Source organism: Vicia villosa, unplaced genomic scaffold (genome assembly GCF_029867415.1).
Source record: "Vicia villosa cultivar HV-30 ecotype Madison, WI unplaced genomic scaffold, Vvil1.0 ctg.000009F_1_1_3, whole genome shotgun sequence".
NCBI classification, from domain to species: domain Eukaryota; kingdom Viridiplantae; phylum Streptophyta; class Magnoliopsida; order Fabales; family Fabaceae; genus Vicia; species Vicia villosa.
The window spans coordinates 370,068-442,156 of NW_026704939.1; the positions used below are offsets into that span (position 1 = coordinate 370,068).

At 34.2% G+C, this 72,089-nt stretch overlaps 3 protein-coding genes across 3 annotated transcripts; 1 reads left to right on the forward strand and 2 right to left on the reverse strand.

Moving 5' to 3' along the window:
* Nucleotides 1-9,959: 9,959 nt before the first annotated feature.
* Nucleotides 9,960-10,697, reverse strand: LOC131621517 (uncharacterized). The gene has a single exon (XM_058892563.1). It carries the CDS (start codon nucleotides 10,674-10,676, stop codon nucleotides 10,101-10,103), a length of 576 nt encoding a protein of 191 aa, XP_058748546.1. The 5' UTR covers nucleotides 10,677-10,697; the 3' UTR covers nucleotides 9,960-10,100.
* An 8,455-nt stretch (nucleotides 10,698-19,152) lies between these two features.
* Nucleotides 19,153-20,438, forward strand: LOC131621518 (uncharacterized). The gene is made up of 2 exons (XM_058892564.1): nucleotides 19,153-19,759; nucleotides 20,241-20,438. Exons 1-2 carry the CDS (start codon nucleotides 19,210-19,212, stop codon nucleotides 20,387-20,389), a joined length of 699 nt encoding a protein of 232 aa, XP_058748547.1. The 5' UTR covers nucleotides 19,153-19,209; the 3' UTR covers nucleotides 20,390-20,438.
* A 46,320-nt stretch (nucleotides 20,439-66,758) lies between these two features.
* Nucleotides 66,759-70,438, reverse strand: LOC131621519 (myb family transcription factor PHL5-like). The gene is made up of 6 exons (XM_058892565.1): nucleotides 69,766-70,438; nucleotides 69,362-69,578; nucleotides 69,165-69,278; nucleotides 68,244-68,298; nucleotides 68,054-68,123; nucleotides 66,759-67,830 (listed from the first exon to the last, which is right to left on the reverse strand). The coding sequence occupies exons 1-6, from the start codon at nucleotides 70,240-70,242 to the stop codon at nucleotides 67,618-67,620; spliced, it is 1,146 nt and encodes a 381-aa protein (XP_058748548.1). The 5' UTR covers nucleotides 70,243-70,438; the 3' UTR covers nucleotides 66,759-67,617.
* Between the last annotated feature and the right edge of the window lie 1,651 nt (nucleotides 70,439-72,089).

Below are 72,089 nucleotides of genomic sequence, written 5' to 3' on the forward strand. Positions count from 1 at the left end.
TAGGTTGGTTGAAAGTTTTATGTGTGCATCAGGGGTTGGTTCAGAAGCCAAGCATAGATCTTTAAGAAAATGGCTCACTAAAGTGATTATTTTCCTAGGGATGATCATCATGATATCCATGCCTCTTTTGAAGAACTTATGTCTTTTTATCTATAATATAAGAAAATTAATGGTTGTGGAAAAGTCTAAAATACTCTTATTTAATTTTTTGTCACCACATTTATAAATTGTCTATATTTGGTCTTTGCACAATAAAGTCCTTAATTTTATTATTAAAATAATACAATCCTCATATTTTATCAAACTTACCAAATCTCTCTCCATTCTCTATTTTTTTCTCTTTCATTAGTTTCTCACTTCTTTCTTCCACAAAAAAAAACTATTATTGATCTATATATTTTTATATACGAAAAATGTTATTTATGATCCGGATATTTTTTATTCAAAAATGGTATGTGGGAAACATTTATTAAAAAAATCTATTATTGATCTAAATATTTTTATATATGAAAATTTAATATTGATTCAAATCTTTTTGTAAATGATACCTAAAGAAAAATAATATTTGTATATGGAAAAAAATTATTATTTACGAAAAATGGTATTTATGATCCAAATATTTTTTTATTCAAATATGGTATACAGGTAAAAATATACTATTGATCTAAACATTTTTATATACGAAATTTACTATTGATCCAAATATTTTTTTAAATGATACCTAAGCAAAAATGAAGTCTGTATATGGAAAAAAATCTATTATTGATCTAAATAATTTTACATACGAGAAATAGTATTTAGGAAAAAATATTTTTGATCCAAAAATGGTATACGAGAAAATAATCTATTATCAATCTAAATATTTTTATATACGAAAATTTAATATTGATCCAAATATTTTTTATTCAAAAATGGTATTTTGCACAAGTTGATCTCGAACTGAAAAATATTTTATATTAGGATGAGATCAAGAAACTTTTATGGATTTTCCGTAAAAGTATAAGTCTATAAGCGCGCACACACACACACACAACACACACACACACACTAAAACCTTTTTCAAAATACTCTACCAAAAGAAAACACTTTGAAAAAACATATGGAAGTTGTATCAAATGAATCAGGAGCACTCAAAATAGCAATGGGAGAAATTTTAACTTTTTTAATCGATTAGAAGAAATAGCCAATTGATTAAAATGCACAAACTTGAGGCCCTATCTAGTTTGAACGCACCTTAATTCTATACAATGACTATATATCTTAAACTTTCATTATGATAACTTATAATCGATTGTTTTTTAACATCTAATCAATTAGGAATTTGCTCTAATCGATTTGCTAACAAAAAAAATGCATTGATTGCAAATTCCTTTTTTGGAAAACCTCAAGCCTATAAATGGAGGCTCCTTTTCTCATTTCAAACCATCCAGAATAATGTTTTGACACTTCCATCTCTCTCACTCTCTCTCTCTCTAAAGTTTTATTTTACTCTCGTTCACTAGATGTTATAGCCAAACGCTTTTGTGAAAAGTTCATTTATGAGTGAGGATACTTTTGTAATTCTATAAAGGGTAGAATTGTAAAAATTCATCAAGGAAATCTTTTGTATACACCTTGGTTTAATACTATGCAATTAGGATTATTTATGGTTTGACGCTAAACACAATGAAAGCTTAGGTTTGGGGGGGTGTGTGATTGGTCCTAGGTTTGTGTTGAAGACTAACCATTGTTAAAATCTTCATTGGTTCTTATTTAGTCTGGTTAAAACCAAGATAGGCTGAAGATTAGCCTGAAATTAAAATCTTCATAGGTTAGAGATTAGCCCGGTCAAAATCTCGTAGTGTGTTTGGTTTGTCCTGGTAAAACCAAAGGTATTGAGCTTAGATATTTTGGAACTTGAAGACTAACTGCTCCAAGGTCCATGTTTGTGGAAATGAGACTATCCGCTTTAACCCACCAATGGGAAGGAAGATTGGCCACTTCGCTCCTAGCAATATATTGAGGAAAAGGCGCACACGACCATATATATCGTATTGTAATATTTGGGTGAAGGCCAACCATCATTTCCTTGTATATGGGGATTCGTGAGTCTTTCCTACTAAAATCTCTCAACAATTATTATAAACTTAAGAATAATTCTTGGGGAAATGACTAAGTCATTTTTTACTAAACCTGTATAATTCTTGGCATTCGTCTTATTTCCTTAACTGTTTAATTTCTATAATCTAATTTATGCTGCTTAGTTTTTGAAAATATTTTTAAATTTATGATTTAATTTGCAAAAAAAATTTCAAAACCATGTTTTTTCAAACCATACAATTCACCCCCTCCCCCTTCTTATGTGTGAAGTTTCAATTCCAACAAGTGGTATGAGAGCCTAACTCTTGTTTAAGGACTAATTGTCTCAGGAGGAAGATGAATTCCGACACAAGATGTTTTTTAAATGCTCCTCCAATTTTTGGAAATAGAAACTTTTATATTTGGCAAGCTAGGTTTAATTTTTTTCTTGAAAGCTTATATCGTAAAGTATGAGAAACAATTGTAAAAGGTCCGGTTTACCCCTATCATCAAATAAATGATGAAATACTGGATGAACTCTATTCTCTTTGGACCGAAGAAGAAAAGAGAAAAATAGATATAGATCTCAAAACCAAGAATTTTACAATAATGTCTTTAGATGATTATAAATAATTTACTGTTCCCCATACTTCAAAGCAAGGATGTGTGTTCTGAATTATTCGACTTGAAGAGAGTAATCTTGGAGGAACTCATAAAAGCGATTTCATAATTCATCCCGGTTGGACGAAGATGTATCATGATCTAAAAATAGATTTTTGGTGGCCCAGAATAAAACAAGAGTTAGTAGAATTTGTGGTTATATGTGTGTATGTCACTAGTGAAAATTGAACATCAAATGTGTGGTGGTATGTTGCAACCACTAGATATACCAGAGTGGAAGTGGAAAACTATTTCCATAGATATTGTAGGGGGAGTTCCTCATACACCTAGCAGTTATGACTTAATCTAGGAGATAATTGATCAGTTAACCAAGTTAACTCATTTGTTATCGGTTAAGACTACTTACAAAGTCCTCATGTTATCCCGACTATTTACTCTAGAGATAGTGAGACTATATGGTATACCAATGAGCATTGTGTCTGATCGTGACCCAAAGTTCACTTCTGGTTTTTGAAAGGTTTTTCACCATGCAATATGGATAAGGTTGAACATTATCAAGGCAAACTATCGGCAGATAGATGACCAAACAGAAAGGACGATTAATACATTGACAGATATGTTGCGAGCTTATATCTTAGAAGATGTAATAAAATGGAACCAACACTTACCATTGATAGAATTTGTGTGTAACAATAGTTTCCATGCTAGTATGGAGATGACATTGTATGAAGTCTTATATGGGGGAAAGTGGTGTATGCCTTTGTTCTAGGGAAAAATGGGGTACAAAGGGGTTTTAGAACATTGGATAATCCAAGAGACCACAAAGAAGATAAGGATGATTCAAGAGAAAATGAATAAGGCTCATGATTGCCAAAATGAAGAGTTTCTTCTCATTCCTTCTTGCATATCTAGAATTCTAGAGAAAAGTTGGAGCTCTTAACTTACATAAAGGGGAAAGCTCACGAGAGAGAGAGAGAGAGAGAGAGAGAGAGAGAGAGAGAGTGTGTGTGTGTGTGTGTGTGTGTGTGTGTGTGTGTGTGTGTGTGAGATAGAGAGTGGGGGTTGGACAAGAATATGGATATGAGAAGGTTTAGAAGGTGGTTGAATAGATTGTTTCTCTAAAAAACCCAAATTCAAAAATAATTACTTTCTATTAAAATCAGAGTTAAAGTGCGGGAGAAAAATGTAATGAGTGGAAGAAAAACATGATGAATGGGTTCAATATCATATATTTCCTTATTACCATAGAAGCAATAATTCAAACAATATCATTAACTCAAGTAAACTTGAAATTGCTTTAACAAGCAATTTAAACCAATTGACTTAGAGTAAATACAAACTTAATTCAAAAGATGAATATTCATCAAATTTAATGCATCACAGACCTACACTTATATGATGAAACACTATAAACAAGACCTAATTCTTGATGATGACATTTTAATGATGAATTATTCCTAACATGCATGTTACAATGCATAAAATTAAAGAGACAATGAGGGAAAAATGTACACTGAATATATAGAATATATAGTGGTTCGACAGTTTGTCCTCATTATGCTTATTTCACTCTTCGATGATTTTCACCATCGAAAATGGTAACATCTTCCACTAATAGCCCAATGCTTTAGCAAATGCGGATCTAACATTATTTATCCTCGTGTTGATGTAGATTACTCAACTGCTAACATTCAAGATCTTCAATGATCTTGATCCACCAAACTTGATATGCCTAATTACCTGCTTCAAACTTCAATTCTGCAGTCTCCTTTACTTCGGATCTGACAAATACTTGTATGAGAAATGTTGTATCATCGAATGAGGATAACTCCCAAATTTATTCTGCGACAACCTTTACTCGAATCCACCAAAGTCTTCCTTAGAGTATGAAGAGCACTATTTTCTTGCTTGATAAACACCAACAAACAATGTAAACAAGAAACAATCCTTTATCCTGATACAAACAACAAAGTTTCACAAAAAATATTAGATTCTTTAATGTTCCTCCATCCACCTCTCTCACTCCATCTCTAGAGTTGAGACTCAAATAGTGATTTCTTAAATTAGAGTCGTGTTATAGTTTCTCATAAAGACACAAGTTAGAAAACCTTAAAATATTAAAAGTAAAAAGTTTTGTTTTAAAAAAAAATTATGTTTTGGGTTCGATTTCAGTCGTAAACACGCAGCAGTGTTAATTTTTTTTAAGAAAAAAATGTTATCGTTTATTGAAGTTCTCTTCAATTCAAGAAATTAGTCTCTATATTTTCACACAAAGATAACCGATTTCTACCGAAATAAAAAAAAAAAACTTAAATTTTTAAGAGATTTATTGGATGATTTATTTAGTAAAATTTTCCCATAGAATTTGTTAACTTGTCTACATAGACAATGTTATCATTTTCTTTATAATTATAATTGTACCTTACTCAACCAAGTTAGGCCCCAAACACAAATACCAAAATTTGATATCTACAAATTTTCAAATGTCTAAACTCCTGATAAAGAAAATGATGGATCATGTGATGAGATGTCCCACCAAAGCAGGACCAAAAATATACACTTACAACAAAGCCGGCAGAGTAGTGCCTAAAGCTGTTTCTTCTGTGTTCTTCAAATTTCTGAGCTCATATTTCTGTGCCAATATTTTGTGGGGACACTATTATGATCTTTGCTTCACTATTTTTCAAATATAAAAAATAACTAAAAAAACAGAAAAACAAACTTAAACAAAATAATAACCTTCACAAAATTTAGACCCAACTTTGAAGTACTAATTGGGCTGTTTTGTGGTCCAAGAAATGGAAGGCACTGATAGTAGAAGCAGTTTCAACCATGTCATCAATTTTATCCTATCATAGTTCTAAGGAATAAATTCCCAACCCATTCACTTTTATGTTTAATTAAAGGTGGTTTCTATCTAGTAACAAGGAGACCAAAGGTACCAAATTTGGTATATTAAAGGTTCTATTTCTCTCTATAATAAAGTAGCTAAAGGTGAGTTTTAGAATAAAGGAAAACTCAAGAATTTATTCCCTTAGCTATCTTCTTTTTAGTATCCTAAGAACCTTGTACTGTATGAGCAATGGATTCTTGACTGGTCTTAGTTCCTCTACTTGTATTCAATACATTTTAAATAATGTTACCATTTACCTAATTTTTGTAGCATTTAAGTGTTTGTGTATCAATACAAAAATAATCAAGGATTAAAATTTCAATGTTAGTGATGATGATGACACTAAATTTTTTATTGCTTGTGATAAAACTGGTCTGACTCCCCAAACATGTCGGTTTTGTCATATTTGTTTGTAGGCCGAATCTAATTTTAGGTCAGCATTTTTTATTAAACTTTACTTATAATATTTATTTGTCGCATATGTTAGCTTTAGAGTTTATTTTGTTACTTATTTTAAAGTACTACGTTATAGTTATTTAAATCTTCAAAATGTATGTTAATCTTTTTCGTCCGATCAACAACAAATTTAGCAAATAATTCTTAATTTTTTTATTATTAATTAAATAAAAAAACCAACATAATACAATTCGAAAAGCTAAGAGACTATAGTGATATTTTTTAAATTAAGAAACAAAATGAAGGTTAACTAAAAAAAAGTATTAAGCCTACTATTTAAAACAGAAAAAACAAGGTTTCATATGATGTGAGAGGTGTGTTATTTATGTACTTTTTCATGCAAATAGTTGAGATTCCTTTACATAAATTTGGATTCATATTCATTCATTATTGGGATGGTCCTAAGACAGTGGAAACATAACATGGCTGAACAGACAAATATTTGTATATACTTATTAGTTAATTTTCTTAATCATTTTTTAATCATCAATTGCTTCCAAAATTTTCAAGATCCAACACATAAATAAGACAGGGAGTCCTGTTTAATTTTGTCCAAAAATCATCCTAGTCTCCTAGTCCATTATCCTATGATCAATTATTATCATGAAGTTGACTAGAATTGAAATTAAGTTTATTTTTCTGGATTTTAAAAACCCATTTGAGAATAAATAAATGTTCACCTTTTACATTTCACATTTTGGATTATTAATCAATTGGATTATTCATACTATTGAGCATGGAATGCAGCTGGCTTATAAGTGTGATTGATGAACAATGAATGTATCAACGAAAGCATCTATATACTGCAATAATATGTCACCAATTTGACATGGGAAAGTAACCAAAACTAATTAATATCCTAATTAGTATAAAGAATGCAATTTTGATTTGTATAAGATTATTAAGTGATTCATCACATGATATCAATGACTTGTGCTTTTGTCATTGACATGTGCTATTCCCTTATATGATTTCTATTTTCTCCTTTTTTTTTTTCTTCCCTACAATCATGAGTACTTAAATTTTAAATTTTAAGTGGCTCAAAAAGACTAGTCCAACGACGAAGGTCAATCCAAAATACTCTCGCGAGGAACAACACACAGGTAGAACTTTTCTAAAGGACCGCGAATTAGATTTGAAAAGCTTGTCTATTATCAACCATTACATCTAAAGACTATTTCCCGCATTTCACGTTGGGTCAAACTAAAACGACTTTAATTGTCTATTGTATACATGCTCTTTTACGCGTCATAACATAACATAATCTAAAAGAGTTCAATGTTTACGCATCATCATCTTCTATATCGTACCTGAATGGTAAATATAGAGATGGTAGATGTTCTTGACAAGCTTATTGAATTATATTTAAACATTATTAATCCTAAGTTTGAAAATTACTAGATGTTGGATCTATCACAATATAATTATCTTCACCTTTTTCAAAATAATGTCTAGCTGTCTTGTAGTGTGAGAGTCCGTGCATCTTGATCCATGTACTATACCTACTTAATGGGGACCATTGTTTTCATATTTGTTTTTGTATTATAAGAATTGAGAGTTCATGTTAAGATTCTTAGTATTTTAGTGTACACCTTCCACCTAATGTGGTAGCATATTCAGTATCTTTCTATACAATTTCTCAATTATTTCCTTGTGAAATGTCATCAAATATTTGCATAATATCAACTCAAAAAGAAGAAAAAATATAGTAAGAAATTGTAGCAGGTGAGTTGGGTATAGACTAAGTCCACTTTTTTCTATAGATAGAAACAAAAATGGTTAACAAATTGAACTAAAATTTCTGCGAAATCATGCTCTATACAATTGACATGTGCTCTATAACTGAAAATATATATTATATGCAATCAACAAGAGATACGGTAGGCAGTTAGAAGCTTCAAAAGGTTAAATATACGTACTCTCCAAGAAAATAAATTACATACTCAATAAACCCGACTGTGTACTCAATAGCACTTGAATTAGATAGTAAATTTTTAAATTTTGTTTTTCAATTTAATCAAAGATTTTTTATTTGAACTCAGTCTTGAACGTATATCATTTTATGTAGCATCGATATCTCTGAAAAAGGTGTGTTTGTGTCCGTGTCGGTATCTGACACTTGCACCGACATTTATGATTACGTTTAATTAATTTATTTTTTCAATTATTATTGGTGTCGCCGTATCAGTGTCGGAGTTAAATTCAAAGTGTCCGTGCTTCATAGACAACAATGATAAATTCTCTTAAAGAGAATTTTGCTGCTCGTGCAGTTGCGCGTAGTGGATACTTAGGAGTAAAAATAAGAAAGGAATGTGTGGGGTGAATGAAGAAAATTTGGTGCATGGTATGGTGATAAACAAAAGGGTTATTAAGAACATAAGAATTAGAAACATGATATTTCATTTTCATTTAATTTGGAATTAAGCAACGCATGAAGTAACAAACAAGAGAGTAGAACCAAAAATTGTTTAAGAATGGATAAGATGTTCTTGTCCACTTATATATGGCTATATTTTAATTGTCCGGAAGACATGGCGCCGTATATTTTTGTATGGCTTTCAATGTGAACAGTTTATTAATTAGATATTTAACCACCAAATCTTGGCATAGCCTTACATAGAGAGACACATCGGTTTAAAAGGCAATAGAGTTAATTTTGACTCTAATATTAATCAAAGTTATTTGGGGATATCAATTGATTTGGTAAATACGTGTATTTATTGAATATACATGACACATACATTAGTCTTAGCAAAGCTTTCTCATAGTCTTTTTTAGAGATTAGTTACATTTTAATCAAATAGAGGTATTATTTAACTACGATTTAACCGTGATAATATTTTCGAAGATATTACTTAACTAATGTTTTACAGCAACAAATTTTAAATCAGACCAACTTGCCCATTTTCAAAAATGACTTTGAATCTTATATTTAAGTATTAAACTTGATTTTAAAAATACAATCTCAATTTTATGATTATAGAGTGAATACAGAAAAATGAAGTCAATCTATTCAACTATGGTTGCAAAAACTTCGAATTTTAAGTTCAAAATTAGATCACAATTTTTTTAAAATATCTATTTGAGTATAAGTGAGCTACAAAATCAATGTACTTTATACAATGTGCGTGACCATCCTTATGAATAACAATTGTTGGAGTATTGAGTGATAGCTCAAATGAAGTGAGAAGTTGTTGTATAAGTTTTTTTTTTTTACATTCTCCTCTTCAGTATTATGGGTGGGTGTATTTGTAACTCATAGAGATCTTAAATTGATCAGTGAGCCAAGTCTTCATAAAATATAACAACTTTCACATGAATGAGTGGTTGATCTCTATGAATCTAGCGTATTAAGAATGGAGAAATATTGACTATTGATCTAGTATATGTTCCATCCATGATAGCGCATTAAGAATGGAGAAACAAGAAGTTCATGAAGTACATCTAGACAAGTGGGGATCAAACCAAACGAATGACACTCAAACTATTAAATGGACGATTCGAAAAAGACAATAATAATAAAATAATATTTCTTAGTTTATATTATTAAAAAAATATTTTTCAAAAATATTAAATGATTAATAAATCTTATTATCATATATATCAATCAAATATCTTAATTACTCAATAAATTTTAAAATTATTTTTTTATAATAAAAAAAAGAATATATTACAATTTCTTACTCCAATTTCAAAATCTGATATGGATTTTAGATAATGAAAATGGTGAATTAAAGAGAGTGAGATCTACATAATTTAAAACTGCACTTTTCATCAAAATAACTCTGCAAATTATGAAGAATTGCACAATTCCCCATACCACCAAGTACTCAATCATCAGAGACCCCATTTCATTTTTTGAAAAGTGCAATATAAATAAGAAAGAAAAAGAAAAATACTATATATAACCACCATAAATAAAATCCATCAATATTCCAATCCACCCAAATTAAATTTGAATGTATAAGAAAAAGCACAAGTTACAGCAACAAGTGATCAACTAGTGATAATATTACAAAAGAAAAACACCTTATAAAAAAAAAAGTTGCATCTAGCTAGCTATCTCAATTCTTCACATGCTTCTAGCAAGCATTTCTTGATACCTCCTATCAGACTCTTGTTTTTCCAACTTAAACTTCTCATGACAATTAGCAATAAACATTTCAGCCAACATATCAATATTCTCTTTCTCTTTCTCATTCACAATCTCTTTCTCTTTTACACCCTCTTGAATTTTCTTCTCTTCAAGCCACTCTAAATACCCCGCAAGATTCGCGTCCGGATTCTCGTAAAGAGGGTCCGGAACTGGCAAAACATGAGACGATTTTGATGAGCACCAGTTGTAATGAAGTCTGAAAGAGCCCAGGATGATCTTTTTTCTTATGTTGTTACGTTTTTTGTGAGAGGAATAGTAAGTGAAGTTGATGGTTGAGTTGTTGTTGGTGTCTTTGAGAATTTCGATAATGAAGTGTTTGAGTTTTGAGAGTGCGCGAAATATTCGACAAAAGTGTGAAACTAAGAGGGTGTGGATGATTCTTTTGAGTTTCATGGAAGATAAATTTGAGGAATGTGTTGATGTTGATGATGATGATTTTGGGGAGAAAATTTGAAGAGGGTGTAAGGATTTGAGATGAGATGGAGTGAACATTTTTTTGTTTGTGGTGATGATGGATAGAAAAGAAATAGAATCAGTGTGTGTAGTTTATAGGGTGGATAATTATGTGGAATTACTGATTTGTCCTTTGTTTTTTGGTTTATTTAAAGGTGTACCATAAACTTTTTTGATTTGAAAATAGTGATTGTTTGGTCTTTTTCTTCTTTTGTGGATAATATGTTGGTGATAAGACCCGCTTGATTGTTTTGAAATTCTGCAATTTTATTATCACTTTTAAAATGTTTTTAAAAGTAAAAATGTTAATTTTTATTATTTAATTTTTTTTATAAGTAAAAATGTTTTTAAAGAGAGTACTAAGGATAATCCAACTCTTACAAACAAAAGGGACGAAAGAACTAAAAAGAAGAAACAACGTCAAGAACTAACACTGCCAACGAAATCAAAAATAGAAATCTACTCCAAAACATAACCTCTTGCCGAGAATCACATGAAAAAGGCTTGAAAGAAAGTAAAACAGCCGCCGCCTATTAAAGACAAAAACCACAACCTGTACAAGTCTGCTACAAACAAGCATGGAAGACAAATCAAACAAGACAATATATATTAGCTAAAAATTACAAGTAGAATTTCTGCATCAAACAATCAAGCAGGCAACAGAAAACCTGCACCTACAAAACAACAAACAACCTGCAGAAATCAATTAAGCAGACAACCTACAAGGTCATGAATCCAATCGGCCTAGTTAAGGTTTGATTCCCTCTAAACTTTTCGATAAACCAGTCCCAAGCTAAGTTCTTGATCATCATCTCCATTTCATAAACACCTTTCCAACAATCTAAAAATAGCTTTTCGTTTCTGCATAACCAAACCACCTAAAAACTCTAAGCTAAATCAGTAATTGGTTTTTTTTTCTTGACCCTCCCTTTGATCCTATTTATAAAAACGTTAAGGTTGTCATACACTGAGCTATTCATTGCAGCATACTCCACACTCAGCCAAAGATAAATTATGTTCTAGACCTGAGCAACAATTGGACATGACAAAAAGAGATGCATTTGTGTTTCTTTAGCTTCAAAACAAAGAGGACATACCACGTTATGGTTCCCCTCAATGATTCCTCTTTTTTCTAATTCAACTATTAAAGGTAACTTATTCAACAAAAATCTCCAACCAAACAAATGGATTTCTCTTGGAATGTTAGCTTTCTATAACTTCCTTAGATCTTCAAGAATATTTTCACACAAGTGTCTTCAACTTCATTCCTGAGTTGAACCGGTTTCAGCATGACCAAAAGAAGCACAAAATCATTATTTCTATCATCTGATTAGACCGTGTCCCCAAAATCCAACCCCGAATTCCAACAAGATACCTTCTCAAACAGCCCAAAAAAAGGACATTTAAAGAAATTGAACCAATTCACCTATCTTTTCAAAAATTGATGCTTCTTCCATTGCCTAATTTTTTAGTAATACTACTTTCAAACCAATTTATTTATGTTCCAATAGGACCATATAAAGCAACCTTAAGTTCATCCACCAAAGAGAATAATTTTTTTCTATTGGTACCTCCAAGTGCGTTCGAGATTTTATCTTTTAATGCACCATACCTAAAAATCAACAACCTAGACCAAACAACATTACCATCAATAAGAATTCTCCAGTACTATTTACTCAAAAGAGGTAAGTTGAATATTTCACAGTTTTTTACTCATAATCCTCATACCTTTTTATGCCTACAAACCTTACTCCAACTGACCCAATTAACCTTTCTTTTCTCTTCAGTTCCACCCCTAGGACTGACAATGAACCAAACTAACTAAAAAATAGTTCGAAACTTGATTCAAAAATTAAATCGTTGAACTAGGTTCATGAACCAAATGAGCTGAGTATGAGCTAAAAACTAAGTTTGTTAGCTAAATGAGCTGAACTTAAACTATACATAGTTTGACTCGTTAGGTTCATGAGTCAATTCGATTATATATGAGATAGATTATATTGTCTTTAAGAGCAGGTTTAAAGATTTGCTCTACATCTTAGTATCATATTTTATTTTAATATAACGGTTTTAATTGATAATTTATATTCTCAAGTGAGCAAAATATTTCTACAAATAATTATACAAATAAAATTAACATCGTATAAATTCCAATCTTATAACTTTTATTTTATTTTTATATTTTTTATTTAAGAAATATTAATTTAAAATGTCAAATATATATATATATATATATATATATATATATATATATATACACTCTAAAAAATAACTTTTAAGTCCGTGAAATAAGTGAGTTGAACCGAGATCTTTGTGAATTTCTAACAAGTCGAGTTTAAGCTGAAAAAAAAGTTCGTGATAAACTCGAACACGAACTAAAACTCGGCCCATTCTTAACGAGTCGAGTTTGAGCTGAAAAAGAAGTTCGTCATAAACTCAAACTCGACCTCGGTCAATTCTTAATGAGTCGAACTGAGCTGAGGCGAGTTCGAATCGACTCATTTCCAGCCCTATCCACCCCACAAAAAAGCTCTTTGAATTGGTAAACTATTGAGAACAAAGTTGATCATTACAACCTTCCTCTAAGAGATAAATTTTTACCCTTCCATAAAGCAAGTCTATTGTGAAGTTTATTCAAAATAGTCTGCCACGTTGCTTTTCTTCTAGGATTAGCCCCAATCGATATTTCAAGGAAGGAGAAAGTAATAGAACTAACATCACAAGATAGGAAATAAGAGGACTCGTGGATGAAACTATAATTTTCTCCTCTCCTACCATCATCCTCCTTCCACACTTGGAATGAAGAGTAAATAATAGAATGGTCTTGCATACAAGCTACTCATGTTTGCATGTAATATCAATCCATCACCATGATCATCATTTGAAGGAGCAATCAATGATCTTTGGTGGAGAAGGAAGATCATAAGAGCAAAGCATAATTGATCAAGAAGGAAGGTCATTGGCTTTAAATTGCTCACAAATTTGGGAAGGTCAACATGAAGCTTAAAGAGATCCTACACGTGGATAAAAGAAGAAGGTAAGATCACCATCATCATCATCATCATTAATTTTCAAGGTGTGTTTCCCCTCCTTTAATCTTAAATTTAAAGTAGAAGAGTGGTCTTTCACGTGATAGAGTAAAGTTTGATTTTTATTACAATTGAATTCATGATAGAGTTAGAGTTTTATGGATTGATGAGTTGAGGAATTGGTATGTTTCTAGGTGTATTTTTCTATCCTTATTTTGTTAAGATCGTGACTAGATGATAAGAATGATATGATAACTCCATGCTAGGATTTAGGAACCTTTGATGTGTTATGTTGTAGAATATTTGTGACTTTATGTGTTAATTATTGATATGAATATGTCTAGGTGATAGGGATTAATTAGTAAGGTTGTTGTATGTTAAGGGTTGATTTTTTTTACGGTGAGTGCCAAAATTTTAAAAATATCTTACCTTGATTCGAATCAAGGAATTTATAATTTGAATGAAGACGAAAATAATGCAATTTTGCCTGTTTGATTCGAATCAAGAATCCTTGTTGGACAAGTGACTCCAAGTACAAGAGGGTGAGGGGGTTGTGGTATTCAAAATTCACAATTAATTTAGATTTTTTTTACTTTAGAAGAAAGTTGTGTTAGTATTTTTAAGATCAGAATAAAATGAAATGAAAAGTAAAAGCAATAAAGTAAATATAAGAAATAAAAGATAAAGATTTGAAAGATGACACTAGAGAATTATCCATGTTCGACCGAAAGTTGGCCTACTCCTATCCCCAAGAGATCTTGTTGAGATTTGACTACTATATTATTGAGCTTTTACATATTTTGTCCACAAACATTTGATGCAAGTAGATCTAGAAATTTTACACTGGCTTATCCCCAACTAAAAGAAAGTTTTCCTACGAGATAAGCCAACGAACCAATTCGAGAATTTATAGGCTGATCTCAATAACCAAACCGAACTTTTTCAAGCTAAATTCTATAACCAAATAGAGATTTTTAGATTGGTTAATCTCAAGAACAAAATTCAATTCTTAAACAGTGTCACACTCTTGAAAAGATCAACGATGGAACGATACCAATACAACTTTTTTCTCACGAGTATTTTTCACTTACAACACAAGACACTAAGGCAACTTTGATAAAAAAGAAAATATTTAGAGAGAGATAAATTGCAAGAAATGAGAGAAATCCTGAATACTCGTGTGTGATGAAGTGAGGAGAGGCCTCCTTTATATAGGAGAAAATTTTGCTAAAAAAAAGAAACAATCCATGGGCTAATTAACTCACCTAATTAGTTAGGTCTTGAGTCTAATCGCTTAGGCACTTCAAACAATCGATTATTCTGGGCTATAATAGAAGGCATTGATATATAGCTATTATCACTCATTAAAAGACAGTCACAAACGATTATAGACTCAATTAGGTATCACCTAATCGATTAGGCTCAGGATATCATTGATTAGATAGTTAATAAATTGTCCTAATAAAGCATATAGTCCCTTAATCAGCTGAATATTCCTTGAAAATAATTTTAGGTAACTTTATTAGGTAAAGAGAAACCTTAAAGGTATTTTGGGGGTGTGTGTGTGTGAGTTGCCTTAGTTTCTTAGGAGTTACTTTCCTACTTTCACAAGACTATGGCCACTTACACAAAGAAGACCATGTGAATTTTTACACTTCCTTTCTTTCACAACTCTAAAACTTCCAAGTTCCTTTTCCATATATATATATATATATATATATATATATATATATATATATATATATATATATATATATATATATATATATATATATATATATATACTGTTGTGAATTCAATGCCAAGAACAAAGTATAATGCAAAGAAAGAATAAAGAACAAGGAAGAATTGGTTATAACAGCTATTCTTTTACTTTCTCTTAGAAAACAAGATTACAAGTTTACAAGAATAACAAATAACCTCCCTCACCCTAGATTAGGATTTGCAGCTTAGCAATAATGAGATACTAGTATGTTATTTATAATAAAACCTAACATACTAATTAATGAGCTTTTTCCACAAGGCCCATTACACAAGCCAACTTAATAAACAAGCTAACTCAATAAATTCGGGTTTAAACACTAAAACCTAATTTAAAATGCTAACAACTCTAGCATCTTCGACACAAGTATGTGAACAACCTTCAACTTCATGCTTAATCCCGTCGAACCAAGAAGCTACCCTTCGGCCATACTAGAGTTCGATCCAATATCTTACAAATCTCCACCTTCGATCTAACTCTACAATATCAAGGGAACAACTAGCTTTCTTTATCAACTGCATACAGTGGAAAAACTTGCAACTCGGAAATGTTTTCTCTCTTTCCGTTAACGCAACATCCATAGCCGCTGCTCCCTTCAACGCTTCCAAACAACGCTGCTGAACCAGTAGGGCTTTCATCTTCAAACGCCATAGACCGAAATCATTCACTCCGGTGAACTTTTCAATCTCATACTTTGTTGAAGGCATCTTCTCCACGCTCACCGCATCAATTTGATGTGAAAAACGATGTCAAGAACAAAATATAATAGGAATTAGGGAAGATAAGAAGAACACAAGAGAATTGGTTATAACATCTATTCTTTTACTTTCTCTTAGAAAACAAGATTACAAGTTTACAAGAATAACAAATAACCTCCCTCACCCTAAATTAGGATTTGCAGCTTAGCAATGATGAGAGACTAGTATGCTATTTATAATAAAACCTAACATACTAATTAATGAGCTTTTTCCACAAGGCCCATTACACAAGCCAACTTAATAAACAAGCTAACTTAACAAATTAGGGTTTAAATACTAAAACCTAATTTAACATGCTAACAACCCTAGCATCTTCGACACAAGCATGTGAACAACCTTCGACTTCATGCATAATTCTGTCGAACCAAGAAGCTACCCTTCGGCCATACTAGAGTTTAATTCAATATCTCACACACACACATATATATATATATATATATATATATATATATATATATATATATATATATATATATATATATATATATATATATATATATAGGTGTTTACGGTGATTTCCGGTAAACAACCGCTAGTCTTCCAAACTATAATAAATATGATTTGGTTACTTGCAGGATCGACTAGATTGATCCTAGGACACATAGTCAAGAAGATTGTTATCAATGTTTATTTGAATCATATTCGTAATTTGTCCTCTTCGATGAGTATTGTTCGATTCAAGAATCTTGGTAATTGCTTCGTTATATGTAATTATAACTTTAACAAGAAAGATAAATATGAAACTTAAAGATTGTTAAAACATAAAGAATCTTAAACTGCAGAAATGTTAAAGGCTTTAAAAGTAAATGATCATGAAAGTAAATTCGAAATTAAAATAAAGATACAGGAATGTAAATGACAAGAAATAAATGGAATGCAGTAACTCAGAAATGTATTCGAAAATGAAATACAATACACATGTATTAAAATGGTGGTGTCATACGTACATTTTCTCAGCGAACTCTTTCTCGTAACACTTGATACTTGAGTAAATATGTGAGTGATTTGTACAAAATGAACACACGGAATCCTAACATTAAAACTCCTATTTATACTAGTTTCGACCTTAACGGTCCTACACTAATCTGCTGCCACGTTTCTCATCAGAACTTCCAGCGAAGCCATCTGTATTTGAACGGTTACAAAACCGTCTTCGAATTTCAAATCTTCCCGCCTGAGTCCATCTTCGACGCGTGGCAGTGTAAAAACACTATGAAAACACGCTAAGTAGTAACACTTAAATATATACTTTATAAATTTTGTCTAAGTCCCGAAGACATACGCTTTCATTAGTCTTTCAGTGTTCACTATCTTCAACGAACTTAGAAGTTTGTATCTTCGAGGCATGACCATCAGTAGCCATTCTTTCACTTTTTAAGGGATGGCCATCAGTAACCATCTTTCCTTCGATTCTCAACTCCTTCGAAGGACAAACAATATAAAACGAAATCTTCAGCTAACAAATTGCCCCCAATAAATGCCTGTTTCGAGAATCAACAGAAATAGGCGTTTCTTGTCATTATAAGATTTCGTTTTTATGATCTTTGAAAGTTCCAAGACTGCTGACTAACGTCATAATCACTGATAACACTGTTTCCGAAACGTCTTGTCATTTTCAAAGATGTCTTCTCATAACTTACATTCCCACGTTTTAACCTTACTTCCTGATCATTACTCCTACATACTAGGAGTGAAGCTAACTCATTCGACCGCCGTTGGATTAAATCACCAGCCGCCACGTGTCTCTCGGGTTTTACCCAAAAGATTAAAAGGGTTTCCGTTAAACCTTTAAATATTTGACCTTGTGCCTTTATACCGCCTTTCATTCATCTTCTTCACCGAAAAATTGAAACATCTTCACTCTCTTTAGAATCTTGTCCTTTTAATCAAAAAATTTCTCCATGGCTTCATCTTCAAATGTTCTTCAACCCGCTTTGAAGCTCCAATCAACAACACGCTCTAGGGAACGAGAATTCGTTCCAAACCCTAACACTGAAGAAATACGCGCAATCTACGCTTCCCAGGTAATCATACCTTTTGATCTTTCTGGAAAAACTCTTGCTTTTATGGGTCCGTTACCGAGTGAAAGTATCCAATCTGTGAATAAATTCTTCCCTGCTTATTACGAGACTAGACCATTAGTTAGCAAAGTTAGGATAGATGAAGACGGTTGTTCTCCTTTATGCAAATCTGCTAATGTAGAGAAAACTTCAACTGCAACCCCTTTAGCTTTAGCCAAAATTAGGTTAAACTATATGACCAATTCTGTAAAAGTGTTTAGGTCATTTCCTTTAGCCAAAGATCCTGATTTGTATTATGCTTGGCTAGGAAAGGTAGAGAAACAAAAAGGATCCTTTTGGAAATCGTTAGGGATATACGATTTGATCCAACTGTCAAAAACAGGTTTAGAATACAACCAACCCATGTTAGTAGCAGCGGTTCATTTCTGGGATGCTTCTCACAATACCTTCCATCTCCAATGTGGAATGGTTACCCCCACGCTTTTCGACGTGGCTGCTATTACGGGACTTCGACCAACTGGCGAAACCTTTGATCCCAATGACATGGATAATGACACTATAGGTTTCAACGATTCGCAAGTTACTTACACGGCATTCATCCAGAAACACCATATTATCACCGAAGCGACAGTATCTGACGAAGAGCATATTGCTTTTCTAGCATTATGGCTCTCACGGTGCGCCTTCTGCTCAAGATCTATCCAGGTTGCAAAGAGGTACCTTTGCATGGCTAATCAGTTGCATGCTGGTAAAAAACTCAACCTCAGCCAACTACTTCTAGGGTCTCTTTACGAAAACCTTAGTGAAGCTGCGAATCTTACCAAGAATTTCAAATCTGGCAATTTACTTTATGCTGGTCCTTTTTGGTTATTGCAACTGTGGCTTAATGCCACATTCGAAACTTATCTTCCCTTTCGAGGAGATGTCAACGAGGAAGATAGCACAATCAAAAATCGAACTATAGAAGGGACCAGGTTAGCTTACCTAACTCCAAAAGAGGAAATGGGAAAGCTTCATGAACATTTCTTGGCGTATTCAATGATGTTTGCTCGGCGTGATCAGTTCGATCCTTCCATGGCCCCATTTGTACACAGAATAATAGGTCCTGAATGGTTTACTCGAAAATTTCCACCAACATCTCAAGATCAGCAAACTGAATCCATGGAAATTTGGGAAGCCTTTCTGACTCCAAGATTATTTTCCCACCGTCTTCGACCATCAAAGGGTCAATGTATCCTCATGTGTTATCAACCAAATTTGGTCTCGAGGCAGTTTGGGCTAACTCAAATAACACCCAAGTGCTTATATGAGAAAAGGAATCATATGTGTTTCCACACTTTGTATCTGACTGAAGAAGAATGTGAACGAAAAATCAACAAATATACTGGCGTCGCCAACCTTTCTCCTATTCCTTTCGAACCTTCTTTTTACTCTACACCAGATTTTCATCAATGGTGGACAGAGTATTATAGCTCTCAAATTTTTGATGCTGATAGCCTTGCTCAAGAACTAACCGCAGCTTTCACTGATGTGCAGGAGAACTTCAAAAAAGGTACTTCAACTCATATTAAAGAAATCCAAGCTTTTCAAAAATTCTTTGAAACTATCTATAGGCCTGATGATCTTAGTCGGACCGTTCGTGAGGCTGCAGTCACTTTGCGCGAAAAGTTTTCCACCAAACTAAATAAATTGAAATTGCCCTCGTATGTTCGACCAGAACTACGTTATGAAGTGGCTTTCAAACTTCATCCTCCAAAATTCCCTCCACTACCAAGTGCTGATTTTGGTGTGGCTCTAAGTCCTCCTTTCCCAGACTGGTTCGTGTGTGGGAATGCGCTCAAAATTCTTCAAGAGAGTGCCAAAAAACGCGCTGAACGAGTGGTTCCGACTAAGCATACCTTGGATACTTTCAAAGGACATCTTCATATAGATCTTAAACACGTTCGTGTCCTGACTCCAATACCTGAAGGTTTGGATTAAGGCAATCTTTTTCGACTGACTTTTCTTTTCTTTTACTGATATACTGATTTCAGTCTCAACTACAGCTGTTGCACGAAGGAGGAAGATTAAAGAAGCTTCTGCCCCAAAAGAGTCTGAGACATCTAAAAGCGACAAACCAAACGAAAGTGATTCGATCGTCACGGATAAGAAGCCCACGGTAAATACTTATCTCATACTCTAAATCTTGTACAATTCTGTGATTGGTACTCATCTTTCTCATCTTTCACTTGCCAGAGCTCGAAACCCCCAACGGGTTCGAAGCGTAAGGCTTCTTCGACCAATGCCTCAGATGGTGAAGACAAATCTCCTCCTCAAACTAGACAAGGACAGAAAAAGAAACACAAAGCTGTTACCCCTTCAAGAAAAGGGAAAAAAGCAAGTCCTTCCAAAGCTGCTTCACCTGGCAATAAAGCGTCTTCTGAAGAGTCTCCTTTGAAGACTGCCAGCAATGCTCTTGTTTTGGAAAGTCATAACTCAAGCCCAGACAATAATCCACCCAAGGTATCTTGCGTTTGTCTTACATATTATCTTGTAATTTTAACTAACTAATTACACTGGCATTTTACCTTGTTATTGCAGGATGATGCTGGCACTGCTACTTCTGGTTTCAAAGACCCTGGCCTCACCATTGATGTTGATAAACTTTATGGTAACTGTTAAATTTCAACTTTCGTCAATTAAAACTTTCGAAGGCTTAACCTCATGATTATCTTGGCTTCGTTCGAAACAGATACTTCTCAAGCTAGAACCCATGTTCTCTCACCAGTCTTCGAAGACGTTAGGCCAATTGCCACTATATTGCCTAATGAGCCAATCGAAGAAAGCCAATCTACTGACGAATCCCCACCTACTCATCAAGGCAAAAATTTGGAAGAGGATCATCCATTCTCCGGCAGCGACAATGTGAACCAGCAATCTCATGGCAACGAAGATTCTGCAATGGAAAAAGATGCCATGGAGGAGATTTCTCAACCAAAAAAACCAATTTCTCAGGGAACTTCGACTCCCGATGTAAAAACTATTCCTGAGACAACTTCGACGCCTGCTCCTACGAAGCCTACTTCTTCGGAGCTTGAACAACTTAAACAAACTGATCCTCTTGGATTCCTAAGGGCTATCATGAATGTGAATACTTCTTCACTTTCGGAGCCTGATGTTTCTCCAGCTGTAACTGCAGATTCTAGTGACAAGGAGGATACTCCTAATCTTCTTCGACAGATAAAAGAGAGATTCTTTGGGGTCAATCTTGTAGATGTTCTCAACCGGGACCCTGTTAAAAGCTACAACTTAAATCAACTTTTAAAGAGAGTAGATTTGCTTCAAGTTTCCCCAGAAGTCTCAGAGATGATTGTTCTGCTAGGCTCTCTCCTTGAACAACTCCAAGCTGACATTCTTCGAAAGCAAAACGTCGAGAAAGAATTATCTGAGATAGTGGCCTCTCATGACTCGTCATGGAATTCTGCTGTGGAAGCCACAAAACAAGGTGAAGCCCTCAAGCTTAAACATTCGGCGAATCAGAAAGCCATTGATGAATATGAGAAGAAAATCAGCTCCTGGAAACAAGAAATCAAAATGCTCGAGGGCAAGATAAAGGAAGCTGAAAGTAGCCAAGCAGCGCTCCAAGAATCCAACCAACAAGATTTGCTCGAAGTGGTGCAGTCAGGAATCAAACATTTCGAGACTGCACAGAAGTTAGTGCCAGAGATCGAAAAGTTGAAGAAACAAAGGGCACTAATTGAACTTCGAATGTCCTCATGGGAAACTCAATATCTGAAGATCAAAAGGAATCTCCCTGAGGACTTTAGCTAGATGTCTTCCATCTTGTTTCATTTGTTGGATTTTTATTTTGTAATCGAGACATATAATATTTGTACGCCTGACTCCCATTTCTATCTATAATATTTGCTTGCACTAATTTTAACAAATCTTTCAACTTTCTGCCAAATATATCTTTAGATTTCCTACAGTGCTTTTTATTAAATACAACATGTAGAACCTGAACATCCTTCGCAGCATTCTTGCCTCTAGACTTGACGTTTCCACTTCTTCTAGCCATAATCATTATTAAAAGTGACGTCACTTTCTCCAAAACGTCGGTTTTCAGACGTGCGTGCATCAGTTTAATGATTACTTTTCAACTTCCAAGGGCGGGAAACGGCGGAGGCCATAACTTCTTACTTTGAAAAACGAACCGCAGTCTAATCACTTATTAAAAATGTAAAACCAACCTTCAGTATTCTCCTTCTATATAAAGGGTTCCATATCACTTTTATTTCTTCATTCAAGTATTTCTTCCCCAAACCAAAACCACAGAAAAAAGAGAAAACACAACTCTTTCCTCTCAAACACCATTTTTCCCTGAAATGGCTGGAATTCTTTCCTTTAACGATCTCAAAGCTCTCATCAAGGGTGAGTTCAGACTTGATGAGGATGAACTCCTTCGTCATTTCATTAACATTGAAAATCTCTTTGCTAATCAGGAACTGAACTTCTACTTTGAGGAAGTCCTTGAGGGTGCCATCTACCCTAATATGGTGGCAGAGTTTTGGATGAATGCGTCTTTACGCATGGACCCTGAAGGTAGAGCCACCATTGATTCATCCGTTCGACATGCTCACCTTAGCATTACCCCCACCACTATTGCCAATCTCATAAGATGCAATAACACCGGAGCAACTTTTGATGATAATGTTCTCAGCATGACTACTCATATCATGTTGAGAACACTCATGGACAGTGATCGCTACAGCGCACAAACCATCAGGATTTGGCACCAAATGCTCGTAGGCAACTTTCAACCTCGGGTGATTGATGAGAATAACATCATGGTTGAAGATCTGGAGTTTATTCTCTGTGGTATTCGGGGAAGAAAGATTAACATACCTTTGATGATCTTCAAAGGTCTTGTCAAAGCTGTTGCTATCGGCGTGGACCGTCGAGAAAGTGTAACTTGTCTTCCATACGGGAGACTCCTTAGTTACATTTTTCTCAAGAAAGGCGTAGTGAGAAGAATGCGTGATTCTGGGGCTAGGGACATGTTCGAAGCTGAACCTGTTCCTGTGCTATCTCTGGACAGTCTAGACGCCAGAATTAACTAGCGAGTCTAGGTTTAATCTTTTTGTATGTCTATGCCTTCCTCTCTTTTTGTAATCTCAGATCCTATTTCTGGATCTTTTTGTAATGAAATGTATTTCCATGCTTGCAATGAAAAGAATATTTTGGTGCTTTGATTTTTCTTTCCATAATTTTTCTGATTCTAAAGCCATTTTGATCAATGTGAAGTATACTTTGACACATGCCTGATCATTTTGGCTTTTCGTAGTACTTTGAGTGTCTACGTCTTTGCAATCTTTACTTCATGCATGCTAGGTTTATATCTCTTCAAGTATTTCCCGTTTACTCTTAAGATCCTGCGATCTTCTGCTAACTCTTCTATTTCGTAGGCATTGTTCGAGAATACTTTTAAGATTCGAAAGGGTCCTTCCCAATGTGGGGACCATTTACCAAGTGCCTGGTTCTTTCGATCTATAGGTAGAATAACTTTCCAAACTAGATCATTATTAACAAAAGTTTTACCTTTCACCTTTTTGTTATATGCTCTGGACACTCTTTCCTTTTGCCTCTTTATCATTTCCAATGCTCGAAGCCTGTCTTCGTCCAAATCTACTAACTCGTTCATCATTAATTCCCAGTATACGTTGGGAGGAATGTCTGCTTGCCTTTGTATTCTTACTGATTGCAAACATATCTCAATTGGAAGTACTGCGTCATGTCCAAACGTTAACTGAAAAGGAGTTGTATTTGTGGCTTCTTTTGGAGACGTTCGACAAGCCCAAAGTGCCTGATCTAAAGTCTTATGCCAATTCTTGGGTTTCCTTCCTACATGTTTCTTTATAAGGCCGATTATCACTTTATTTGCTGCTTCAACTTGGCCATTTGCTTGAGCATAATAGGGTGTAGAAGTAAATAACTTGAAACCTATTTCTCTGGCAAAGTCTTGCATTTTTCGTCCAGTAAAAACTGATCCCTGATCCGTTGTTATGCTTTCTGGGATTCCAAACCTATGTATAATATGTTTTTGAATAAACTCAATCACAGCCTCTTGATCCACATTTGCCAGCGGTATTGCTTCGACCCATTTTGTGAAATAGTCTATTCCCACCAAAATGTATCTTTGGCCTTTAGAGGACTTGGGGTGAATTTCTCCAATCAAATCTAGTGCCCATCCCCTAAAAGGCCATGGTTTTACTATCGTACTTAGTTCGTTTGCTGGGGCGTGTTGGATACCTGCGTGTTCTTGGCATTCTTGGCACCCTTTTGCAAATTCTATGCAATCTTTTAACATCGAAGGCCAATACATCCCATATCGAAACAAAAGCCATTTCATTTTGTGCCCTGCTTGATGTGCACCACATGCCCCACTATGTACGTTCGACAGAGCCAAGTATGCTTCTGCTTCTCCCAAGCATTTTAACAATACCCCTTCAGGAGTTTTCTTGAACAATTCATTTCCCATCAAATAATAAGACAGGGCTCTATACTTGATTTTTCTGTCTGTATCCGTCGAAGGATTTTTCAGATAGTTAATAATTGGACTCCTCCAATCTGTGTCTGTTAATGAATCTATATTCAGTACCTCGAATTGTTCTTTGTTGGCATAACCCAATCGTGAGTTCTCCAGATCACTTGGCGAAAGTTTAGTAAACATTTCTCTTCCTCTCACTTCAATCAATTCTTCCAACTTTTCTTTTGATACTTTATATCCTGAGGCTAATTGTGCCAAGTCGTTTGCTTCCTAGTTATTCACTCTTGATACGTGTTTTAATTCCACATATTCAAATTTCTTGAGTAGCCTATTTGCAATAACAAAATACATGATCAAATTCTCTTTGATGCACTTGTACTCTTTTGTCAATTGCTTGATGACCAATTCGGAGTCCCCTTTAATTTCGACTCTGGTTGCCCCCAATTCTAACAAAGCCTCAAGTCCAGCAATCAATGCTTCATATTCAGCTTCATTATTGGAGCATAATGGACCTTCAATTTTATACTTGAGCTTTGTTGGAATTCCATCAGGAGAAATTATCAATATTCCAACACCAGTACCCTCTCTATGTGTTGAACCATCGAAATATAACTTCCAAGGTTTCAAATCCACATAATGTTGATGATTCTCAACCACCGCATGGTCAACAATGAAATCTGACACAATTTGACCTTTCATTGCCTTGAGAGGCTGAAATATTAATGAATATTCAGTAAGGGCTAAAGCCCACTTGCCAATCCGACTGTGTAGTATTGGCTTAGATAACATGTGTTTAATAACGTCACAATGAGATGAAACGTAGACGTCAACTGGCTTTATATAATACTTAAGTTTGATACAAGAGAAATACAAACAAAGGCAGAGTTTTTCTATATCAGTATATCTAGTCTCTGCATCATTGAGTACTCTACTTAAGTAATAAATGGCTCTTTCGATGCCGTTCTCATCTTCTTGGGCTAACATGCTGCCTATTGTTTTATCTGATGCTGAGATATACATGCGCATGTGCTTCTTCCCATTCGGGGGAATGAGAATTGGTGGACACGTCAAGTATTGCTTTATTTGATCGAAAGCTTCTTGATGTTCTGCACTCCATTCGAACTTTCCTTGCTTAAGCCGTAATAGGGGCGAGAAAGCTTGGGTGCGTCCACTTAAGTTAGAGATAAATCTTCTCAAGAAATTTATCTTACCCAATAAAGACTGCAATTCTTTCTTCGTGGATGGAGACTTGGTTTCCATAATGGCTTTTGTCTTGTTTTGGTTGATTTCTATCCCTTTTTTGTGGACTACGAAACCCAAGAAATCACCTGCCTGCACAAAGAAAGCACATTTAAGGGGATTCATCTTCAAGCCATATTTCCTCATTCTTTCGAATGATTGGCTTAGATGATCGAGATGACTCATACCCGAGGTAGATTTTACCACGATGTCATCTATATACACTTGCATGAACGTTTCTATAAAGTCATGAAATATAGAATTCATTGCTCTTTGATAAGTTGCCCCAGCGTTTTTCAGACCAAAAGGCATCACAATCCATTCGTAAGTGCCTATTGCTCCTGGGCAACGAAATGCTGTCTTGGATACATCATCTTCTGCTATAAAAATTTGATTGTATCCTGAATATCCATCTAACATGCTCAAATACTCAAAACCTGCGGCTGAGTCTACTAGCATTTCTGCTACAGGCATAGGATACTCATCTTTAGGAGTAGCTGCATTAAGGTCACGAAAGTCTATGCATACTCTTAATGAGCTATTCTTTTTAATTACAGGTACTATATTAGTAATCCACTCGACATACCTTGTAGTTCGGATAAATTTGCAACGCAAGAGTCTTTCGACTTCTGTCTTAATCTTCGAGTGAATCTCTGGCGCGAATCTTCTGGGAGTTTGCTTTATTGGCTTCTTCCCTTCTTTTATTGGTAATTTCAATTCGACTAAGTCTCTTTCGAGACCAGGCATCTCATCATAATCCCAAGCAAAACAATCTCTGTTGTCTTTCAACATTTTGATGATCGTTGCTTTCAATTCAGGCTCTAATTTCGCGCTGATGTATGTTATTCTCTTTTGATCATTGTCTCCAAGATTTACTTCTTCAAGAGGATCTTGGGCCAACATCTTTATGCTCGATGCTATTGGGTCTTTCTCGAATCCCAAAGGTTCTTCGTCGTATATTGCATCTAACCTCTGACTTGGTTCTTCTCTTATGATTTCTTCAACTGGAGCCGTGTCTTCAGGGAATTCGAAACTCGTACGTATCTCCAACTCTATTGTTCCTTCCTTGATAGGAACTGTATCTATCTTTGTACTCGATAGTTCGGCTTCGAGAGCCGCCTTTCTTTTGTTCTCGGCCACATAGGCCGAAATCTTTTCGAAGAACACAGACTCAGACATTATTACCGTCATCATCCCAGCCTGTTGGCCGTACTGTCTGATAATTCTCCAATGGTGCTGGATCTGGTGGACCATCCATGATCTCTCTATCCCATTGGAATCCATTTGGATGCAAAGTCAAATAGTACAATGCATTTCTATTTGGAGCATACATCTCTTCAGCAGCATGACAAGGACCTATGTTTGCCAGATTCCTATCGAAGTTAGTTCTATTTACTTGGTTGACTTCAGCCATGTAGTAACTCTGGTCACCTTCGATATTCTCCATTATACCATCTTCTCTCCAAATCGTCACCCTCTGATGCATTGTTGAGGGTACAGCTGCTACACCATGAATCCATTCTCTACCAAGCAAAAGGTTGTAGTTTGCTTTTGCTGGTATAACCATAAACATGGTTGGCCTCGTAACTGAGCCCACTGTTAAGTTGACTTGAACAACTCCCAGTGTTTGTCCTATTTTGCCTTCATAATTAGATAAGACCATGTTATGTGGCCTTATATCTGTATCGAACATACCAATTCTTTTCAGCATATATTGAGGCATTAGATTCACTGCTGCTCCTCCATCAACTAAGACTTTATTAATACCAACATTCTCAATCTTCGCCCTGATGTAAAGTGGCTTCAAGTGGTTTCGCATACCCTCATCTGGTCTTTCGAAGAAAGCATTCTGTTCTTCTACTGCACCATTATTCAGCACATAGTAACACACAGGTCTGTGTTTTGTCATCTCTTCGATATCAGCCTCTTCACAGTCTTCTACTTCAACTTCCTGGTTAAACTCGTGAGGGAGTACAGATACTACATTACAATTAAGATTTATGGATGACACTCCATCGGAATCAAAATCATTTGTCATTCTATCCTCTTCTTTCCAGGAATTTTAACGCATCTTCTCTTCTTCATCTAAGAGTTTCTCAGCTTCGAACAACCTGCGTTCCACCGGCGGTTTGTTTAACTTTGCCCCCTGGTATGAGACTTGGTTGCTACTAGATTCTCCAACTTCTCTTGGCCTGTATTCCTTCTGAAACTTTTTTATCCTCTGATGCCTTCTCCACTGGGATCGAGACATAGGATTTTTTCCCTTATAATTCTCCAATTGATTCGCCTCTCGATTTGGTCTTTGAAATTGTTTCCTATATGCCATTGCAGTTCTTCCTCCTTGGTCCCAGCTTCGCCATTTGTTGGTTCTTGCATCAGCTTGTATCCACCTATCCCTGGGTGCATTCGCAGGGACTTTAAAAGTCACTCTTCGAGCTCTAGGGTGTGGTCTATCAGGCCTCTTTGTCGGAGTCCATATGTCGAAACCATAAAGGTTAGGACGCAACCCCTGAGTTTCCCTACTCATATGGCAGTATATGCGTTCGAATGATCGTGCGAGTCTTTCATCATAGACTGCCCCACATCTGGGACACAGAGCAACTTCAGTGTTTCCTTTGTGGCATCTGACCAAAAATCCTACCAAGCTTTCATCCATCTTTGGATATAGTTGTAGCAGGGGATTTGGCTCTCTTCCTGGATGTTCCCATCTTTCGCGCCGAGCCCTCTCGAAGTTGGCTTCGACTCTTCGATTCAGCATGATCGAGCACCTTGGACACATCCATTGCTTACCACCGCTTCTCTCGTGACATTTCCAAAGATATTCTTTGAGGCTTTCAGTTTTTTGTGGAGCTTCGATGTCCCCATTTTGCCTTGTTAACCAAGTCTCTAATTCGCCAAACTCAGATACTGGGCGTCTGGCACTGACCATGTTAACTGCTACTGGAGGAACTTCAGAGATTTGTATTTTCTGGAGTTTCATCCTGAGGTCTTCAGTGGCCTCGCTGCTTTCTTCCTTCGAGGCTTCAGTTATCTCTGCCTTGGAAGATTCTTCAACATCAGTATTGAAGATTATGTTACCATTTAGGCTTTCAGTAGCCCGCTTTCCATTGAACTTTGATTTAGTTTCTATAACTTCGACTTCAGACGCCTCCACCATGTTGATATCTTCTACCTCACAGAGGCTAGCGTCAGCAATGTTCAGAGGATTTGAATCTACCCTCATTTGATTCTTGGTTTTGTCAGCAAACTTCAACCTTCCATCATTGAGAGCATTTTGAATTAGATCCCTGAAAAGAAAACATTGAGAAGTTTTATGGCCTAAAAAACCATGATATTTACAGAAACCTCTTTTCTTCCGTTGTTCCAACGGAGGAATTTTGGAATTTGGGGGTAGTATCATTTGGCCATCTTTTACCAGTAAATCAAATATTTCATCACATTTGGTAATGTCAAACGTATAAGTTTTCTTAGGGAACCTATCACTCTTATCATTTTCTACTGGGTTTTTTCCATTTGCTGGATTTAACAATTTGCAAGCATAAGGTGGCGCTTCTTTTAATTCAGCCAAGTCTATTTCGACTTCTTCAGGGCTATATGAGTCATTGAAAGACTCCTCATCAACATTCTCGGCTTCGACGTACGCCACTCTTTCTTTCTTATAGCTTTTATTTGCCCTAGCTTTCTCTGCCTTCAGGCGTTCGACCTGTCGAACCCTATCTGCTAATTGGGCCATGTCCCTGAGGTATTGGGTATCTAGTTTCTTTCTTATTGAATAATCCAAACCACCCGCAGCCATTTCGACGAGTTCATGTTCCGGAACCGTTGTGAAACATCTAGATTTCAACAGGCGGAACCTATTTAAATAGTCATCAATTGTCTCTGCGAATTTTCTTTTAACACTGGCCAATTCTTTCAGACTTATCTTAGTTTGACCCATGTAGAATTGCTCGTGGAACAACCTTTCTAAGTATGCCCATTCGTCTATCGAATTTGGCGGCAAAGTAGTGAACCAAATAAACGCATTTTTTGTCAGCGAACTAGGGAAATATTTAATCCTTAGATCTTCGTTTCCCGCTAAGTCTCCTGCTTCTGTTAAATATCTAGCAATATGTTCCACAGTTGACTCATTAGTTTCGCCAGAAAATTTTGTGAATTTAGGAACCTTAGTTCCCCTAGGCAATTCTGTTTGCCTGATATAATCTGATATAGGGGATGTATAATTTGGACGTCTGAGTCCAGTACTAAGGCCATTATTGGCCATAACCCTTTCTATCATGGCAGTTAAATTATTTTCTGTGGCCAGATTTTCTCTTCTAACTCTTTGGACTATCTCATCTGGATGATCGTCCCTACCCAAAATCCTCAATCTAGGTCGTTCTTCCTCCATTTCTTGTCGAAAGGGGACGGTCCTTTGACTTGAATCCTCCAAGTTAATTACCGGAGTCCTTTCGAACGGCTCCGTCCTTCGTGAGGGGCCTATATCCCTAGGAACCGTCCTAGGTGGGGGAACCATATCTTGCACACGTTCCAAAATAGGCCTCTCTTCTTGATTCACAGGCTGTTTGTCTTTCCTTTTAGGTGGTGGTACTCCCATGAATTCTGCCATTCGATTCATTTGCGATGATATCTTTTGGAAAATTTCTACGTTTTCTCTGTTTGTCGTAGTAACATTTGCCATTAGTGGGTTCAAGACTGAAGTTAGTTCTCTGGCCAAAACCCCTACCATATCATGGTTGCTTGCATCCATTTCTTGTCGAAATGCTGCTTGGTTATTTGTGGTAAAGTGAGGCATCTGGGTAGAGAAACCAGTGTTATGTGCACTTCGACCCACTGAACTAACATTTGGTGAAAATGCCGCATTGTTAGTTGGGGGATATATATGTCCTGCCCCTCGTACGCCTGTTCCATGTGGGTATGGCATTCCGTATGGATTATTTGGTCTCCATTCGAAAGCGGAGTTTGTACCTTGACCAAATAAATTGTTTGCAGCATTTGTCGAGGCAAACAATACGTCCTCTGCACTTGTGGATGAGGGTGCGGTTGTCGACACTGAAACTGGAACAGTCCCTGAGGGTGCTGTATTATTTTCAGGCATAGTCTGGGAATTATCTGCAGGTCTCGATCCATTTGGACCCGTTGCATCTCGTGCTTCTTGGGTAGAAGTCGAATTTGCCGCTCCTGATCCTGAACCTTGTGGGGGATCTTGATTACCCCCTGCACTGGCCGTAACAGCCATTTTCCTGTTGTACCTTCGTTTGGGAATCGGTTGTGCACTGTCTTTTAATTTACCGTTCCTAAGGTTCATACAAGGTCTTGATATTGTCTAGACAAAAACAAAACAATTGATTAAAACAATCCGCGTGACACTGTCCCACTGGGCGTGCCAATTTGTTTACGGTGATTTCCGGTAAACAACCGCTAGTCTTCCAAACTATAATAAATATGATTTGGTTACTTGCAGGATCGACTAGATTGATCCTAGGACACATAGTCAAGAAGATTGTTATCAATGTTTATTTGAATCATATTCGTAATTTGTCCTCTTCGATGAGTATTGTTCGATTCAAGAATCTTGGTAATTGCTTCGTTATATGTAATTATAACTTTAACAAGAAAGATAAATATGAAACTTAAAGATTGTTAAAACATAAAGAATCTTAAACTGCAGAAATGTTAAAGGCTTTAAAAGTAAATGATCATGAAAGTAAATTCGAAATTAAAATAAAGATACAGGAATGTAAATGACAAGAAATAAATGGAATGCAGTAACTCAGAAATGTATTCGAAAATGAAATACAATACACATGTATTAAAATGGTGGTGTCATACGTACATTTTCTCAGCGAACTCTTTCTCGTAACACTTGATACTTGAGTAAATATGTGAGTGATTTGTACAAAATGAACACACGGAATCCTAACATTAAAACTCCTATTTATACTAGTTTCGACCTTAACGGTCCTACACTAATCTGCTGCCACGTTTCTCATCAGAACTTCCAGCGAAGCCATCTGTATTTGAACGGTTACAAAACCGTCTTCGAATTTCAAATCTTCCCGCCTGAGTCCATCTTCGACGCGTGGCAGTGTAAAAACACTATGAAAACACGCTAAGTAGTAACACTTAAATATATACTTTATAAATTTTGTCTAAGTCCCGAAGACATACGCTTTCATTAGTCTTTCAGTGTTCACTATCTTCAACGAACTTAGAAGTTTGTATCTTCGAGGCATGACCATCAGTAGCCATTCTTTCACTTTTTAAGGGATGGCCATCAGTAACCATCTTTCCTTCGATTCTCAACTCCTTCGAAGGACAAACAATATAAAACAAAATCTTCAGCTAACAATAGGAACTTCATTAGAACCTTGAATCTTCTACTTGATGAGGCTTGATAAATATTCAAGTTAATCACCATCATCCAAGAGTTGGAAAGATATTAGCACCAACTTCAACAAGCATAAGTGTTGTCCTCATCAAAACAACGTCACCAGCGTCGGGATTATCAACTTCATTCTTGCAACCACATAGATCCACATTCTCCCCGTTTTTCATGATGACAACACATCTCTCTAGGAGATGGTAGAAGGGAAAAACATAAAGATAAAGTTTGAATTACTTAAACTCCCCCTCACATGAGTAGAGGGTATACTCCTCCCTCATTGGCATAATCAAAAAGGTAAAAATAAATAAGCATAACACATAGATCACATGTTTTTTAAGTAAAAGGAACATGTTACCTTATAAAGAGATGGACATGAACATTTCAGAGTAAGCCACAATAGTAGGACCTAAGATCTTACTTCTCCCTACAGAAAATAACATACAACTATGAGATCAAGCGGTAGGTAAGTTTTGTAGAGCTTCTCCCCCTTGATTCTTTCTCGAACATAACTCAAAAGTCTTTGAAGCTTTCAAAACCAAGTAAATCTAGAATCTACTTCTTTTTTTACTCAGATTCCTTCTAAGAGGTAATTATTTTCCCTTAGGAGATCTTTTCGACATCCTCTTTTCAGTCTCCTTATGCCTTAGAATAATATTGAACTCTAGGTATACTGCGTTTGACACCCGCTTGTTTCACAAACACTTAAAACTCAACCAAAAGTTAGTAAAAAATAAAGTTAATTAACTAAACAATTAATAAATCACTTATTAGAGAATCAATCAAAATTTTCTAATTTTTTAATCTTTATCATGTGTACTACTTCATAATTATAAGATAACTTAAGAAGACTCTATCTTTCGAGGAAATGACAAAACTCCGTTGATTTTCCTTATTTACCTATCATTTGAGATGTTGTTTCCGACGGTTGAGCATGAAGATAAACGAAATTAAATGAGTTTCTAAATTTGAAGAATGAGTGTAAAGTTAATGAAAAGAAAATTTTAATGTTGATACTTTAGTTACCTGATTTGATGAGTCACTAAATATCAACCCATAAAAATTAATAAAAGGAATAATTTGATTAACATAAATATAATTATGATACTAATATAAAAATAATAATTAAATTAATATATTAAATTCTTTTTTACTTTCACATTTTAGTTTTTAGGGAAAAAGACCCTAATTGCGTCCTTAATTAGCCGAAACTCCTTTATCACTGAAGCTTAATGGTTGGTTAATATATATATATTAAAGTTTTAAGTAAACCAAAATAATAATGTATGATGTTTTTTCTTTAGAAAATAAAATAAATCATTTCAATGAGATAAGTATCAGGATTCAGGATTATCTCAAATCTAGCTTGTGGAGACTTCTCTAATTTCTTAGTCTTATTTTTCTAAGTAAAATAATGCATGATCTTTAATTAGTTAGTTGGATTTGAAGGAGACCTGTCCGAAATTACGTGCACTCAAATCAAATGAGAAATGAGACTATGCTTGTCGAATAAATGTTACTAGTACATTTTTTATTAGATTATATTAGGCCTTTATTTGATATTCTGTATTTTAGTTAATTGGGCCTTATGTCATACTGGGCTTACTATACGATGTATATATACTGGCCCAGCTAGGTATTGTAAACATAACATTTTACACACAGAAATTCATATTCTTCTTTTGCTGCCTATGGCTTCTTCATCATCCTCATCAACACATAAACTGTAATATGGTATCATTGAACAAACCTTCTTTTCCGCATCCTTTCCTTCTTCTCACATAAAACCTTCATGACATCTTCTGACGAAGACCCTGCAACACCAAAATCAACGCATATATCCATGGATCCAAGCTTGAATCCAAGAAATCCCTTTTACCTTCATCCGGGTGAAAATCCAGGTGCTACCATTGTTGCTCCTTCTCTTGATGACAACAATTACCACAACTGGAGTAAATCTATGCGCCGTGCCTTAACCTCCAAGAACAAGATTTCGTTCATCAATGGCAGCCTCCCAAAACCACCACCTACCGATCCTGATTTCGAGCTCTAGGATCGCGCCAACAGCATGGTTCTCTCATGGATCAATCGTACCTTATCTCCCCACATTGCACAGAGCACCATTTGCTTTGATTCGGCTTATGAAATATGGGAAGATCTTCGTGAAAGATTCACGAAAGGTAACTACTTTCGCTTTTCCGATCTCCTTCGCGATTTACATTCGATTCAGCAAGGCGATAGATCGTTATCCACATATTTCACCGATCTGAAAATTCTATGGGATGAACTTGAAGATTTACGCCCTACACCTTCATGTTCATGCCCTACACCTTGCACCTGTGATTTAGCCAAAGTTGTGCGTAATTACAAACACATAGAATACGTTTCGTGCTTCCTCAAGGGTCTCAACGACAACTATCAGAATATTCGCACCCAGATTCTAATTCTTGATCCTTTGCCCAATATCAGCAAGGTTTATTCCTTGATTGCTCAACAACAGACTCAAACTTCACCGGCTTCCACCACAACACCTGCTATTCTATATGCAAATTCCAACACAAAGCATAAAGGGAAAGCTCCTTCGAAAACTCCTATGCTCTGCACCAATTGTAGCAAAACAAACCATACTATCGACAATTGCTACTTCAAACATGGTTTCCCTCCTGGATACCGTTCAAAGAACACCAAGAATGCTCCTGAATCCAAGCCTGCTGCCACGGAAAAAGAACTTCCTATATCAAAGGAAGATTACCAGCTTCTGCTTCAGTTACTACAACAATCAAAGAAAGACAATTCGCAGGCCAAGTCCAACACACCAGATGCAGGCATCATATCAGGTATAGTCCCTACAGGTAAACCCTTTCATAATAACTCTTCATGGATCTTAGACTCTGGTGCTTCCCACCATGTATGTCCCTTTATCCAACATTTCTCCACCCTTACTAAAATCCCACCTGTTAATATTCACCTACCAAATGGTATTAAACTCTATGCTAAATTTTCTGGCTCTATTATTTTAGCAGATAACTTTCATTTACATGATGTCTTTTATATGCCTGAATTTCACTTTAGCCTCATATCTATATCCAAACTATGCAGCACATCACCTTACACCATTACTTTCTTACACAATTCCTGCTTCATTCAGGATGTGTCTACCAAGCAAATGATTGGTCAAGTGACTCAGCAACATAGCTTGTACATCTTGGACACACTACCCATCCACACAGCTAATTGCAATACTATTAACATCACTCAAGTCACCTACCCCCTGTGGCACCATCGCCTAGGCCATCCTTCTTTAGAAGTCTTACAATCCATGTCTAAGCAATTTCCTGTAATCAAAACTCATAAACATTCTACATGTAATACTTGTCACTTGGCTAAGCAAACAAAATTGCCCTTTCCTACAAGTCATTCTATTTCTACTCATTGTTTTCAACTTGTGCATATGGACATTTGGGGGCCTATCTCCCACTCTTCCTTAGATGGTTACCAATATTTTTTAACTGTTGTTGATGACTATTCTAGATATACATGGACATTTCTTATGCACAACAAATCTGAAACAAGGCTGCATATTAAGAACTTTATTGCCTATTGTCAAAATCAATTTTCTTGTAGCATTAAAACTCTTAGAACTGACAATGGTACAGAATTTCTAATGCCTTCTTACTATGCCTCTCTTGGCATATTGCATCAAAGGAGTTGTGTGGAAACACCACAACAAAACTCAACTGTAGAAAGAAAGCATAGGCATCTCCTTAATGTTACTAGATCCCTGTTATTTCATGCCAAACTTCCCAAATGTTTTTGGTCTTATGCATTGTGTCACTCTACTTTCTTAATAAACAGAATTTGCAGCCCTCTCCTCAAACAACAAAATCCTTACCAACTGCTTTTTAAAACTGACCCTACATACAATGACCTCAAAACATTTGGGTGCCTTGCCTATGCCTCCACCATCTCTAGAAACAGAGACAAACTGGACCCTAGAGCCATTAAAAGTCTATTCTTAGGATATCCTAGTGGTATTAAAGGCTATCTCCTGTTTGACCTACATAACAGATCCATCTTCACATCTAGGAACTGTAATTTCCATGAGGAAATCTTTCCTTATGCTCCACAGACTATAGATACCATCCCTCCTCCCCTTGACAATAATAGTTCCACCATTCCCTTCTTATTTGATCCCCACACAACTCAACCTACACATGACCATGTTAATCCCATTCATGAAACACCTCATACATCACCAACAAATTCTGCTACTCAAGTAGACATCACAGATCCACAAATTCCTGTTAATACACAGGAAATTCAATCCACTAATGCACCTACAACCACCATCAATCCCCCACCAAACAGAACTTCTACTAGGCTTAGATCTGCACCAGCCCATCTAAAAGATTTCGACTGCAATGCCATTTATACTTCTCATTTGTATGACATTTCTAAATATATATCTTATTCTCACATATCTCCTACTTATTTTGCTTATATTTCTGCCATTACTACTAATGAAACACCTAGTAACTATAAACAAGCAAGTCTTCATCCCAAATGGATAGAAGCCATGAATAATGAAATCACTGCTCTAACTAAAAATCAGACTTGGACACTATGCACTCTTCCTAAAGGCAAGAAAGCAATAGGTTGCAAGTGGGTGTACAAAACAAAATTCAACTCCAATGGTACTATAGAAAGACATAAAGCAAGGTTAGTTGCACAAGGATTCAACCAAATTCAAGGTATTGACTACTTTGAAACTTTTTCACCAGTTGCAAAATTGACCACTGTAAGGCTTATCTTATCTCTTGCTGCTTCCTTAAATCTGCACCTTTTTCAACTTGATGTACATAATGCTTTCTTACATGGAATATTGGATGAAGAGGTATACATGTCTCTACCTAAAGGCATGTCCCCTACTGCACCTAACCAAGTCTGCAGACTACTCAAATCCATTTATGGATTAAAACAGTCTAGCAGAAAATGGTTTGAGAAGCTCTCTAATGTTCTTATAAACAATAACTCCATCCAATGTACCTCTGATCACTCATTATTTATTCACAATTCCAAACATTATCATACTTTCATTCTAATATATGTTGATGACATTCTCCTTGCAGGAAATAATCTAGATATCATCAACAACATCAAACAAACTCTGCAGCATCATTTCCACATTAAGGACCTCGGGCACATGAAATACTTCTTGGGATTGGAACTGGCACGCAACAACAATGGAATCAACATTTGTCAACGCAAATACACTCTGGACCTGTTGGCTACAACTGGAATGCTTGGCTGCAAACCATCTTCAACACCTATGGCTCGCGACACAAGACTCCAATCTACTGATGGCACACCATTAGAAGATCCAACACAATATCGAAAATTAGTCAGGCAGCTCATATATCTCCTCAACACAAGACCTGACATATCATACGCCGTCCAGCAACTCAGTCAACAAATGAATAAACCAACTGATGTCCATTACTCTGCAGCCATGCGCGTACTGCGTTACCTCAAAACCTCTCCGGCCCAAGAAATCCTGTTCCCTACAAAGAACACTCTCCATCTCAAAGCTTTTTCTGACTCAGACTGGGCAACATGCCCAGAAACTCGTAAATCCGTAACAGGCTATTGCATCTACCTAGGCGAATCACTCATCTCCTGGAAGTCCAAGAAACAAGCTACCATCTCACGCAGTTCAACGGAAGTTGAGTACCGCTCTATGGCTTCCACTGTATGTGAGATATAATGGCTAACAAACCTTCTTACAGAGCTTCACATACCTTTCACCACCCCTGTCGTTCTATACTGCACCAAGCATATTGACCTGGACTGCCACTTCGTACGCGAAAAACTACATCAGAATTTGTTCCGTCTACTACCTGTTTCATCAACTCAGCAACTCGCGGATATGTTTACAAAACCTTTAAATTTCAAACCATTTTCAGAGAATATTTCTAAGCTAGGATTATATTCCATATACCCCAAGCTTAAGGAGGGGTATTAGATTATATTGGGCCTTTATTTGATATTCTGTATTTTAGTTAATTGGGCCTTATGTCATACTGGGCTTACTATACGATGTATATATACTAGCCCAGCTAGGTATTGTAAACATAACATTTTACACACAGAAATTCATATTCTTCTTTTGCTGCCTATGGCTTCTTCATCAACTTCATCAACACATAAACTGTAATATTTTTTATATTAAATTATTACTATATATAAAAAATTAATCTATACTTTTTTTTTAATAAATAATGATATATATATATATATATATATATATATATATATATATATATATATATATATATATATATATATATGAACAAAAAGATACAACGATCGACAATTTACCTCTTTATACAAGAAAGAGGTAAAATGTTCCAAAAATGAAAATTACAAGCCGTAGAAGAATCATTAACTGAGCTAAACCATTTCTACGAAGTGAGCACTATAGCGCTATAACACTCGTCAAAGGTAAAAACATTACCACTAAAATTAATCTATACTGTTTGACTATACTTAGTATCATCACTTGAAGTTCTACATACCTTAATATAGCTAGTATAATTAATGTTTTATATCGAATTAAGTCTAGTGTTAGGAATAGGTGAGATGTGCATTTAATATTACATATCTATCAAATATTAAATTTTGTATTCAAATAATCAACATTTGCAATTAAATATTTAAAGTAATCATGGTTTTCAACTATTTTTCAAACTAAATCAATTTTAAAACAAAAAAAAATTAAAACTAAGAGGTGTCGTCAATCGAATTGACGACGGCATGTGATGTAGTCAATTCAACTGACGACTGCATGCATTTCATAAGAGGTATCACTAATTGAATTGGTGACAGTGTATCAGACTTAAGTGGTGACACCTCTTTTTTTTTTTAAAATGATTAATAGCACGAAAAAAATCGTGAAAACCATATGAATATTATTCTAGATGTCAATTTTCCTCACTTTCAATTCACTGTAAACCCATCATGTTTGAATGTAAGATATAATTAATAACATCATTGCCAAAGACAATACCTCATAAAAAAAGACAATAAAGATGTCTAGGGGTGACAAACGGACATGTCCGTCCCGTTTAGGTCCTCCTAATAAAAGCCTGCAAAAAATGAAATGCAGCGAACATACTTAAGGATGCAGGCCTAATATCTTGACCCGTCCCACGTTAAAATTGAGGATGGGGCAAGACGGACCCGCAAACACTGCTCTTTTTAGGCCTAAAAATATAAAAATTTATGTAAATGCATGTGCCCGCAAAATGCCGCATAAAAAACAGGACGGGGAGGTCACATTAGAGGGTGGGAGTCTAAATCTTTGGTCAGCCCCACACTAAAGTGCGGGCAAAACTGATATGTCCAACGCGCTGGGTCAATTTTGCCACTTCTGCATATGTCAATTAAATTTTCTACCATTTTTTAATACTAGATATCTAGTCAAAAGAGTAGATGAAAATAACCATATAGAATAGATGAAAATAACTGCATTGAAAAAACTGATGAAAAAAAGTAATGAGATACATACCATACCACTTGTCTAACTTTGTATTTATTACAAAATAATTCTAAATATTCAATCGCCAATTAAATTGACTATTACATGCAGTCGTCAATTCAATTAACAACACCTCTTTATTTTATCATGTTAGCGTCAAATAAGTGACAACAACTTTGCATTTCAAATTTTATTTGTTTGAAACTAAGTTACTTTAAGAAATAACTCCAAATATAGGTTATTTTGAAAAATAAACTAAAAAAAAGTTGGTTATTTAAATAAAAAAATGTCAAATATTATTGATCCATAGTATGCATCAACTTTATGAATACTTATGAACGTGTGCATGATAGTAGAATTTATTTTAAGTTTATCTAAAAAAAAAAAATTTTTAAAAATTTAATAAAGACAATTTAGTAAATAAAAAAATGGAAAATCTAACCTATAAAAAGTTAGTAAAATTGATAGCTGGACAATTCCAACTTATCTCTTAAAAAACTTTCAATAGTATAAAGAGGAAGCGAATTCTATGAATTGTCAAAATCAACAAAAAGTTGCATTGGCTAATCTATTTGAACATGCATTTTCGTCTCTAAAAATGTCAAAGAATAATATTCAAATTAGAAAATATACGAATGACTAGCATTGAGTCAGTTTCAAGTCAAAGATTTCTCAAATTCTTCTTGTTAGCATATTCGATAACAAGTATGATTTGTGCTTTGGTCATTTCCGTTTCTTCCATCGGAGGGATAATTTGTGCAGCTAGTTCACGCCATCTTTGCGCGTACTCTTTGAAGGACTCTTTTTCTTTCTAGGACATAGCACGAAGTTGATCTTTGTCTGGTGCCATATTGAAGATGTAATTGTATTGTCCGATGAATGCTTCACCCAAGTCATGGAATATATGGACGTGTGTACTATCCAGACCCATGTACCATTTTAGAGGAGCTCCTGATAGGCTATCCTGAAAGTAGTGAATTAGTAAGCGTTGATCTTAGGAATGCATGGACATCTTCCTAACATACATAATCAAGTGGCTATGCGGACAAGAATTCCCTTTGTACTTCTCAAATCTTAGGATTCTGAACTTGGAGGGAACTCTGACATTCGGAACCAAACAAATATCATTAACTTCCTTTCCAAACATATTTCCCCCTTAGAGCCTTGATCTCTCTTTGCATCTCTAGAAATTGATCCTCAAATTCATCCATCCTACCAATGTCTTCAGAAGGTGCACCATGGAAGATAAACTCACTGTGAAGAGGAACAATGTTCACTATAGTAAGAGTAGTGGTCATAATTGCTTGAGGGATTGTAGCTTGTTGTCCAGCCAATTTGAAATCCATTTTTATTCCAAAGGGTCTAGTGATCGTATGATTCTATACCGGAATTGCAGTAGTTTGAGGATTCACAACTTTAGAAATCACAGTTGCTTGAGCTTAAGTTGATGGTTGATTCTGAGCAGCCACCAGGTCTTCAACCAAAGATGTCAGTCTCTAAATACTAGTGTGCAAGACAACAACTTCCTCTTGCCATTCTTGGTCATACACTTCACCATCTGCCATTCTTTGACAATGATTGGCGCGAGTATTATACCGGTGGGTCAGCTTAACTTTAAGGAGAGAAAGAAGGAATGAGACTCTGACTCAGGAATGAACAATGTGACGTGATGCATGCAATGCAAAAGACTTTTTCATTTTTGTTTTTATTATTTTCAAGGAATTATTAAGAGAGTTTAAATGTGAATACCATAAGATAACTTGAAAAGATAATTTCATTAATAATAAGGTACACTGTACAAGCATTCAAGATACAAGAGCTTCCAAGAAATGAGATTTTCTGTATGTTTGATTCAAGAGGCAAAGCCTCCTATTTATAGACAAGATTTGTGATTTGTTGGGGGGGGGGATCATATCATTTGATGGTTTCAAACTGAAGTTGTGTGACTTTGCTTCTTGGTGAAGAAATGAGAAAGTTATGGTTTCAATGGTACTTGGCAAACTTTAAACATGACTTAGGGAAGCCTTTCTACATATTAGAGTGGTGCTTGTTAGTTTATGTTGGATTGTGATTAGAGGAAACAAGTTAGAGACTCAATGCAAGAGTTGTTGGTGATTAAAGTCACTTTACAAGAATGGAAGTCAAGTCTTTATGCATTAAGTGGAATAATTCTTTGGCTAATGATCAAAACACTTGGGCAATGCATCAAAACTTTGTGTAAACCTATGATTAAGGAAGGATTTGCATGTTATAGGATCTGTAATCAAGAATTTGGTAGGTTTGGCTCATGGTTGCAACTTGGTTCATCATAAAATTTGACTTATAATTCAAGTATGGAAGTCGAACTTCATATCTTCGAATCTCCTAGCTCACAAATGCTATGAAAGAGTTCTTGTACTTTTTGGAAAGCCCTAAACACCCTCTACAACTGTCATATTTGGTGTTTTTTCAAATTCTCAATTATCTTGATGTAAAATGGCTTCAAATTTCTTACTTTTAGAGAATAAATCCGCCTTCATGAAAATTTTCTAAGTGTTTGAAAAATTCAACAACTTTGTAGCTTTATAACTTAAAATCCTTTCATTTATGGAAAAATATTCACATGGACAAAGTTGTATATCTTAATTTTCTCTTCAATTGAGGCTTTGGAGCATAAAATATAGTTACTTGTTGAGGAAGTTATGACCTTCCAAAGTTAAGCATAAAACATGTATTTCTTCATGAAAAAGTCAAAACCATAATCTTTGACTATTCATCCCTTGATTAGTTTTCTTAATTTTTATTGATCAAATGAATTCAATAATCTTATATTCATGAATTTGATTTTAAAAAGTTCATGGTTGACCACATTTCTCGAAAGTCAAAGGTGATCTGGAACAGTTGACTTTTTCCAAATGAATTGCATTCTTCTAAGTATCAATTGGATCAAGCTCTTCTAGCCAAATGAATTATATGAATGGATTTTAATGAGGCATTTGAGATCTTGAATCATGCTGTAAGCCATATAACTATGCCTTGACAAAAAGTCAACTTTCCAGAGAATTAGGTCAAAAACCCTAATTGTGTACCAGATGAATTTGAAGGTTGTTGATCTTGATTTGAACCACACTTGAGCTTGGATATTGATGAGGAGAATCAATTGAGCATATGAGAAAACTTGAGCCACCTTGTGAGCCACAAAACCCTAATTTGTCTAAGCTCTTTGATCAGTCACCTACCTTGTGAAACAAGCAACAGGTAAACACAATCTTTTTTTTGAATATCTTTGGTTAGCAAATGATGCATGAATGATTATAAATGATGATAATGATGGTAACACTCTTTTATATTTAATGCAAATGAGATGGGATCTCAGGGTCAAAATTTGGGGTACAACACTTCCTATGCCACGAGTAAAGCGAGGAGGTTTTTGAGTATTATTTGATGATACACCTTTTTGTCTTTAAGTTGGTGTGAATCACGAGAGATTCCTCGATGTTGCGGTGTCACACTATTTTAACGTTCATTCGTTTTTTATTTCTCCTTCTCGGGGTTATAGTGGTAAATCTGTCATTCTGCATGGATGTGTTACAAAATCATTGAAAGCTATGAGGTTGTCACTGATGTATGGACTCATATCTAGCTTGTGGAGTCCTAGATATTTGAGTGCGTCAACATAGAGAGAATGGTACATGATTTTCCATTGTCTAGGAGGAATCATGTTACTTGTAAGATCTGCAACCGTGAGCGTTACCCCTGGAGGTAATTATGTGTTTGAGACTCCGTCCACATGTCTCATATGAGAAGATGAAGGCAGAGATGCATGACCCCCAAAAGCTAACACCTTTGCATCAACCAGGCTATAACCTACCGATGCCTGCGATGATTGAACTCTTTCCTTCCTAACTAATGCATGTTGCGAAGCTCCGCCGTGCCTCAATTTATCTTGCTTATCAGCCATAATGCCTATAATTAAACCATACAAGCATCATACAAATGAAGCACAAAGAAGTGAAGCCAAATAATGTAGACAAAAAAAAATCTGGAAATACATCTCCGAATTATGGAAATCAAAACGTTGAAAAAATTCGGAGATGCATTTTCGTAATGTTCTACAGCTCAAATGAACGAAAATGGCTGAAATTCACTTCTTTCCAACATCTAAAATAACGCATTGATAATTTAAACTACCTATCAAACACATTGTTCATTTAAATAACATACCTAAAGTACGTATTACATAACCTAATGACGAATTTCTACAAATGTAAATAGAATTAAAAAAAAGCATATAGAAAAACAAAAAATCTACCAAATATGAGTTTAGTTTGATGCTGAGTGGACTCTTTGATCGATTGGATGTTGATGGTAGAAACTTTAAAGTGAGTTGAATGGGTTTGAGAGAATGTGAGTTGAGAAAGTTTGAGAGTTGAAGAGTTTGTATTTTATTAAGGTGAAAAGTGTGTCTTTAAAATACAAGTTAACAAAATTCATCATTAGATATAACAAAGAAGAAAAATCGCAACGACAAAATTTAAATGCAAGAGTATAATTTTATTACACTTATGAATGAGTCATGATATGACACAAATCCAAATATATGGCCAGTTTGTTTCAGCTTTAAAAAAATGGATTTTTTCTTTGTATTTTTGAAAATAGATTTTCTAAAACCGTTTTTTAAAATATTACAAGTTTTTTTATATTCGTTTTTTCTAAAATAAAACACTTAATTTGACATCCTATAACATAAACATACATAATTGAAGACCAAAACTTAGTCAAAATCATAATTTTTTCAAAAAGTTGTATTTCAAAAATGATTTTTATGAAAATCTATTTGAAATAGCTTCAAAATTAAGTGATTTTTTGAAATTTTGATATCCAAATTTTTTCCCCATAAATAGATGAAATACCTAAAATCACATTTTAAGAATAACTATTCAAACAGATTTTTCATTTGAAGCTTTTATAAAAAATTTCTTTGTAAAAAAATTTTTCGCAAAATTTGATAACACTATAAAAATCATTTTTAAAAAAAGCCAAAACAAACGGGCCCATAATCAACTACTTGTTCTTTTCATTTAAGGCTAAAGGTCCACATAACTTTATTTTCATGAAACAATAATGAAGTAGACGTAACTGCTCATTTAATAAATATCCAGCATGCTCCAGTTAAAAAGGTTCGATCAATCACACAAACTAAGGTACTATTAGTTCTTCTGATATCATTCATAGATACTTGCTAAAGTGATTTTAATCATTGGTGATCGACCTCGCCATTATGGATCTCACGGTTGATTTGTTCATGCCTATGTTGGATAATGAATTAAATGAAAACAAAACTCAAAAAGATTGATGTAATCAAACTGTGATGTCGTTTTCTGTTTTTTCACATTTTGTGTAAATGAAAGCAGCTCAAGAGTGATCGTGCAATTTGCATCAGCTTATAATGCAATTTGTGTACACACGTTAGTCGCACTTTTGCATATAGTGTTGAAATAGTCTTGTAATATTAAATTGGGTACATTACTATTGTTGTGTCTTTTTCATTTTATGATTATTGTTCTAAAACAACATATAATTATGATAATAATAATAATAATAATAATAATAATAATAATAATAATAATTAATAATAATAATAATAATAATAATAATAATAATAATAATAATAATAATAATAATAATAATAATAATGTGAAAGGTCTCCTAACAATACACATTGTGATGCTATTACTCTCGAATGTAAACGGTTACTAACATCATTTTTTAGGAACTCTTATGTTAAGTTCATTAGGAGACAAGCTAATGAAGTTGCTCATGTCTTGACTCGGGCGGCTACATCTTTCGCTAGTTTTCAGATTTTTATTGATGTACCAACATGTATACATTCTCTTATTAATAATGAAATGAAGAAATTGTTCTTTCCTCGAAAAAAAATAATTTAGAAAACATGTCCATTAACATTTTATAAATTACTAGCTACTTACTCTTAAAATTGTATTGGTCTTCCATTAATTTATAAAATTAAGGTGAATTCTTATCTACCCAACTCAAAAAGTTGGGTAAAGTTACATTTAGTGTAAAATCTCTTGGAAACAACAAATAATTGTATTATTTTAGAATTAATTAAATATGTTAAAATTAAATGGGATCTTGTAATTGATTGAAGGTAAACTACCCAACTTTTTGTGATGGGTAAAGAAGTTGTCCCCTAAAATTAAACCTTAATTTTAAAATATCAACCAATAAATATTATACATCACATGGTAGATGTACTTGAATAATGAGTGTAGTCTATAGTTGAATAAATTTATGATAGATGAAATTATTGTAACTTTTTATTAATAGGAAGCCTAATATTAATATGATGGTTTATTAGGTGGCGTTTAACCTGGGTAGTTCATTTTTTTAATTTAATTACACTATTGGTTCTCGTGTATTGACCAACTCACGAAATTAGTCCTTCCATTTTAAAACAGAACAAAGCAGTCCCTAAACTATGTTGTTGGTTGCAATATTGGTCTTATTCCCTATTTCTCCTCCAAAAACGCTGATGTGGCAAATGAACCCCTCCATAAGTACATGACATGTCATTAAAATCAGAATATGATATTAAATAAACACAAAGATCAAAATTCAGAAATTAAAACAAATAAAGTTAAAAAACAATTGATATTTAATTGAAAATAAAAATTGATATTTTATTGAAAATAATACATAATCCGTAATACTAAAAGGCCATAGCCACCAGCCAACCACCTTAACTAGAAGATGAATCTTCATCTTCTCCAACCACCTGCAACCTTTAGAAAAATCCAGAATCACCCTAAACCTAACATCAGCACTTCCAAACCTCCACCAACACATAGATCCGACCCCTCTTATTGCTAATACAACCTTTAAACAAAAAAAGTGAAAATAAAAATTAATGTTTAATTGAAATAATTTCAGAATCCCTAATTCTCAATCCATCTCTTCTTCCTCATTTTCGCTATAGGTCTTCTCATCTCTGCGTCCTTATTCTTTCATGTATCATCGTTATTCATCCATGCTTGTATCTCATCACTATGACATAAAAATCGGATTTATCTGGTTGGCATCATTACCAACTTCTTTCTCCAAATTATGATTCCATCTTTATCTTGTGAGGCAGAAAATTTTTCGGCTTTCATCACTTATCATAGTAACATCAACAAACTCTATTGAAGTCCACACTTGAGACGTATTTGTTTTGTTCCCCTCTGCAACAGAACTTGGGCCAAGTGATTTTTATGGGGAAAATGATAAACTAAACTCAATTGCACGCAAGTGTTCTCAAAATAGTTTTTGTTGGTTCAGTCTTTCTTTGTTCTCTTTTCAACATCTTCATTTTTCGTTGAACCTACCATCCATGAAGCACCTATTTTTGTTAAAATCACATAGTAAGTAGTAACAATAGAACAAATCAACTTCAATATGAATAAGGAATAAATTAGATTCATGTATTCTAAACAAATCAATGTGAAAAACAAAGAAATCAGTCTTAACCAAACAGGAAGAATGAAGAAGAAACAAGAGAAATCAATGAAGACATGGGAGAAAGGAGGAGATCGCGAAAATTAGGGATGACAACGGGTCGGGTCGGGTGCGGGCTTCACACAACCCAAATCCGCACCCAAAATCACCACCCGAACCCAAAGACAATTCAGGTGACAAAATGACACCCACGCCCACACCCGTTGGGTTCGAGTTTTTTCACCCAAACCCGAACCCGCAGCAAAATACATAAAATATATTTTTCATACAACTTTCCACAATAAATATAAATATATATATATATATATATATATATATATATATATATATATTTAGTTATTTATGTATATATATTATATTATATATATTATATTATACTATCTATATATATATATATATATATATATATATATATATATATATATATATATATATATATATATATATATATATATATATATATAAGCGGGTGTGATTTCGGGTGCGGGTTTCACACTACCCAAACCCGCATCCGAAATATCGGGTGGCACCCGAATTCGAACTCAGTCAACTTGAATTTTTATCCGTTGACTCAGATTCGGGTGCGAGTGAGCCCCCACATATTTGGGTCTGCCTGTCTTCCTTAGCGAAAATGAGGAAAAAGAGATGGATTGGGAATTAGGGATTCTGAAATTATTTAAATTAAATATCAATTTTTATTCATTTTTTTTGTTTAATTTCTGAAATATCAATTTAGTGACATATAAATGTCATTTTCAAGATTCGTTTGCCACCTCACTTAAATTTTTGATACATCAGCATTTTTAGAGGGGAAAATGAACTTTAGGACTAAAATTGCAACAAACAACATAAAATAGGGATTGCTTTGTTCAGTTTTAAAAATGAAGGACCAATTTCGTGAGTTGGTCTAAATGCAAGGACCAAAAATGTTATTAAACCTTTTTTTTTTATTATGAGAAAATTGCATTTTAAGCTATTGATATATTATTGTTTAATTTGAAAAGTTGTCATGAATGATTCTGGTTATCTATTAATAATTTTTTATCAAATTTTAATTCTTGATTGTTTAATGTTTTTTTATTAGATAATATATTTTTAAGATTTCATATTCATCTTCAAACCTTCATCTTCTTCAAATTCATCTTGTTGTCTTTTATTTTTAACCCAAGTTCTTAATTGAATGACTGAATAATTAATTCTCATTTATATTCATCTTCAAACCTTCATCTTCTCCAACTTCATCTTCATCATATTTTTCTTCTTCAAAACATCTTTAAAAATCAGATTTAAAAAAATAAAACCTAAATCTAAAAAGGAAAATTGATGATAGATGATGATGAATAATGGAAAGAAATTTAGATTTCTGGAAGTAAAAATTAGAAGGAAAAAACTCGGTCCCACTACATGTCATCATCCTCACCTTCTGTCATCTTCATCTTCCATCAGTCCCACTGCATGTCATTCTTATTTTATTCTTTATAATTGTTAAATATGCTTGGATCTCAACCCCAAAAGCTAGCTTAAGAGGTGAGGTTGCCCTCGCATATTTATACATCCAACCGTCTGGAAACCTTAACAATGTGAGACTTCAAATAAACTCTAACAAACACAAATACCAACTTCAACACCCACCCTCACGCCTAGCGTGTAGCCTTAGGTCAAATGCCCACATTGCAGTCCTTAACCCGACTCTGATACCATGTTAAATATGCTTGAATCTCAACCCAAAAACTACACTTCCATTCTAATAATATTCAAACTATTAGGCATAAAAGACTTTATTAAAGGATATTTCATTCACTCTTGATGGCGTGGATGCCTATAACATATCTAATGATAAGATTAATATATTAATTAAGGAGGAGATCTTACCGCCACTTGATTCTAGTGACTTTGATGAACTTATAGATTGCATAAGAGGAAAATTCACAAGAAAAAAATAGGAAGGGTTCTAACAAACGTAGCAAGCTTTTGGAGATAATCCAAACTAATATATATGGTCATTTAAGAATAGCATTGTGTGGGAATAATTAGTTTATAACATTCATAAATGGTTATTCTAGTTTTGGTTATATCTACTTGGTGAATGATAAGTCTTTATCACTTGAAAATTTTAATATTTTTAAGACTGGTGGAAAATCAATGTCACCGAAAGATTAAGATATTTAGATCAGATAGAGGTAGTGAATATTATTTTAGACATTGTGAGATTGAACATATATGGAACCTTTCTTCAAATACCTTGAGGAATATGGAGTTATTTCTCAATTTAATATGTATGGTACTCGTGTACAAAATGGTGTAGTTGAAAGGTGTAACAATACCCAGATGGATATAGGAATACTATTTAAAAAAGCGCTTCTAACGTCTAATACAAAATATATTTACCTCGGCCAAAGAATCAAGGTAACGAAGGACGTTATGAAAAGTAATGACTTAACACCTCAATTTTTAAAACACCAAGGTAAAGGTTTATTATGGCATGAATTCGAACCACTTTTATTATTTACAAAAACAAGCGTTTTTTTTATGTCGTTTATCATAAAAATCGTGGGGGTCATTAGTTTATTTTATAATAAAACTTGTTACAGTGTTTACAAAGAATATTATATTAATTATCCATAAAGATCATATATTGCATCTTCAATTCCTTGAAATTCTGGGCACGATCAAATACTGGAAACCTCTTTTCTCAAAACAAAACAAAACAAAAGGGTTTGTTAAATGATATTCTCTAGGGATCTTGCATGAATTTGTTTCTGGTGAAAAAATGGGTAAGATAATTAATATCAATAATCAAAAATATTTTCAGTATAAATAAAATTTTAATAGGACAAACCTTGAATCTAGTTGATTTTCTGCTCTTGCAATCCATCGAAGAGAATATTTCCAAGTTTCCTTATGTTTCAAGTGCTTCATATGTTTCATTTAGATTTCCAATATCGTAAGAGAACTTATATAATGGACGTCCCTTAGGATTCACGCAGATCACTAATGGTGGATTCTTAAGTGTCGATAACCTTTATATGGACGACAAATATTTGTTTAAGTCCGTTGAATGAAAATATTGAAAGAAAAACTTAACTATCATCTCGGTTTTCAATAAAACCGAGGAATTAGAGTAAAATAAATGTTTTCTCAAAAATGGTTACATTGTTTATTCATAATATTAAAAATACATTGTATGAAAAATATCTTGGTAGAATATCAAATTGTTTACCTAGAATATTAAAATTACAACATGAGCATGTCACATACAATATTTGTTGCATACAATGTATTTTTAATATTCTGAGTAAAAAAACCATTTTTGGAAAAAAATTTATTTTACACTAACCCCCAGTTTTAAAACAAAATCGAGGGGTTAGAGTAATTATTTTTAAATGGTTACATTGTTTATAATATCAAAAATACATTGTATGCAACAAATCTTCGCAGAATATCAAGATTGTTTACCTAGAGTATGTCATACCCCAAATTTGTCCTACCCCTTTACTGCTAACTAGCTTAGACTTCACATTTCATCTGCATACCTCCATTAGGGCATCAACATAACATCTTGCATCATTAATCAATAACTTTGCATGGGATCAAAGGTCTTCTAGTGAATTAAGATTCTATTGGTCCGAGGCTCCTACTTCAGATAGACTTGTTTCAACAGGTTCTTCTGTGATTGAGTTATGGAATTAGGATTGTGGTTCATGGATGTTGTAGATTTCCTCATCATTAAGCTTCAAAGTTATTTTTCATCCATATTCAGCAAATTCAATGATTAAGGGTTTTATTTCCCTATTTTTTGTGGTGATTCAAAAGATACTGCTCATTAGTGGAACTATGAGTCATTGACATTGGGGTTCATGCAAGAATTTGGACATATATAGTGTAATTGGGATTTTGTGCAAGAATTAGGTGAAACACGGTGGAACCTGTGAATCATTTCGAGGTTAGAGAGTATATGGCAAGATTTAGACTCTTGGGTCAAAGTCAAACAAGGAAGGTTCTCTACCGTGATCGCTTGATATACAAGAAGCAAAATAGTCAAAATGGAGTCTCTAGGACCATGGAATCCTTGAATTAAAGAGAAAAAAACAAAACAAGAAGGCAAGCTTCATCCAACTTCATTCAAAGTTCAATTACAAGTCAAACTCAAATTCATTACACTACGCTTCATATCAAGAACCCAAATCCATTACAAAATTTACTTCCAAACATGGAGATATGTTACAAAAATAAAATTACAAAAATTGGCAGTTGACTTTTTGGGTCAACTGTTGACCATTGACCATTGACCTCAGATACTTGACTTTGACTCCATGTATTCTAGTCCCTCCTAAAACTATCTCTCTCCATCTTGAATGGTGACCTTCGTTTTCATTGACGTCCAAGAAAGTCTCAAGTTCTCCAAATCATGCTTAATCCTTTGCATAACTTGCGCCCTCCATGATAGTCTTACAGTCCATGCGCCAAGAGATATCACCCTGCAACATATGGCCTCATCAGTATGCAACAATGCCCCTGCAACAATTTCATACACATTCATTTCAAATCACACACACACCACATGCTGTCAATTCAAAACATCCATGTTCAAATTAACTATCACTAATACCTGCAGCATTCAAATTAACACTACAGAAGCAGCAAAGAGAAAGAATTCATTTCATGATCAAACACAGATTACCAAAATCAGATTTATGAGAAACTACAAAGCAGCCCCATAAACCATACCACACATCCATAATACATTCAAAAAATTCCACAAATTAAGCCAAACACCCCATCATAAAACCTGTATAAACAGTTCTACAAACTAAACAAAACCATCACATATATCCACATACAAAGCCAAACAGTCACCATCACTGATCAACTTACCACCACTTGCAGCGGTACGCGTCCATACTTGCCACACTACCATAACCTGCCGCACAAAACAAACAAGTTCAGAATATCCTCATCACATCATGAATAAATTGTTCTGTCATAAGGAAACAAAACAGTACCGGTTCAGTTTGGTTTCAAACAATGCACATTCATTCCGCACAAGAACTTCTAAACGCCTTGAGGCAAACTGAGGACAAACTAGTACTGTGGAAACTTCATGGGATTTGCCGCGCTTCATGCCGAATGTTATCTCCCAAGCTATGCAGAACAGCTGAAGAACATCCAGAGATTGTTTTGAAAGTAAATTTTGATGGGAAAAGCCAAAGTGCAAAAGTCTAAATGTTAAGTACTTCTTTACCTCCACTTTTACACAGAGGCATCTGGAATCTTCTTCATGTTCGCTTGCCGAGTTTCAAAAAAAATAGAGGATGCCCTCTTGACGCGTAACATAGCTCGAGGCAGCACCAATCCTCCAACGGGAATCAGTGATTTGGTTCTTGAATCGTCTCCATCCATGAACCTGTAGCTTTTAAAGTCTATCTCCCAAACTGTGACAGATCCCAAGCAGAAGATACGTTAGCAGAAAAAACCAGAAAATTAGACACTAACTTCTTCAGACATTTCCTCTTGGCCTAACACTTACTCCTAACATTTATTAACCAAGCTAACAGTTTCAATTTCCAACCTCCTTTCTACCATTCATCATACCAACTAACAGCTTCTAACAGAGCTCATAACAAGCCCATAACTGTACAAACAGTCCCTTTAATCCTACAATAAACCATCCCTAACTAACATTGAGCCAACAGTTTTTAACCTAACCAATTCCTAACTGTCAAACCTATAACTAACCATAACTGAATGAAAACCTCCCATAACAAACTCCTAACTGATTCAATCCTCACCATTGATCCAATAACCGATTCCTAACAATTCCTAACACTCATAACAGTCCATAACTAACTGAAACAGCTTCATAACAGAAATAACAACCTCTAGCCAATTCATAAACCGCCAAAACCTTTCAATCCTCACCATCCAATCACTAACCGAATCCCTCAGATCTAATGGCCCTCAATCCTCACCCTCTAACTGATTTCACTCTCCCTCAACCTCTATATAACAGAACTTCCCTCCACAATTCAGGGTTCAGCCATTCATCTACACTTCAATTCACACTCCACACTCATTCTCCATCTTCACAATTCAACACACGCTTCATTCATCACACTCACCAATCATCTCCATCTTCAATCCCTCTCCATAACCGTCTTCAACCTCCTTCAATCACCATCACTTCTGCAACTTCTCCTTTCTCACTCTCTTCAACTACTCTCCATCTCCACCATCAACACTCTCCACCTCACCCTCTCACAAAAGCTCTCTCACCATTGTTGTACAAGACTTCACCTCGAAGTCTCGTTTCAACTGAGCTTAGCCTCCATCAATTCCTAATCTATATAACCTCACCACGCCAACAATTACAATACCGCAATGATTCACACGCGACAAATGATTCAGAAAACAAAAGAAGGTGAAGAAGAAGAAAGAAGATTCGTAAAAGAAAGAGACTAAGGAATCGGAGACTTACTCGACATCGTTCTGCGTTTATTTCGCTTGTTTCGCGCCATCACCGCTAGGATCCTCCATCTCCGTTCTTTTCCTCTTCACCGCAGGTAAGTGAATCTAAACTCTCCGTTCTCCCGTTCCCTGATCTTTACTCGTAGTTGTTTGGACTTGAATTTGTCACATCTGAAACCTAGGGTTCTTCTTCCCCTTTTTTATTTGAGACGTTTCCGGATTTCTAAGCAATTTCCGCGTGAGACTAGGGTAGAGGATGATGAAAGGTTTAGAAAGAGGCGGTGATTTCAAGGTTTGGCCGAACTCCTCCGCCTCCGGCGCGGCGGAGCGATTTCCGGTGAGCTTGAATGAGAAAGGAGAGCGAGGGGGGGTGCGTTCACGATGAATCTGATGCGTCACTTAGAGGAACCCTATTTCCCTTTCCTATCATCTTCAATTAGCATTAACATTAGAATTAATTAGGTTTTTAATTGAGATCAATTAAAGCTGACTGAGTTTAATTCGAACTAGCACTGTTTAATGTGAATAATTGGGTTTTAATCTGAATTAATTGTACCTATTTTGGCATAGTAATCATGATAATAAAAATGGTTCCATAGAAAAATCATCTGGGCCGCGGAATGCTGAGTGCACCCCCTAAAAGCCCACACCTACTTTTTGTGTTGATCAATTGGAATAAAAACCCTGTTGGGCCTAATTCTTGGGCCCTACGCCTGTTACTCACCACACTACTAATTTCAGCATTAACCCCCCTGACTCCATTGAAACTTGATAGATTTTTAGTTTTTTTTAGAGTTTAATTCTTAGTTTCTCTTAGAAATTCCTTCATAAGAATTATCCTTTTTGTTAGATTGTAGGTAATCATTAACATAAAAAACTCATAAAAATATAGTTTTAGGCTAATTGTTTTAGTCTTTGCTTGACTTGTAATACAATTTCTACCATAAAAAGTCATAAAAAATAGTAGTATATTTTAGGTTAATTTTTGAATTGCCTCTTTTATTCCTTTGCACCATTTCCATGTTATTTTCGTATAATTGTTGTGCAATCTTGTTGTTTAGCTTTTCGGCCATATTTTTTGGCCTATTTGGTTAATACCATTTTAATGCTCCTATTAGAATTTACCATGTTAACATTAGATTTCCTTTGTACATAGACAACTTAGACTAGATTTTAGGAATAGTTCCCTTTTCATTCTTTTTCTTTTCAACTTTTAAAATACTTAATAAAAATCGATGAAGATCATACCGTTGCTTTATTTCGTGGTAGGAAAGAAATGATTGAGGCGTAGGCCTCGATGTATGTTCTTTCCTACTTAGCGGAGAAGAAATGATTGAGGTGTGAAGCCTCGATGTATTTCTTAACCGTTGTTTAGAGAAACGATCGTGGTGTAGGCCTCGATGTGCATTCTCTAAATATTCACAAAAAAACTCTTTTTGTATCTCCTTTACTTAGCGGAGAAGAAATGATTGAGGTGTGAAACCTCGATGTATTTCTTAACCGTTATTTAGAGAAACGATTGTGGCGTAGGCCTCGATGTGCGTTCTCTAAATATGCAAAACAAAACTCTTTTTGGTATGATCTAAGTCACAAACAAAATTCCCTTAAAAAACACCAACCAAAAACACTTAAAACACTAATAAATGGTCAGATTTAAAACAAAGTAAGGAAGTGGTGCGAAGCCTTGTAGTAGGTTCTCGTCATCATGGAATTACCCTAAAAGACACAAACCAATCTCTTTTTTCTTTTCTTAAGGGCAAGTTATCTCCGCTCCATTGCATCCTAAGCTGTCCCCTTATGCAAGAGCGCGAGCGTTAACGCCGCCCAACTAAAAAACACAAAAACAAACAGAAAATCGTGAGCCGAGCTACGGTAACTCTGATTCCTGAAAAGGATACGTAGGCAGCGGGGTAGGGCCCGTGCGAGTATAATTCTTTATTTTCCCTACATTTTGCATTCATTTCGCATTTAGACATAGACATATTTATACACCCTTTAGATAGAAACAAACATAGGTGGATACCATCGAGTACGATGGGCGCGAGGGGTGCTAATACCTTCCCCTTGCGTAACCGACTCCCGTACCTTGATTCTCTGGTCGCAAGACCCTGTTCCTTCCTTTGTTAGGTTTCCTGGTATTCCTTTCCCTTATGGGATAAATATATTGGTGGCGACTCTGTTCATTTTTCGCGAGCGTGCGACAGAGTATAAAAAATGCAGCATGTTCAAGTCCCATACAAGGTGATAGAGATCCGTCTTAAATATGAAACACGCCTTCACCGAGATTGATTGTTGATGCTATTATTATCACTGCTTTCGCTAGCGTATACAATTTGCATGCTTAGAATGCATCCAACTTCTAATCAAGTGTGTGCATAATGAAAAGGAAAATGTTTTTTCACCACTTGCAATCCATCAATAAAGACTTTTATGAAAAAATCATAGTTGTTCAAAACCTTAAAAAACAACAACAACTCCAACACCATTATTTTAGATGGGTTACAAAAGGTGAAAAAAATATTTTGTTCAAGGTAGAAGAACAATTTTTTTCAGTTTTGCAATTCATCCGAAAAATGATGTATTTGACAATGGGACGGCTGCAAATAAGATAGTATTAGGATAAAATATGTTCAACGAGTCTTTTATAGTAAAATCTGATTATTTTATCCCTCGATTTATCAAAAAAACCGAAGGGTTAATTCATTTACTTTATAGTTGTTAACAAATAAAAACACAAAGTGCATTAGCTGGGATTTGAAGCATGTCCTGAATGGTATATCACCTCGGTGTTTATAAAAACTGAGGTACCTCAGGTTTTTTCTGGATGATGTGAAAGCATCGTCATGAAAAGTGTTATTTGTTGTAGTGTAGAATCCATGATTACTCAATCTAAGTTACATGATTTCATTTGAGGAGAAGCTCTTAGGGTGTCCATGTACATATTGAATAGATTAACTTTTGAGGTTGTATCTAAGACACTATTAGAGTAGTTTAAAGATAAAAAACTTAGTCTAAATAGGGGTGTGTAGATGAAGTTAAAAGTTCAAACCTAATGAAACCTCTGAACTTCCATTGAAACATCTTTAAATTATCTTCAAGTTAGTGGGAGAGATATGATTTATCTAGTGCGTTTGCCTTATATTTTAAGTTGAACTTTCAGTTTTAGATTTGTTGATCGAGGGCAAATTCAATCACTGAATTTAGCTTGAGTTTAGCCTTCAAGTATTTGGTTCCCTTTCTCCCTTTTTTCGCTTGGATTTTGAACATTTATTCATGTCTCTGAATCCTTCAAAACTATTATATTCAAATGGTTATAAGTTATGATCAATTCGTAATTATAAAAACATTCATGATGTGCATAAATCAAGGGTTTAATATGTTACTTTGTGTACAAGTAAGTGAATAAGTGTGTGAAATTAATAATGATAAATAGGCAAAGTGTTAAATAAGTTTCTGGTCCCTCTAAATATCTCAAACTTCATTTTTGGTCGCTCAAAAAATTTCCTTCAAAGAATGGTCCTCCTAAAGTTTCCGTCCACACTTTTGGCCCCTTTTGGCACGCCACATGGCAATGCTAGCGTGGCCAGATGCTGACGCACTATGTCACGTGGCTAAGGTCAACATGATACTTGAATCCATAAAATTTCGTATCTAATCGGTAGCTAAAATCATAGCTAATTTGTAGCAAATTCAAGAACCAAAAAATTTATCATATTTTCCATGACTCGTGATTCTTCTTTCTGAGCATAGTCTTTGAATCTTAACAACAATTATACCTAACATAATTATCACTACAAGAAATTCAATTATAGGACCAATAGAATCATGTTGTGATGCACCCAACAATATTACAATGGTGCATCCCATTGGTGCTAATAGTAGTATTCTTCTAGCGGAAACTTGGGTTCTCCTCCACATCGTGAGGCTGGAGCTTAATATGAATCTTAAAAAATGTCATTATTGAATGTGATTTCTAACCTATTGTCAACAAGGTCGGTGGAATTTCTCCTATACATTCAAGTCTACAAACTCCATCTTTCTGACTAGAGTATTACCCTTGCACATATATTATGTGAAACTAATTGTAGTATCACACATGGAAAACAAAGCAACATGTTAATCGTAGAACTAAAGAAGGTTTCTTCCTGTGCGAGAACAGACTTTATGCATCTGCAAAATAAGTATGGCACTTGCATTAGTGTATATATATACAATCATACTTATACTATTATGAATTATAATATTTAGAAAAGAGATATAACCTTGAATTATCATCTTTTAGAATGTATTGAATTTATAACTTTCTGAACTTTGCCAAGTCAGCCTTTACAATCACAGTGCATCGTTTCATAATAAAGTCTTTGGCCTTATATTCTCATATATTTTGCGATGTCACCAACTGTGAAATTTTGTTTATCAGATGACAAGATCTCAGACATAATATTGTAACAACGTGTATGAAAAAGTTATCTGCGTAACAAACATAATAAATGAAAAATATAATTAACACAGGAATTGAAAACCCGCTTAGGTGCAAAAGCACCTACGTGTGGAGGGCGTTAACCAAGAAATACAATTTTCTCTTAATGATCAGAAGTACAAATTGGTCTAATTTAAACTCTCATAGTTCAATGCTATTTTTCCTAATACTACCAGTGAATTTCTATTCAGGACCCCCCATAAATATGATAGCCCTCTCACTTTCACTTGAGCACTCTCACAAGTGTTTGAATAGTTACAATAGTTTCATAATGATGGAACGAAGTTACAACTCAAAATATTATATTCTTTAACATAAGGATGAGATATACTCGTGCTTTTAGTGTATCTTCATTTATAAATCTTGGATTAGATGTATAAAGATACGCGGAAAACAACATGTTAAACATAAATCAATTATCACTTTCTAATAAGACCTCGACCCCAGTGCCCTTGATGTTGGATGAGCCCTTCATAAATATAGTCCATATGAAGGGCGTACATATCATACATCTCTAAACTGATCTCAACCAAGAAAATATACAAAGTATTTCAAACTCAAAAGCTTCAAGTCTCACAACAAGAATCATATGTTAATTCTCCATGTGTCAAAATGTAAAAACTAAAATTGTAAAAACCATTTGTCATATACCTTTTAAAGATTGTTTAATTTGTCACACAATTCATCCAAAATAAAAGAGATACCGTCTTTCTTCAACTTCAGTCTTTCGAAAATATATAATACTCCCTCCAATCCTATTTATTAAGGGTATACGTGGTTTGAGTTGGATTTGGCTTAACCCAATATCTGATTCATATAAGACACTCCGGTTTGGGTGAAGTTACATAACCACATGTTACACCAATAGCCCAGTTGGGGAGAAACCACTAATTTTTTGATTTGGTTTGATTGGATAGTGGGTTGCCCAAATAACTTTTCTATTGTATTAATATTAAATGACTAAATGATGAATCATCTTATTTTTTTTTATAAAAATTACTCAATATTTTATCTTCTTAAAATAAATTAGATAGCCTATTTTTACTATCTTTTAGTATCATAATATGATAAATGATAAATGATAATATCAACTAATAAAAATTATCATAAAATACCAGTAACAAATTAAAGTTACATGACATAAAATTGTATTAGTATCGAAATAATTAAATAGAGAAACATTCAAAATTAATTAAAGTCACGATTCACTAAAATAGTAAATGTTAAGAGACTAAAATTGCAACAACTAAGTTAATATATTCATTAAAATTGTAATAATAAATGTTTCATTAATGGGTCAGTGAGTTTTTTAAGTTTGGGCCCGATTTTACTTGAAACCCGGTTTTTTTGATGAGTTCTTTAGTTTTTAAAGCCTTATCCATCCAATTATCTGACCCAACCCACTTTTTTGATTTTTTTTTGGGTGGTCTACTTTTGTGGATTAACTCAATCCATATACATCTCTACTATTTGTAAGAAACAACTTACTTTTTAAATTTATTTAATAATCAATGTATTTAGTTTAATAATAAATCAGATATATTAATTATTCAATAAATTTAAAAAATAACTTATTTCTTATTAATAGGACCGGAGGAAATAAGTTGTTAAAAACATATGTAAATAGTTATGAATTTAAATATATTCAAAATTTTGTCTGCTTAATCATTTATATATTATGACAAAACAAATATATTTTATTGACCTAAATTTTACCATGTTCTTGTTTTTTAAAAATTGTTAATGAATAGGATTTTTATAATGGAATAAAAGTAATTTAATCGGTAAAATCTCAAACACAAATTTAAATATATAATAATTAGATTGACGTTCTTGTAAATAATAATAATAATAATAATAATAATTAATTGTTAATTGGTTCAGTATGATTGACGTTGGACTTCGTAGAGAGAACTACAGTTCAATCTCTCGCAACTGCGATTGAGAGAGTTGAAACCACTTAATGTTAGAAGCAACTGCGATTGAGAGGGAGTTGGAATCACTTAATGTTAGAATTGAAATCCGAACTAGATTAATCGGTCCAGTGAACTGAATACAGGTGATAAATAATAATAATAATAATAATAATAATAACCACTTAATGTTAGAAGCAACTGCGATTGAGAGGGAGTTGGAATCACTTAATGTTAGAATTGAAATCCGAACTAGATTAATCGGTCCAGTGAACCGAATACAGGTGATAAATAATAATAATAATAATAATAATAATAATAATAATAATAATAATAATAATAATAATAATAATAATAATAATAATAATAATAATAATAATGTTAGAAGCAACTGCGATTGAGAGGGAGTTGGAATCACTTAATGTTAGAATTGAAATCCGAACTAGATTAATCGGTCCAGTGAACCGAATACAGGTGATAAATAATAATAATAATAATAATAATAATAATAATAATAATAATAATAATAATAATAATAATAATAATAATAATAATAATAATAATAATAATAATAATAATAATAATAATTGTTATTATTCTTTTGCCCAAAACTAAAATTAATATTGTTCTGCTATGCTTCGCCCAAGTCCATAAGTTTCAAATAGATCCAGAAAGAAATGGACTTGTAGAAAATGACCTAATGGCCCACCATCAATTAACGGTCACACGACACCTAGCAATGCTATATAATACTCCATATGTAGTACAGTATCTATTGCCACATACTAACAATTTAATTAATCAATTTGTGAAGTAATATGTTATTTTATTTTATAATTTTTTAGTTTAATTTTTAAATCTTACAATTTTTATATAAAATATTTTTTATTGTAAAAGGAGTAATTTGATGACATGAAAATTTTGTAACTTTTAAATGAAATATCTATCTTCATAATTTTATACCACAAATTTATAAAAATGTACAAACTATCAATTCAAATCATACACAAGGATAATTTGAGTTTCAAATGTTTTGCCTAAAATAAAATGTCTTCTCAAATGGGTTGTTGGTAGAAGTCTTATACTTGTTAGTAGTGTTCGTAAGTTATAAAATTTGTATTAAAAACTGTGCATTTGATTTACTATAAAAATTAAAAAATGGTCATTTTTAAGATATATATTTTTATTGATTGATTTATTAATATGTGTCTTTAAGGTAAAGTTAATAAGATTTATTTTATTGACATGATATCTTTTTAAATGAGTTGTAACAAGTATTTTGGTTAAAGAAATAAATGAGAATAAATAATTGAACATCAAATCAAACCTCTTTTAAACAAATTAAGATATATGTAGTACAGTATCTATTGTCAGATGGGAAAAACCGCAGAGGGGCAGATTTAAGTGCAATATTGACGCCGCTTTTTCTCATAATAAGGTTGGTTTTGGTGCCTGTATTAGAGATGAATTGGGTAATTTCATTGTAGCTCGGACTGAATGGTTCTCTCCTTGCACCGATGTTGTTATTGGCGAGGCTCTAGGCCTTCTGAAAGCTGTTAACTGGGTCCATGATATGGGGTACGACAATATGGATTTTGAATTAGATGCTAGGTGGGTTGTGGATAGTGTGACCTCCCCGAGACCTAATGACTCGGATCTAGGCGCTATTACGGAAGAATGTAACCGGTTGATGGCCCTCTTCTTTAGGAACTCTCATGTTAAGTTCGTTAGAAGACAAGCTAATGAGGTTGCTCATGCTCTTGCACGGGTGGCTCCATTTATGGCTAGTTTTCATAATTTCTATGATATTCCAACATGTATTCAGAATATTATTATTAATGAAATGAGTTAATTTTCCCCCGTAAAAAAAAAAAGATATATTTGCCTCCATTTTCACTTTGAATTAAGATACATCTTTTCACCAAATCCATAACCAATCATAAACTCTGAATTTGTTTTGAACCAAAAACATGTACCAAATTCTAACAAACATTAACATACTTTATAAATACTAAAATAAAATTATTTCTGAAAATTTCAAACATATTAAACAAAATAGTTCCAATGTACAATTATTTCCGTCAATCTATGATGATTGCTTTGATCTAGATGTTGCAATAAGCAACTTAGTTATCAACATGCAATATCATTGAGATTTATCAAGAATCTTAATAGGGGTGTCAACTTACCTCTGTTAGCGGAGATTCCTGTAGGATTTCCCGTTTGGGGTTCTAAAGAAGAGGAATTTTTCCCCCACTGAGACGTGAATAGGAAATAAAGTCTCCTCGAAGGCGCTTCGGGAACGGGGGTGACGTAAATATCCCCCGCCCCGTGGAGTCTCCGTCCGTCTAAAATAGCATAATGTTAATTTTAAATTATTATGTAAGTTTATTTTTCATTTTATATCATTAATCTTATACACAAATTAAAAATATATATGTATTATTAGTAAAAGAGTGAGATCTAAATGATTATTTCAATTTTTTTAATTTGAAATTTTGGTGGTCATGAAACTCAATATTATAGATTAAATATAGTTAAAACAATATATTTATCATAAATGAATAATTTCTAAATTTTTTGTGGTTAATTTTTGAAGCTTTTACTATTAATTTGATTTAAAATAATAAACAAAAAAAAATCACGTTTATGGATCTCCGCATGAACCTTGGGGATCCGTGAGGACCCGCGGGGATCCGTAGGGACGGGGATGGGAAGAAAATCCCCCCGTAACGGGAATTCGAAGCGGGGATGGGGAATAAATTCGAGGACGAAGATTATGTTGGAAATGTATCTCTGCCCCCGCCCCGCCCCATTTACATCCCTAAATCTTAATAGGGTAAATCACACATAACACGTCACCACATAAAAAGGAAAAATTAACATTTATATTTTCTGCATCTATGAAAGGAATGTGATTGTGTATCCTAATTTTCTTAGATATTCAAAATAAATTGGTGGAAAAAAGTAACATTGAATTGTAGGTTATCAATTATAGCAAAAATATGATTACACTTTCACGTTAGGAGATAGATGTTCTACCTTTTTAGAAAGATGTTTTATTACCTAATCGTCTTTGTTAAGAAAGTAAAAGGTTGAAGAAATAAGTTGGCGATCTTACCGTTGAGAGAGATAGATGTATGGAAGAAGTCCATGATGCTTTTGAGTAATTTTTTTCCATTGAAAGAACTTTAGGCCCCTTCGTGCACCTTGGTTCTCTGGTTTAAAAGGTGAAGTGACTTTTTAAGGTGCAAGTCGGATGGGTCTTTGGCAGAGGCTAATCGGTCTGTGGAGGGTGCTCACAAGAGGAATGATGAGATGGAAATGCCTTTGAAAAAGATCCAAGAGAATAAAAAAAATTGAGGTTGGCCTTAACAACATGCATGAGGAGAACCTTTCTCTTTGTAAGGAGCTAGAAAATCCCTACAAGATGGTTCCACTATGGCTTGGGAAGCTTTTGAGAATGCACTTCAGCGAGTGGAATACTTCTATTCAATTGGTCCTATTTCTCGATCCCAGATCCGTCTTGCCAAGTTATTAAAGGTGGGCAGGTGGTTCCTCTATATGGATAGCAAGTCATTTGCTTCCTTTTTTTTGTATGATGGCGTCGAAGTGTTTGAGTTTGGCCATTATAAAGTGTTTATGCCCTTCACCTGCAACGTACATGTATATATTTTTATTTTATCTTATTCCTTGTCTAACATGTACATGTTTTATTGTGTCATTTATGCTTGAAATTTTATATATGAATTTCGACTCTTTTTCCTTGTTTGGTGCTTGGAGTATAAACCGTGTCTGACCAAGGGTCGGTATCTCTTCACATGCCTAGTTGTAAACCTGGTTCAAGATTGATGTATTGACGAACCTACAACAGGCGCTGGAGTGGCAAGCTACCAATAGGGGGTATGCTAGTTATTTGTCATTTTGAAGTGTGTTTTCATTGTACTTGTGTGTCGATGTTTTGGGGTTATGATTAATTTAGTCAAACTCTATTGGAGTTTATGACAACTCCTTGAGTTTGTGCGATCGGGCTCTGATCCTTCTGGTCGTACCTCAGACTCATCGCTACCTTTCATGATAAAAATGGAGAACACAATTTAGTAAAAAAAATATTTCTTTACTTCAATGGTTGTAGTACATTATACATGTCATGCTTTTAATTTACAATAAAAGGAAATACAAAATTTAAACATATCTAGGTGGTACTAGCACTTCTTATTTGTTACGGGGCTGGTCTTGCATGCTTTCCTTTGAGTTAGCCACTTTTGTTTAACACTCGGATTGTCATGTTTCTCAGGTCGGAGGTTGAATGGCCATACCCTTGAGTTGATTAGTCATTGAGGTTACATTGATTTTTATGGTCGTAGCTTTTCCTTCCTTTTGACCCTACTGTAAATGATGATAGTTGCGGGCTCATTATGTGCGTTATAGTATTTTAACTTCAGATGAACCAGGGAGGCTACTATGTCAATTGTTGCTGCAAATGGCCGACCTGAGATGCAGTTGTAGACGCTTCAACACATGATGAACAGGAATTGGGAATCGACAGTTCTGGTATCCCGTCCTTGTTCTAGGCTAACCATCATCTCGATGTACCCCCAAGGATGGGTTACTGTATCATTAAAGGCTTGCAAATTTCATTCCTCGTACGGTAACAACTTCTCCTTTTTCAATCTCATCTTTTCAAAGAGGTTGTCATACTTGATATTGCAAGAGCTTCCACCATCAATCATAACTCGGGATACATCCAAAATGGTTGTAATGTAAGTATGAGAGGCAATCTAAAAAGGAGTGTAAGTTAGATTTGCTGGATTTTTCTTAATTTTATGTAAAGTTTCTTATCTTTTAATTTTGTTGAAAACAAGTGATTGAATGCAACCTTAATATGGATGTAAAGTGCATAAAATTAAAAGCATAAAGATAAAGGACACATATTTCCCTTAACAATCAAGGGTACATCTAGTCCTTATACTCTTTAGAGGATTTTCTACTATGTTTAGATCCTTGTACAAGTCTCACACCAAAACCACATTACAATATTCTCACACATACATAGACACTAAACTCTATGATGAACTTTGAATCACCCAAATTTCAAGAATTTTTTCACAATCTTCAAACATTATGGCGGGCTTTGAATCACCCAAATTTCAAGAATCTTTTTCACAATCATCAAACACTATGGTGGACTTTGAATCACCACAAATCTAAAAACCTTTTTCCAACAAGTTATCACCACAATCTTGATGATTAATTTATATCACATACGCTTTGAATAATCTTGAATAAATTTGACCTTGGTTTGATTCCAATTAAAACCATTTGTTTTTCACTTTCTCAATATTATAATCCTAACTAATTTGCTTTAAGTGCTAAGAATATGAAACTTTTGAATGATTTGAAAGTTATGCACAAAATTTCAGTACTTAAAAAAAATAAACACTCGAAAAAATTATTTGAATTGATATGAAAGTGATTTTCAAGAAAGAGGTAAGTTTTGTTTCTGATGCATAGAAACTTATATACATACTAAAACACCCTTTTGAAATGATGCATAAGTTTAAAATTAAAACATGAAGCATCGCAATGAGTGGCAAACATTCCGATCGTGAGAAGAGGCACTATTTCAACCTGTTAGTCGAATATGAATAGGTTGTGGAACTTTGTTTTGAAGGTGATATGCTTTTAACAAGAACTTTAACTTTTGATGATGCCAACCAATGTCTTGTGACAAATCAATCATAAATGGTTAAGTGGATAATGATGCAAACCTAATCATTAGAATTCGATGATGACAAGTAAATGGAATATAACTAAAGTCTCATCTCAAGTTACTCAAGCCTCATCACCTGAGAGACTTAACGCCTAGCCTGAGGGACTTAGAGTCTCATTATATAAGCTTAACGAATAATCTCACCTGCGGGACTTAAAGTCTCATAAGACAGACTCAACGTATTATCTCGCTCGAAAGACTTAGAGTCTCATCAAACATGCACATATAAAAGCATCTTTTGAGGGACTTAAATAATTCTCAGAGAGGCTCCTATAAGCCTATTCTTTCTAGATATATCTCCAATCGTACAAGTTGGACTCGAGCTTTATTGAAACTATATATATGGTATTATTCAAATTGGGATGACAACGGGTAGGGTCAGATGCGGGTTTCAGACAACCCAAACCCGCACTTGAAATTACCATCCGAACGCGAACTCAAATCTAAAGGCTATTCGGGTGGACAAATAACACTCGTGCCCACACCCGTTGGGTTCAGGTTTTTTCACCCGAACCTGAACCCGCAACAAAACACATAAAATACAACAACATTGAAATTTTCCATCAATATTACTACAACTTATATATATATATATATATATATATATATATATATATATATATATATGGGCAATTATGTAATTTCAGGTCTAAGCGGGTTTGATTTCGAGTTTCGAGTGCGGGTTTCTAAACCCGCACCTAAAATATCGAGTGACACCCAAACCGAAACTCAATCAACTCCGTTTTCATCCGTTGACTCGGATTCGAGTGCGGAAAGACCCCGCAGGTTTGGGTCTGCGTGTCATCCCTATATTCAAACAAACAAAAACCACTTAAATGTAATTAGTTTTCCTTAAAAATTGTTTTAACATCTTAGTTTCACAAGGGTGTTGAGTGCTCTGTTATGTACTGTAACTTCATAAAAGTTGTCTAAACCCCTTCCTTCCGCATATTGTTGCTGCTGAATGTGTCTCTAGTGTCTCTTTGAATCAATAGCAAATAGAAAGTGAAGCCTTGTTCCACTTCAGAAATAGCAACAAGAAACACGTGTATTAACCAACTTCTCAAAGAACCAATTATCAATGTTGCATAAAAACTAAGAGTGGTAAAAAACAAACATGAGTGAAGAAAAACCAATGGCATCACGGAACTGAGATCGCACATGAATGCGGTCAACTGTAGTTAAAGTTTCATTCTGCTTTTAAAATAAAAAGTAAATTGTATGCAACTTTTCTAGTAATTTCTGACGCCTCAAGATTCGAATATATTTTCAACTGTTATTATATGAATTTTTACTTTACTATTATATTTTCTGTTTTGAGAAAGATTCGATTTAATATAATTATTTAGTAAACTTGAATTAGTGCAGATTTAATATAATATTTTTCCTCAACAATGCTATTGTAGTTTACTTTAGTACAGCTGTACAATGCTTCTGGTTTCTATATGATTTTATATGCAACAACAGGCTCCGCACCTGCAACAACACTGGAATCAACAATACTTTTATTACCATAACAAAACTGCACGGTAAGATTTATCTGTTGCTTACAAGGAGTAAGCTTCAGGGAAACTATAATTTTATACATAACTACCAAATTATGTATTCGGAGAGGTTAAACAAGGGAGTAAAGAATTTTCAGCCGCTTCCGAAATAGAAACTTCAACATCTTTGTGACTAGTTTTTGTATCATCATTATTGATTGTAGCTGGAGTATTGAAGAAGTTGGTACAGGTCTTCTGCTGCTGATCAAACATCTTTTTCAGCTGTTTGCCTTGTTCCTCAAGTCGCAATTGTAATGTTCTTTGAATCTGGAGTAAATAAACTATGAATTACTGACAGATACCACACTAACACACGAGACTGGTAATAATTTTAAAGAATAAGTTATTTGAAGGATATGTGTCAGTGTTGTGTCAAGTGTCTGTCTGACACTAACGTTTATCACATTAGACACGCACTTCATAAGAATATAGACATATGCTGCACAAATAATACATAGTTGCTATAGAAAATGATGGTGAGAGTATATACCTCTAGTTGTTCATGAAGACGTCTTTGTGCTTCTAATTGAAGTTGAAGTGCTTCCTTAATTTGATAGCCACTACAAATCAAGAGTATTGTAAATTTAGTACATTTATACATTCGCAACATATGAAGTCAATATGAAACTAACCAAGAAGCCTAGTGTAAAATAGTAGTTTAGGTGTTAAAAAAGGATTACGCTTTAACACCAACATGATGCGGATCTTCTGTATGGATTCTTTTGTCAGATTTCCCTGAAATAGAAAACATAACTTAGTTCAATATTGGGAGTGAATATGACAATAACAAAGAAAATAACAACATTTGAAACAATAACTTATGAATAATTGAGTTTAAACCATTAATCAATCACATGTAAACTAAAAAGAGATGATTTAGAAATATTTGTCATTTAGTTGTTAAAACTTCCACCATACTAGTGGATATCAACGCATTTATTCTACATAGCAACTTTCTATATTTAAATCCTATTTAACAACTCACATTATTCACTATGGATAATTTGCATTACTTAATTTAAACCTTATCAACAACTTCGGACTAAAAAACAAAGCCTAATGGAGAAACATATATCCTATCCATTTACAAATACTATAAAACAAAAACACATACTTATCATTTATGGCATGAATGCAAATAAATTCAAACACACACAAAATATACTTGTTTTGGGCCTGCCAAAATGGTCATCGGCCGACCATCCGAATAAGAGAATGGTTGGCAATGCCGCAATGGCTCGAATTGCTCACAACGCACAGGGGAACTATCCTATGGAAGAGTATAAGAGATCCAACAACAGCATACATCCAATCTTGCATCACACGCCTACGAAATAGCGGGTTGTTACAACCACCCCGTTATATAAAGGGCACGCACGCTAGTTTTAGATAAACAATTTTAAATTCATATTTCATTCACTTTTCTCCTTCAAATAGTGACTTGAGCATTTTAGTGATAATTTTGAGGTCAGTCTCTCCTCACCATGTCTGAAGTTCAAGTCCACTGTTGTCCGTTGCAACTACTGACTCTCCGATCAATTCTGGTTCCATAATGGAACAATACTAAAACTTAAAAAGAAACTAATCAAACTAAAAATTACCTGAAGTCTCTGGCATGAATTTTGCAGTTCTATATTTCTGCAAATGACTTTTCACATGAAATATGGTCAAACCTTCAGAATCCATCATCTTCAATATAGCTTTTGGTGTTGCCTCTATTATCAACAAACCAATAAAGGACTATTAGATTATTTTTAACACTTTTGCTAATTTCACAAATTTAATAAGCTATACTTACTGTCAGCACCACCGAGGCGATTCACACACTCAACAAACTTCTCATGAAGATCCTTTGTCCATCTAATTCTAGTTTTACTCGAGACTACATTTCCATTAGAAGAAGAGTTTCCAACAGAATTTGAGATACTTCCTGATGAAATTGTTGGAGATAACATCTCATGTTGAGAAGAGAAATTCAGTTGCTCAACTGATAAATGATAAGTTCCGCGAGCAACCTACAAAAAAGATGCAATAATAAGACTATTGAATCTTCAAAGATCTAAGACAAGATAAATCATTCATTGCACACAAATCCTCTTCAGACTCTCCATCAGTATCTCAATCATTAGATTAATTTAACGACTGAGAGTTGCTGGAGAGGTAGAAGAGGTCGGAGAAGATTCAGTTTTCAAACACGCTTACCATATAGTCATGATTTCCTTTGTTATAAAATGATGAGTTTCTACTAACCGAGGCAAGATCATCGAAAAACAACTTTTGTTGTTCAAACGGAAAAGGCTTGATCCTAGAAAAATTCTCACAAGAAAATTTATTGTGGTTTTCTGGTAATCTAACACAATGATTACCATTCAATTGAGATTTCACCAATGCTTGCAAAGTATTTGACAACTCAAAGTTGGGATCAGATTGGTTTGATGAATCCAAAAATTGATTGTTTTCCCTTAAAGATTGACATAAAGGGTACTCCAAATCATTGATCTTATGCACTTGAGTATTCAAAGATTGACTATTATCAAATTCTGCAAAACCCATGCAAGTTTCTGTTGCATAAAAAGCAGAAGTTGGTGACTCAAAACGGCTCATAATAGTGTTTGTATTAGATGTTTTTTCTTCTTCTTGTTGTTGACTGCATGTTCCTATATTCCAAACTTCTCTCATATCAAAATATTGACATGAACTTGCTAAATTTAGATTTTTGGAAAATAATTTATGAGGTAGTTAAGAGACTCTTTGGGAGTTGATTCTTATTGAGGAAAGAAGAAGGTTGGAATGGTGATAAGAAAAATGGGATAAAATTCTCTCTCTTATATTCATGTAAGGCTTCAAGAATAATATATGAATCTAAATGTCTAATTGTGGTAATGCAAGGTCAATGACTAATTATTCTTGAATTAAGGATAAGAATGGACAATAATTATCAAATTGACATTAACAAAGTAAGAGTACATAGAAACAAACAAAAAGTTTTGTCTAATGTTGTCATTATGTGAAATTGAACCAAGTGAAAAAGAATCTGTGGCAAAGACAAAAAGAGATGAAAAGTTTGGGTCCATTTGGTTTTAGAAAAATATATTGTTTTTCTATATTTGTACTATTTTCTTGGAATGATTTATTCTAAGGCAAACTGGCCTATAAAAACTAAATTTCAAAGAGGTTGCAAGAAGTCATAGACTATGTAACTTTGTACTAATACTAATCTCTCAATTTCTAATATAATTTTATTATATTAGAAATTATGTATTCAATAGTTACAAAGTTGTGTATTTTAAAACATAATTTTTATTCCTTGATTTCTGATCTTGCTCAAACCAAACTATCTCAACATAGAATTCGACAAGATTATAATGTCCAGTGATGCATCGATCTTAAGAGCTCTTTTTAAGTTTATAGGAGTGAAGAGGATAGTACTACAAAACAATATAACGTCCAAGTTAGTGAATGAACAAGACAAATGGTGAAATGTTTTTAAGTTTTCAAAAATGTGTATCGTGGTTCTGGGATCATGCTTCTTTATATAAGGGGTGTATTACTGGAGTTTCTTTTCACCCTCATCCTTCACTTATAATCATGATTGTCTTTGTGACAAATGCCAACATATAATTCACTATGTCATCTGACAATCATGTGTCTATTAGTTGACGACTTTGCCTGAATCTCGTGCTTTTTTAGGGAAGGTCCATATTTTCATTATAGGTCATAGAACCATCTACCTTTGTGATTGATACCTAAATATATATTTAACTTTCTAACCTTGTTCATTCGATGTTACCCTTGTCATAAATATATCTGCCTCTTGACCTTAAGCGGCTAAATTGAACTTCCCCTTTTGATGCTAAAACTAATTTGGACTAATTGTGTTTCAGGCATATGACTTATTAAGTTAATGGGGGTAGTTTTATTTCTCCTTCAATCTAGATAATAAATAATTTCTTAACTTGTGTTTTAGAAGATAAGTTAACATGACTCATATTTTAAAATAAAATTGCATAACGAATACACAATCATATTTTAAATTTTTATAACACTCGGTATTTTAAGATAAAATACTAAAATTACGGTAAATTTAAAAATTAGAGATTATTTAATTCTCTTAAAATTTGTTAATATTGTTATGTTTATATGGGCATCAATGGTAGAGATGCCAATTTGTATCCATTAGTGGAAATCAATATGGAGAATTTCCTATTTGAGGCATAAAAAATGAGAATTTTTTTCTACGAGGACGAGAATGGGAAACAAGTCCCCTCCAAAATCATTTTGGAGACGGGGACGAAAAACATATACCCGCCCCACAAAATCTCTTCCCTGCCTAGATTACCAATATATCCTTAATTAAAATATAATTTTAAATTTATATATAGATTATTTTTTATTTCATAGAATTTATATAAAAAAATAAAAAATATATGTATTATTAGTAAAAGAGAGATATTTAAAAGATTATTTAAAAAAAATTTAAGTTTGAAAATTTGGTGGTCATGACTCTCATGAACATATACTAAATA

Excerpts from the sequence above, each read along its gene's own strand:
- LOC131621517 (XM_058892563.1), bottom strand. The coding sequence starts at position 10,676 with ATGTTCACTCCATCTCATCTCAAATCCTTACACCCTCTTCAAATTTTC.
- LOC131621518 (XM_058892564.1), top strand. The coding sequence starts at position 19,210 with ATGGGAAAGCTTCATGAACATTTCTTGGCGTATTCAATGATGTTTGCT. Across the intron at positions 19,760-20,240 it reads GCAGGAGAACTTCAAAAAAG|TCTCAACTACAGCTGTTGCA; the intron begins GTACTTCAACTC and ends TACTGATTTCAG.
- LOC131621519 (XM_058892565.1), bottom strand. The coding sequence starts at position 70,242 with ATGAGAGAAGTTTGGAATATAGGAACATGCAGTCAACAACAAGAAGAA. Across the intron at positions 69,579-69,765 it reads AAGGAAATCATGACTATATG|GTTGCTCGCGGAACTTATCA; the intron begins GTAAGCGTGTTT and ends TCTTTTTTGTAG. Across the intron at positions 68,299-69,164 it reads ATTCATGCCAGAGACTTCAG|GGAAATCTGACAAAAGAATC; the intron begins GTAATTTTTAGT and ends TTTCTATTTCAG.